Source organism: Panulirus ornatus, chromosome 47 (genome assembly GCF_036320965.1).
Source record: "Panulirus ornatus isolate Po-2019 chromosome 47, ASM3632096v1, whole genome shotgun sequence".
NCBI classification, from domain to species: Eukaryota; Metazoa; Arthropoda; class Malacostraca; order Decapoda; family Palinuridae; genus Panulirus; species Panulirus ornatus.
In genome coordinates this window covers 5895968-5967171 of record NC_092270.1, presented here as the reverse complement: position 1 = coordinate 5967171, position 71204 = coordinate 5895968, and the positions used below count along the sequence as shown (strand labels likewise).

At 40.2% G+C, this 71204-nt stretch overlaps 6 protein-coding genes across 20 annotated transcripts in view; 3 read left to right on the top strand and 3 right to left on the bottom strand.

Moving 5' to 3' along the window:
* The first annotated feature begins 4983 nt into the window (after nt 1-4983).
* On the top strand, nt 4984-12096 carry LOC139763468 (uncharacterized). Its single transcript, XM_071689544.1, has 5 exons — nt 4984-5061; nt 6210-8147; nt 8530-8645; nt 9333-9573; nt 10048-12096. Exons 1-5 carry the CDS (start codon nt 5005-5007, stop codon nt 10303-10305), a joined length of 2610 nt encoding a protein of 869 aa, XP_071545645.1. The 5' UTR covers nt 4984-5004; the 3' UTR covers nt 10306-12096.
* A 143-nt stretch (nt 12097-12239) lies between these two features.
* Nucleotides 12240-21608, bottom strand: LOC139763469 (protein SpAN-like). 2 transcript variants are annotated; one of them, XM_071689545.1, is made up of 14 exons: nt 20586-21606; nt 19826-19876; nt 19128-19314; nt 18746-18951; nt 18229-18432; nt 17465-17591; nt 16887-17021; nt 16424-16513; nt 16079-16202; nt 14559-14693; nt 14220-14421; nt 13855-13967; nt 13205-13439; nt 12240-12869 (listed from the first exon to the last, which is right to left on the bottom strand). In XM_071689545.1, exons 1-14 carry the CDS (start codon nt 20640-20642, stop codon nt 12579-12581), a joined length of 2157 nt encoding a protein of 718 aa, XP_071545646.1. In that variant the 5' UTR covers nt 20643-21606; the 3' UTR covers nt 12240-12578. The 2 variants fall into 2 exon arrangements, with proteins under 2 accessions (XP_071545646.1, XP_071545647.1); XM_071689546.1 differs by lacking the exon at nt 16887-17021 and having other exon boundaries at nt 20586-21608.
* On the top strand, nt 12568-31800 carry LOC139763472 (peroxisome biogenesis factor 10-like). 8 transcript variants are annotated; one of them, XM_071689556.1, is made up of 7 exons: nt 12568-12941; nt 24411-24522; nt 24909-25066; nt 26463-26714; nt 28778-28934; nt 30087-30288; nt 30533-31800. In XM_071689556.1, the coding sequence occupies exons 2-6, from the start codon at nt 24411-24413 to the stop codon at nt 30275-30277; spliced, it is 870 nt and encodes a 289-aa protein (XP_071545657.1). In that variant the 5' UTR covers nt 12568-12941; the 3' UTR covers nt 30278-30288; nt 30533-31800. The 8 variants fall into 8 exon arrangements, with proteins under 8 accessions (XP_071545657.1, XP_071545655.1, XP_071545656.1 ...); XM_071689554.1 differs by lacking the exon at nt 12568-12941 and adding an exon at nt 18004-18060; XM_071689555.1 differs by lacking the exon at nt 12568-12941 and adding an exon at nt 22829-22944.
* Nucleotides 31801-36605: 4805 nt separating this feature from the next.
* Nucleotides 36606-44305, bottom strand: LOC139763471 (angio-associated migratory cell protein). Of its 5 annotated transcripts, none has more exons than XM_071689548.1 (10): nt 44188-44305; nt 42535-42643; nt 41362-41506; nt 40238-40362; nt 39892-40023; nt 39562-39706; nt 38664-38863; nt 37808-37981; nt 36986-37167; nt 36606-36781 (listed from the first exon to the last, which is right to left on the bottom strand). In XM_071689548.1, exons 2-10 carry the CDS (start codon nt 42619-42621, stop codon nt 36718-36720), a joined length of 1254 nt encoding a protein of 417 aa, XP_071545649.1. In that variant the 5' UTR covers nt 42622-42643; nt 44188-44305; the 3' UTR covers nt 36606-36717. The 5 variants fall into 5 exon arrangements, with proteins under 5 accessions (XP_071545649.1, XP_071545654.1, XP_071545652.1 ...); XM_071689553.1 differs by having other exon boundaries at nt 44270-44305; XM_071689551.1 differs by having other exon boundaries at nt 44262-44303.
* Nucleotides 44306-44511: 206 nt separating this feature from the next.
* DCTN4-p62 (dynactin subunit 4) lies at nt 44512-61618 on the top strand. The gene is made up of 9 exons (XM_071689547.1): nt 44512-44676; nt 45905-45975; nt 46128-46306; nt 46855-47072; nt 48971-49073; nt 49780-49963; nt 55405-55562; nt 56029-56224; nt 60645-61618. Exons 1-9 carry the CDS (start codon nt 44548-44550, stop codon nt 60850-60852), a joined length of 1446 nt encoding a protein of 481 aa, XP_071545648.1. The 5' UTR covers nt 44512-44547; the 3' UTR covers nt 60853-61618.
* An 8920-nt stretch (nt 61619-70538) lies between these two features.
* ssh (Protein phosphatase Slingshot) overlaps nt 70539-71204 on the bottom strand; it is a 185175-nt gene continuing 184509 nt past the window's right edge. For all 3 annotated transcript variants that reach the window (XM_071689541.1, XM_071689542.1, XM_071689543.1), the window contains one exon: nt 70539-71204. This exon is cut by the window's right edge and continues 3730 nt beyond it. The gene's annotated coding sequence lies outside the window, so the exon portion shown is untranslated.

Here is a 71204-nt window from a genome sequence, read left to right as displayed (position 1 = left end):
AGACTAATACAGTATAATTTTCATTTATGGGAGTTACCGGTATATAGCGAGTATGGAATAGTATCCCCTATAATGTACGTTTTCTCTTATATCATCTTTTTAAGAAAACGAATTTCGTTTCCAAAATGATTCTCTTTATCTCTCTCTTTCTCTCATTTAGTGGATCGTTGGCCATTCGCTTCACTAGTTTCATATTCATCATTTCTTTCAGTTTAACTTTGGCTCAAGGGAGTCGCCAGTTTTCGATATCTTGAATTTTAATGACGGGAAACCATGGCATGATTATACTCCTTCCTAATTAGGATTCTGTTTTCATTAGCTTCTAAGATATATATATATATATATATATATATATATATATATATATATATATATATATATATATATATATATATACTTTCTTGCGAAGCCGTGGGAAGTGAAAATAATTGCTACCTCTATGGCATAATTACTGATAAGCACATACGTACATAGAGCTTGTAACACACCTTAGCTTCCTTCATTATATTTACAATTTCGTGTTTCCGTGCTACTAATTCACATTTCATCTATCAAATTACATTAAACATAATCTTGTGTAATCTCTCATTTCATTTCCTACACCAATGAGACTTAAATATCCCTCAACATACCTAGGAAGGTAGCGTAAAGTGTCTGTCTGTCTGTCCCCTCGGTCATTCGTCCTGCGACAGCCTACGGATTTTCCCGCCGTCCCGGGCGACGTCAAGCGACACGGAAGAACAAAAGAGCATCAGCTTCTGTAGATCCACCGTTGTTTCCCCTCTCGAGACTCTTATCTAATTTCATTTATTCTACAACTGTTTTTTCTTATATATATATATATATATATATATATATATATATATATATATATATATATATATGATAAGGTCAGATGGCTAATTAGGTTGTATAAGATCAGCAATAACGAAATAAAAGACAACGAGATAAAGAGATCAAATCCTTGACCGCCAGTGACCCCCACGGGTCATTTAGATTCCAAATATGTTCTGTTGTAAGTATCGGGAAGACAAACAACACGGACTATAAACCCTTGATCTGACCCTGACAAATGAGTTAATTTATACGTTCCCTGATTCCGGGGCTAATTAATCCTACATTTAGTCTAATGAAGGGAGCTTAATTACCTCAGGTGTCTTGAAAGGCCTGACGCTTAATATATTGATCACAGAACCAGTCATAGATGACTACTATACGATGGTGTATTTAAGGTGCAGTCTGAGGGGGGTTAGATTAGACAATAGATCGTGTCTGATAGACCAGAATAGACAAGTGATTGTGTCTGACAGGCCAAAATAGATAGCAAAATCGACATGAGATGCTGTATAAAATGCTTAACGCAGTCCAGGGTTCATTTCGAGGTCGCTATTGCCTTTAAAAAAAAACGCTCTTGTATCTAACCCATCTCTATGTCTGTTTGTCTGTGTCTCAATCCGTCTGTGTGCTTACTAACCCATCTCTATGTCTGTTTGTCTGTGTCTCAATCCGTCTGTATGCTTATATATATCTATTGCTCTGAAGGTCTGTTTTTTCGTGTTTTAACAAGTTCAAGCCAAGGCCAGGATTTGATAGCAATTCCTAGCATGTGAATTATCTTTATACACCATTGTAGTATTTCCATCCCACTCCCAGATATGTTAAGATGAATTAGATGTACTGTGGAATTAATTTCATTTCTCTGTCTTTCTACAGCTGTGTGGTGTAGTGCTGCCACATACCTGTGGATAAGCCAGGTGTGTGTACACTTGTGCTGAGATGTCATATGTGCTTATGTTGTATTAATCAACCCGTTTTTCTGATGCGTAAATACATATATATATATATATATATATATATATATATATATATATATATATATATATATATATATATATATATATATATATATATTTTTTTTTATGTTGAAGGTTTCAGTCAAGGACCAAAAGTCCACATCAAGGCCGGGCCTTAACTGAAGTATTAGAGAGGATTATGAAACGGAAAAAGAAAAGGGAAAGTATTTACGAATTTTTGAGAGAGAGAGAGAGAGAGAGAGAGAGAGAGAGAGAGAGAGAGAGAGAGAGAGAGAGAGAGAGAGAGAGAGAGAGAGAGAGAGAGAGAGAGAGAGAGAGAGAACTGTCTTTTGAAATGTGCCAGGTCACAGTTATTTGGGAAAGACATGGGAAGGTAGAGAGTTCCAAAGCTTCGACGTGTCGGGAAAGAAACAGTTATCAAAACGGCCCACCCTTGAGTTGCTGATGGCCACACAAGAATCATGTGATACAGCAACTTGCCGAGTGTTGCGTGGTCCAGCTAGTGGTGGGGGCACGCAAGCCTCATTATATGTGTCTGTCGATTGTGCATAGAGGATAAGTGTATTGCTGTATATTTTGTGGGTGTATACATACACATATATATACATCGGCTTGTATACACACGACGATCATTATTAGGAGGTGGAGGGTGCTGGACACTAGGAGGGTAGGTGGAGGGTGCTGGACACTGGGAGGGTAGGTGGAGGGTGCTGGACACTAGGAGGGTAGGTGGAGGGTGCTGGACACTGGGAGGGTAGGTGGAGGGTGCTGGACACTGGGAGGGTAGGTGGAGGGTGCTGGACACTGGGAGGGTAGGTGGAGGGTGCTGGACACTAGGAGGGTAGGTGGAGGGTGCTGGACACTGGGAGGGTAGGTGGAGGGTGCTGGACACTGGGAGGGTAGGTGGAGGGTGCTGGACACTAGGAGGGTAGGTGGAGGGTGCTGGACACTGGGAGGGTAGGTGAAGGGTGCTGGACACCAGGAGGGTAGGTGGAGGGTGCTGGACACTAGGAGGGTAGGTGGAGGGTGCTGGACACTGGGAGGGTAGGTGGAGGGTGCTGGACACTGGGAGGGTAGGTGGAGGGTGCTGGATGGGGAGACCCTCCCCAGTAGGGAGAACCTCACCATCTGGGGAGGAACTTCACCAACTGGGGAGGAACTTTACCATCTGGGGAGGAACTTCATCATCTGGGGAGGAACTTTACCATCTGGGGAGGAACTTCATCATCTGGGGAGGAACTTTACCATCTGGGGAGGAACTTCATCATCTGGGGAGGAACTTCATCATCAGGGGGGAGAGTGGGAGGGGGCTCCATACAGGCAAGGAGGTGTGTGCACCATGGCAACAGACTCAAACACCTCCCCCTTCAACGTGACCCCCCAACACATGTAACCCCCCCCCTGCAATTCTATCCCCCCCTCTTCAACATCCAGCCATCAGAGCTAACCCTACCGTGGGAAAAAAAAAAGTTTTCCTTATCAAAGGCTGATGGGGAAAAAGAGAGAAAAAAATATAATAAAGATATCCCAGACTTCGTCCATACGCTCTACAGGAGATGATCCTCTGGGTCTCAAAGGGGAGGGTGTGAGTGGGGTGGGGAGAGACGTGGCTTGTCTGTCAGGTCGAGAACCCTCAGCCAGAGGCGTGGGCATCGTAGACATGAAGGGGGAAACGAGTCAGTGTCTCAGTCCTGTCATCATCTTGGTGGCTGGGTGGCTGGATGTTGTACTTCCTGTTATCATGTCTGTCTGTCTTTCTTTTTCCCTTCCCCCACATTGGGTGACCGAAACTGAACACTTCCCCAAGTTCTAGCGACCAGCCAGCGCACATTGTAAGGGATTAGTGACCTAAAAGTTGAATTCGAATGGCTTACTTTATCATAAATACGTAGACTTTGATCCATCTATTTCTTTTGTTTTTCGTTTCATATGTGCTGCTCACTTGGTCTTAGATCACCAAAGATTTTTTCTCTCTCTCATATGGTACTTTGCCTTCTCGTTTGCACTGGCAATGTGTACAATTCTACACTGAAATGTACAAATGGCGGACCCCATCCATCACTTTATCTAAGTCATCTTGCACCTAGAGATGTGTAGTTTTTGATATAGCCTTATTGGTGAACATAGTAAGTACCGTCTGCGAATTTCGAGATCGTATTACGTAATACACTATCACTCGTGTCCACATATACGAGAAAGAGAACTGGGTCTAAGAGCGATCCCTGTAGCACGCCACTTGTCACGTCTAGCCCTTCTGGGGCTTGCCAAACTCTCTGTTTTACGGCCAATCTTCGAATCATCGAAATACAACCCCATCCATACCATGTAATTCAACTCCTTCCTATTATCCTGAAGTGGTTTGGTAAATATATTAATGATCGGATATACTATTTCTCGGCTCACCTCCTTTGAATATTCCGGGACGACATGCTGTCAGACACCAATGACATATTCGTATATATTTCTACTAAATGTCCAATTACTCAGTATCTGTGAATATCATATACGTCAAATTTTTTCGTTTTCTGTCACGAGGAATGCGTTGGCATATATGATATATCTGAAAAATGTCTTCGCTTGTGTACACTGAAAGGAAAAATATATACTAAAGGAGAATCTCAAATCTTTGTTATTGTTTATGTTGGCATTTTATGGATAACGGATCTATAATATCATTTGATATCTTCCTCTCGTCTTGTATATATATTTCAGGAATTCCTTTCGAAATCTTCAACCTGTGAGAAATTTTCTCCATCACATCTCTATTCGTATCGAGTTGGCTGGAGCCATGAGCAAAGACACACACACACACAGCTAAAAAAAATGGAAACAGAAATAGACTGAAAATATGGATTACATCTTCCTTCTTAGCGTCGTAAATTCATCAGAACTGAAACGTAGATCATACATCATAATGATTAATGAAGGAGAACCATTTTCGAACGAAGTGGTGTGAGTATATCCCACTGACACACCTCATCCTGCCCTCATGACACCCCGTGAGATATGGAGGGTGGTCTGCAACAAGTGTGGTGGCTATGGCGTGGGCGTGGACTTAGAGGTAGGTAGGTAGGTAGGTAGGCGTGGTGAAGGGCGTGGTTTGTGACTGGGGAAGGGAAAGGGAGCCGATTTAAAGTCTTACCTTCCTGGGCCGTTCCTTCCCGCAGACGCGACGCAGACGTAAACAAACATGGAGGTTCTCGTTTCCCTCTGCTTCCTGCTCTTCGTGACTGTGCCTGCCATGCTGGTAAATATTTCCCGTGTTCAGCGTTCTTTTGCCCGCCATGACGGTAAGTCAGTTCCCTTATTCTGCATCGCTTTAACCCGCCATGTTGGCAAATATCTCCCACTTTTTAGAACGTTTTTTCCTCCTCCCATGTTCGTAAATATGTACCACCCTCAGCCATGTTGTGCCCACTGTGTTGGTAAATATTTCACATCCTCCCCAGCCCCCTTGTAGGTAAATATCCCCCAGGCCCACCAACCAGACTCGGTACGTTCGCTATGTATTTTTTCCTCTGTTAATTTTAGCCGCCAGGTTACCGCAGGACGCTATGGGGGAACCCGAGTGTTCATCTTCGCCACAGAGCTGGGCGAAAAGTGGGTACCTGACCCAGGCTGCTCTGTGTGTGTGTGTGTGTGTGTGTGTGTGTGTAGAAGACAGGGTACGTATATATCTATACAAAGTTAATAGACGGAGCAGCACAAGTTTATAACTCTCTCTCTCTCTCTCTCTCTCTCTCTCTCTCTCTCTCTCTCTCTCTCTCTCTCTCTCTCTCTTCGTAACACAGAAATAGTAATCACACACACACACACACACACACACACACACACACACACGGGAAGTTACTCTTTAAGTTGTACACTTACAAACATAACACAATTCACCACGAAATTTAATTACCGTTTAGGGATACAAATTGTACATTTACGAATTCTTGTAAATCATCCATCGTCATGTAAATCATCCAACATCTTATCAATCATCTACCATCTTGTAGATCATCCAGCTCGTAAATCATCGTAAATCTTGTGAATCATCCGTCATCATCCATCATCTTGTTGTGAATCATCCGTCATCATCCATCATCTTGTTGTGAATCATCCGTCATCATCCATCATATTGTTGTGAATCATCCGTCTTCATCCATCATCTTGTTGTGAATCATCCGTCATCATCCATCATCTTGTTGTGAATCATCCGTCATCATCCATCATCTTGTTGTGAATCATCCGTCATCATCCATCATCTTGTGAATCATCCGTCATCATCCATCATCTTGTTGTGAATCATCCGTCATCATCCATCATCTTGTGAATCATCCCTCTTGCTTGTGGGGGGGGGGGGGTTTGTGGTGTGGATCATGACGTCACCATCTCCATTCCCGTCTACAGGGTGAAGCTACCACATCTACCACAGCCGGCACGTCTGCCACATCTACCACAGCCGCCACGTCTACCACATCTACCACAGCAGCCACGTCTACCACAACCACAGCAATGAGTGTGCCGGAGCCGCCTACCACTACCACAATCGCTCCAAAACCCGCCACCACCACAGCAACCACACTAGAAACATCCACCACAACTACCACCATAACGACCACGCCAGAACCATCCACCACCACAACTACCACAGCAACCACACCGAAACCACCCACCACAACTACCACAACAGCCACTCCAGAACCATCCACCACAAATACCACAGCGACTACTCCAGATCCAACCACCACCGCAACTATCACAACAGCCCCTCCAGAACCATCCACCACAACTACCACCATAACAACACCAGAACCATCCACCACAACTACCACCATAACAACGACCACACCAGAACCATCCACCACAACGACCACCATAACAACGACCACACCAGAACCATCCACCACAACGACCACACCAGAACCATCCACCACCACAACCACCACACCAGAACCATCCACCACCACAACCACCACACCAGAACCATCCACCACCACAACCACCACACCAGAACCATCCACCACCACAACCACCACACCAGAACCATCCACCACAACGACCACACCAGAACCATCCACCACCACAACCACCACACCAGAACCATCCACCACCACAACGACCACACCAGAACCATCCACCACCACAACGACCACACCAGAACCATCTACCACCACAACCACCACACCAGAACCATCTACCACCACAACGACCACATCAGAATCATCCACCACCACAACTACCACACCAGAACCATCCACCACCACAACGACCACATCAGAATCATCCACCACCACAACTACCACACCAGAACCATCCACCACCACAACGACCACACCAGAACCATCCACCACCACAACGACCACACCAGAACCATCCACCACCACAACCACCACACCAGAACCATCCACCACAACGACCACACCAGAACCATCCACCACCACAACCACCACACCAGAACCATCCACCACCACAACTACCACCACAACCACCACACCAGAACCATCTACCACCACAACCACCACACCAGAACCATCCACCACCACAACGACCACACCAGAACCATCTACCACCACAACGGCCACACCAGAACCATCTACCACCACAACTACCACACCAGAACCATCTACCACCACAACCACCACACCAGAACCATCCACCACCACAACCACCACACCAGAACCATCTACCACCACAACCACCACACCAGAACCATCCACCACCACAACCACCACACCAGAACCATCTACCACCACAACGACCACATCAGAATCATCCACCACCACAACTACCACACCAGAACCATCCACCACCACAACTACCACCACAACTACCACACCAGAACCATCTACCACCACAACCACCACACCAGAACCATCCACCACTACAACCACCACACCAGAACCATCCACCACCACAACCACCACACCAGAACCATCTACCACCACAACGACCACATCAGAATCATCCACCACCACAACCACCACACCAGAACCATCCACCACCACAACCACCACACCAGAACCATCCACCACCACAACCACCACACCAGAACCATCTACCACCACAACGACCACATCAGAATCATCCACCACCACAACTACCACACCAGAACCATCCACCACCACAACTACCACCACAACGACCACACCAGAACCATCTACCACCACAACTACCACACCAGAACCATCCACCACCACAACGACCACAACCACCACAGCAGGGCCAGGTGGGCCACAGTGTGGGCTGGAGGTGTTCGGTTCTCACCGCCACCACTGGACCTCCCCAGGCTTCCACGAAGGACGACTCTACCCCAACAGCTTCACCTGCAGTGTGTCTGGTGACCCGGTAAGTAAACCAGTCCTCTACACTCTCCAGTAAACCACAGAGAATGTAAACCCCTCAAAAACCAGCCCCCTCCACACACACACACACACACACACACACACACACACACACACACACGTCTGCCCAATCTAAGCCCCCACTGCCATAGTTGACCACCTCCAAGGGCGAGAGTCCAACGGTGTATCGTCTTTAACCTCCCTCCCCCTTCCTTCTTCCTCTTGCCCACGTCCCCAGTTCGTCACCCTGCTGGACCTCACCCGAGAGAGAGAGAGAGAGAGAGAGAGAGAGAGAGAGAGAGAGAGAGAGAGAGAGAGAGAGAGAGAGAGAGAGAGAGAGACTTAACCTTGCCTTCTTTTCCTTCTCGGTCCTCATACTCCGACAGCCACGACCCCTGCAGACAGTCTACATCTTCAATGCTTTCAGACTCGAGAAGAGGAAGCGAAGAGGAAGATGTGTGGACAAGGTGTCGATATCTCTCCCTTACAGCAGGAGTGTCGTGTGAGTAGCTCTAGTCTGGCTAAATCTAAATCCTGGTCTTCCGTCAGTCTGTATCCTCGCTGTATTGCAGGTCGGCCAGGATTCAATTTTGAACTTGAGGGATTAATCAGAAAGATTTTCTAAAGTCCAACTTCTTTGAGCTTGGCTCTTTGGCTCCCCTCTAAGACGTCACTGGATTCTCGACTTCAAACCCAAAAGACCACAAGTTATTATAAGTTATTATGAAGGATCTGCCATTATTTTTGATTTCGCGTAGGACACATTGTACCTCAAAAATAAAAATGGTTCGTCTAAGTATAATCCATTTGTTAAACTTACTAACAAGTGCTATGACTAAAGGCAACATTATTCTGGCATCATACTCAATAGATGTATTCAATATCCCTCTAAGTTACGAGAAAAGGCAGCATTATTCTGGCATCATACTCAATAGATGTATTCAATATCCCTCTAAGTTACGAGAAAAGGCAGCATTATTCTGGCATCATACTCAATAGATGTATTCAATATCCCTCTAAGTTACGAGAAAAGGCAACATTATTCTGGCATCATACTCAATAGATATATCTAATATCCCTCTAAGTAACGTGAAATCATCTGCTCCCACGTCGCTGGCATTACCACAACACCTGGAAGTGGTCACTACCATCACACGTCTGGCTGACCTGGTCTCGACCATGTCCCCAGGTTGTGTGGGCGGAGGAGGAGGAGGTGGGTGTTGCAAGTTCCCAACTCTCGCTTCCGGGCTGTGTTTGAGACGAATGACCGCAAGCAGTACCCAGGGTTTGATATTATCGTGAGCCATGTCAAGACCCGTTGTCACCGGGTCATAGATGTGACCTCTGGTGACCCAGCGACTGGCCATATCATGTCACCCAAGTTCCCCAAACGGTTTGCGAGGAAGATCCAATGCGAGTGGTGGATCAAGGTAAACATTTTAAGTATACGTAAGTTTCCCTAGAATTCTAAGAACTTTCTGATCTCCCTGGCTATCTCCTGGGGACCCATTACTTATCCAGTGCCTCGACTTTATCCTTACTTTTCTCTCTTACAAACACACGACCAGCCCCCTCTCATCATATGCACACGTTCTTATTCTTCCCCAGAGAAAGCAGCCATCACTTCCCAACTCTCGGCTCATAACATGTAATACTTTATGACTCAAAATTCTTAACCTTTGGCCAAGACAGCGGACTCACGGACCAATCTCTCTCATGACGTAAGGTGCAGCATCGCCCGACAGTTAGTTGAGATCAAAGTCAGTTTGTGAGGGGACAGATAACAGATACGTCTGTCCTTATCTGTGTCCTTATATTACTACCTTCTGCAGGCAACTAGGAGGCTCGTAGGGCTCCCCTCAGACAACCTTTTTAAAATCGCATCCATCACCCCTCCCCCACAGGCTCCTGCAGGCATGCGGGTACAGCTGATCATCGAGAAAATAAAGATCAAATCCTCACCCGGCTGTAGCAAGGCATACGTCGTCATAGACAAGTCCGGCGCGGCCACGTACAGCGCCTCCACCAGCGACATCACCTGCGGCAGGAGGGCGATCGCGACCGTCTCCTTCGGCGACGCCCTCAACGTCGCCTTCGACGCGGGGAAGAAAAGACGACGCCGAGGTTCGAAATTCAGAGCCTCCTACAGGGTCATCCCGTAAGGGTGTCCAGCAGGTCTCCTTTGATCGGTCTAGGAGAAGTCTGCAACTACCCTTCCTCCCTCCTTCCCCCTTCCTTCAAGAAATCCCTGACCGAACCCTAAAGAAATCTTCGAGACGCCCCTGAAGAAGCCCCTTGAGAAATCCCCCTGACCAATTCCAAAGAAATCCTCGATGTCACGGAGGAGTGAGGGACAGAACCCATGATAGGGTATATTAAATTCTAAGGCACAATAGATTGTGGTCAGAGGCGCCCTTCGTATCCATCGCAGGCCCAATACTTGGCCCTCGTCTTTCACGCCCACCAAAGACCACCCTCCTCCCTCCCTCCACCTCTCTCTCTCTCTCTCTCTCTCTCTCTCTCTCTCTCTCTCTCTCTCTCTCTCTCTCTCTCTCTCTCTCTCTCTCTCTCTCTCTCTCTTTCTCTCTCGCATGATCCTCACTTTACGGACACGAAGCACAGGAAGAAAATCATGGCACCACATCCCTCATAACAAGGCCACCAGGACAGAGGTCTCTTCAATCAATGCCTTTCTATCAAACCAACATGATTATATAGATAGCTAAAGATCAACCATAATACTTCAAAGCAGTTATATAATTGTCTCATGTAATTACCATGTCATTAGCGTGATTACTACTACCAGTGGTTATTTGAGGTCCTTAATCATATAGATATTCAGAGGGTAGTTAATGACTTAATACATAGGGATAGGACAGAAAGAATACATCTGTTCCTGGCGCTACCACAGCGAAGTGGGAAAAGCCAAACGGGTATAGAATGAAATAAAGATATATGTATAAGATATATCCTCAGTTAGTATATTTTAAAGTTTCTGTTTATGATTAGAATAAGAACCTGTCAGCCATACCCACTTGCAAGCTATTCTTGTTCACTTGGCAATGTTGCTTCTGGGTTGAGCCCAATTGTTACTTTATGACGTTATTCATTTCCTCTTTGTATTTATCTCCTTTTCATCGCTGTACTCCCACGAAACCTCCCTCAAACCCCTCCAACAAAGTCTCCCTCTCCTAAACCCTAGCACTCTGTAGAACCCCTCCAAACACACCCCTCCAACACACTTTAGATTCTTAATCACGTCCCTCCACTCAGTTATGGAGTGAGATATGCATGGCTTTTACCTCAAGTCAGCTGGACTTGTGAATGTTGCTGTGGCTGGAACATACGGCTTAATGACATGTCCTGAAGTAAGAAAGATGATATGGGTCATGTGTATAGATCAGGCAGACTGTCAAATGTATTAGTCTCTCTAAGTTTAAAGATTAAAGGCGTAAATTGTGTACCATAATACGAGCCACATATATATAATATAACCTCCTGGTCACACACACACACACACACACACACACACACACACTTCCCAATTCTTTATTGTTTCACATGATCGAATCACACTTGTTCGAAAACGTTCACCGGTACAGCAATCTGTACATCTTACGAATGGTCGTGGTTGAGGACAATTTTTTGTGGGATTAATGGCTGTGACGTGGTACACAGGTGTACATAACATGAAGGAGGTCTTCACGTAGCATAATTAGACGAGGTATTGAGATAAAGTTGTTCTTAAAAGATGTAAATAAACGGTAGAGTTTCGAGACCCGGTTCGATTATTTGTGCGATTCATAGCTAATCAAAGAAGGATTTGATACCACAAAGGTGTGTGACACGAATCTACTGCGACCAGTGGAGCAGTGTAGATTCTACGCTGTTTACACTGCTCGCTGTAGGGAGTAGATGGGGGTATAAATATGAGCGGCTTTAACCTTGTCTGCATCACTGATGTTCCACCCAGCCCATACCTCAGCTGGGGTACGCTGATGGTGTCATGTGAAACACTTGTGAATGACAGTCGACCCAATAGATGGCAGTCGTACGAATGATTCAGTGATTTTTATGGAGATCTCAGACTAATATGGATGCTTCATATAATTCTTATTCACCAAAACATCTCAGTTTACATTTGATACATGTGAATATGAAATTCTTTGGATATTGATTAGAATTCACGAAAAGCATAAGTCTTTCATTATCTACAATGGTGATATAAAAAAACCTATCTTTGTGACGGTCTCAGTAATATACTCGCGGTAAAAGTGATTTGAATCTGAAAAATCATTTGGAGTTCGTTCATGGAAGCTGAAGGATTGGTCGCTGGGTTCTGTGTTCTCTGCTTGCTTTGTTCGTGAGGGATGATGAACCCGTTCGCTGGCGCTGGTCACGTCGCTGAGACTTGTGTTTACATCCAAGGTCGTCATTACACTGTGGTGTGGCTGGCGTTGTTCAGTGCACCTGGATCTGTAGGAACGACGTTGTAGATGGCTCTAAACCCTCTCCCTCTTCTCCAGCCCCCAAAGAAGGCGATGTTGAGGGTGTCACCGGAGGAGACGGACGTTATATAATTCCTGCCGCAGGTGATGTTGCTGGTGGAGGGATCGTACGCTGCCGTGCCTGACCGGTCCAGAACGACGTACGATTTGGTGCACTGGAAGGATCGTCGCATCCTCATACTTTTGAAGGCCAGCTGTACTCGGTTGCCAGGTGGAGCCTGATGGAGTGAAATAAAGGATGGATTTAACGGCAAATGAAAACTGGAGAAGCCTAGCCGAAACTTTATGAGGTAAGCTGTGGTTGTGTGAGCATGTGGGAGAATCATGTTTTGTTTTTTCAATCGATTGCTCAGATGTCTATGCCGCGTCAACAGCAATATTCATCAGCTTCAGTGTGCTACAGAGAGAGAGAGAGAGAGAGAGAGAGAGAGAGAGAGAGAGAGAGAGAGAGAGAGAGAGAGAGAATATTTGTCTTCTACCTGCGTAGCCCCCTTCTGTCACCTTCCGAAGTCTCGATCGCCGGAAACATATGACACATGAGTGAAATCTTTACCTTGATCCACCACTCGCACTGGGTCTTCCTCGGGAACTGTTTAGGGAAGTTGGGTGTCATGATGAAGCCAGTCGCTGGGTCACCGGAGGTTACGTCTATGATCCGGTGACAGCTGGTTTGGACGTGGCTCACAGTGATGTTGAATCCTGGATACCTTTTGCGGCAGTTGGTCGTAAACACTGCCCGGAAGCGAGAGTTGGGTACTCGCAACTTGCTCCACCTTGTTCTGCATAAGCTGGAAATACCATCATAGTCATGGTTCGAGAGAGAATATTACGGTTCTCCTAGGAATGTTTACACCATGGGAGGCAATGCTCCTGTCATCCTTAAAACTACATGGAAATATACATGACTACATGTATACTACATGTAACTACATATATATATATATATATATATATATATATATATATATATATATATATATATATATATATATATATATATATATATATCTTGGATATCATGATAAGATAATACTAGGCTACGGTATGTCGAATGTACCGGGAGGGCTTCACTTTAATGCTGCGTGGCCGTCAGCAACTCCAGGGTGTTGTGACGTCTATTTCTTTTTCGCCACCGCTAAGCTTTGGACCTCTGTACCCCCTCCATATCTCTCCCAGTAAGTCCAGCCTGAATCTTGCACTTACGTTTTAGTCCTGCCGTAGGGAAAGGATACCGCTACTCTGTCCAAACATTTTCTACGGTACTTTCTCTGGAGGTGGAAGGCATTGAGAGTGTAGACGGTCTGCATGGGTTTCGGCTGTTGGGTGGGCACAGAAAAAAAAAAAAAAAGATTATTCAAAATGTAAGCTTAAGATGACGAGCAGATATTCTGCAAGGAAGGGGGGGGGGGGGATAACTTAAAACCTTGAGTACAGATAGGAGATGCAATACTTGCTTTTACTCATTTTGTGTCTCAGTGTCCGTGTTATTGTTGATTCATGGTGTTTCTCTCACCGTGGCTATGCTTGAATTGTGGTTCATGAGCGGTCAAGAGGATCTAATCCCTTACCATTACATCAGAGATAGTGCAGTTGAAGCAGTTAGGGTAGAGTTCCTCATCTTCGAAGCCTGGTGAGGTCCACTGGTAGGCAGAGCCGATCTTTTTCACATCACAGTGTGGCTCATATGGCGCTGTAGTCGTTGTGGTGGTAGTGGTGGTAGTAGTAGTGGTGGTGGTGGTGGTAGTAGTGGTGGTGGTGGTTTGAGGCGTACTTTGAGGAAGAGAACCACGAATGTATTATCAGACTTGGCACCCCAGGCTCAAAGACCCCCTGTTTGGAACCCCAGGCTTAAAGACCCCAGATTTGCAACCCCCCAGGCTGACCTATACCCACTAACGTCTACTTACCACCCACTTATGTCCTCGAAGGTCAGTGTGGCCGACCATCCGCGGTTGCTGTTGCTGCGACTGAATAATATGAGGACCATTTCGTTGGTGCTGGCAGTGAAGGTCTGTCCCACAGAGAGGCCACCGTTGCAGTAACTGTGGGAACAGTCTTCTGTTAGTGTCTTTAGGGTAACAGCCCTTGACCTAGCGTCCTGGGTAACAGATCTCTGTTGTACCACTCGTTCGTCCTGCGTCTGTTACCTTACCTTCCAATAATGCAGACAGATACTGTTGTCTTTCTGGTGGCCGTCCGTGCAATGTCGCCATGTTTGTTTGATCTGTCCCTGGATGGGGTGGGTGGTTGGGGGAGGGGAATGCGAGGGCTTTGGAGCCAGGGGAGGAAAGGGGGAGGGTTGGGGGGGTGGGGGTGGGGTCGGAAGGTTGGTCAGTTGCTGTTTGCCGATGTCGCGGCTCTGGTAGCAAACATGAGAGAGAGAAAAAAAAAATCCCAAAGCTTGTGAGTGAGTTTGGAAGAGTGCGACTAATGTGCTTTGTGGTATACGGTGGGAGACTTGTTGTCAGTGGGCTGAACCAGGAAAATGGAACTTGGCTGTGGATGATGGGAACTGATTTCATTGCACTGTACATAACAGGCAAGAGAATGGAAGTGCGCGAACAAGTCCATTGTTTCGTCTCTTTCTGACGCTCCCTTCATGCAGCGGGAAGCAGAAAACAATAATGAAAAAAAACAAAAGAATGCATCAAGTTGGCTATCTGCTTAAAACATCTACTGGTTCCCCCCACACCTACAGGGCGTCACTTGGGCCCCCATAACTGACTTATGTCATAAAGTAGCTATAGATGACATAACGCAGACGATGTTTACCATCCCCGACACGAGAGAAGTACATTGCATTCTGCCTTCCCCCTTAGAACTGGTGTGGACAGTCCACTGTCCTGTTGCAAGGCTGGTACACCTAGTTTGCTGCTCCTGTGGTAGTAAAAGCGTCCACTGATGCGTCCTTGTGGATAAAGAGACTGACACAGAAAATGGAAAAAGTAAAGTTGTTGTGCCAGAGTGAAAGAGAGTGTGCTTAGGAGTTCAGTGGCAGTATTGAAGCTTAGATTTAGTGCAGTGGCAGCATTAAAGCTTAGATTGAGCTCAGTGGCAGTGTTAAAGCTTAGTGCAGTGGCAGCATTAAAGCTTAGATTGAGCTCAGTGGCAGTATGAAAGCTTAGATTTAGTTCAGTGGCAACATTAAAGCTTGGATTGAGCTCAGTGGCAGTATCAAAGCTTAGATTTAGTTCAGTGGTAGCATTAAGCTTAGATTGAGCTGCGCGGCAGTGATGAAGCTTAGATTTAGCGTTCGAAAACATGGGACTCGCTCCGAAACACGATTGAAGAAGCTGACGAAGGAGAAGGTCTGTGACTCCCTTCTAGGTCCTTATCCCGTTGCCCCCCCCCCCCCCCCCCGCGCTTCGCTGACGAAGCCCCGGGTTCGCCCAGGTCTTCCACAGAGGGCCCCCCGAGCGGCACTGACCTGGACCCCCTGTATCTGCTCACGTCGTTGAGGATGAGCCGGTCGAAGCAGGGCACGTCGAAGTCGGTGAAGGTGACCCTGGGGGCCTTGCACTCCGGGGCTGTGATCCAAGTGACGCAGGTTTCTGCAGGAGACGAAGAAGGGGGGGAAATGAGCGACATCATCAAAAATAGGAAAAGGAAAAGGCGATTTGATGTTCAAGAGTTACTGCAGTGTGTGATGAAGCTATAGACCAGTTGTGCCTCGCTGTCATTGCCCCGTGTGTGCCCCAAATTGCCCCGCGTGCGCCCCAAAGACGGAAGGGAACACTGTGAGGTGTAGGCGGCGCGAGGGAAGACGACTCACTTGCCGGGTAGGAGGATGGGTAGTTGGTGGAGGTGATGGTACCCTCAGCCGTGACGTTGACCCCACAACCGTGGCCGTCACGGGCGTCATCTGTGACGGAAACACTGTCGTCAGAACCGAGGCTTTTTTGTTTTGTGACGGGATGGGGGATGACGTGACCCTCCGGGTGTTATAAGGAACCAGTGAGACTTCACTGTGCCCATTTTGCAATAGTCTAACCCCTTCCCCCACCCCTTGCACTATTTCTCGATGGGTTTTCGTATGCAAGAACTGAGAGGGGGAAGGAAAAAATGGTGTTTACATAACGCATACTAATATATACAAGGAAAATGGGAATGGTTTCCACAGGTAATATCCCCCCTACACCCTGTACACATTGTTAATCATGCTCCCTGTGTCATTTCAGTCATCTAATGACGTCATGGAGTCGTTTCTGAACAGCTCTGTGATCGTATGACGTCACCGTAATAATCGCCGTCCACGGCTTCGCACGTGGCGCCCGAGGTTCCTGGCGGACACACGCACGTGCAGGAGGCGCCCGTGTACCCGTCGTTCAGACACGGGTCCGTCGTGAGGCTACAGTTGGCCAGCCATTTATCTAAGAGAGAGGGAGAGAGAGAGAGAGGGAGCACAGCGTGAGCCACAGACGAAGAACGAAGCGTCAAGGATGCTTTTACGAGGTGTATATTTACCCCCCTTCCTTCCCTTCCCTCTATTCAAGCGTCACGGGGAATACATTAGGCGTGAAAGACCAGCGGGTTATACTGGGGAAGGGGGAAGGGTGGAAGGGGGGCGTCCGTACGAATAGGCGTCCCATTCCCGAGGACTTGTGGATCGTGGTGGGTGTACTATTAACCAGGGGTGTGTGAATAGGGGGGGGGGATCTACTAGAGGTACTAGATCACTAGAGGTACAAATAGTGGGTACACTGGAACTAAGGGGTGAGGTAAAGAATTGGCCTGTGTGCTGTGAATAGTGAGGGGAGAGAGGGAATGGGGGTGTTGAAGGGAATGGGTGTATGGATAATGGTTTGGTACCGACCTGTGCAAGAGTACATGCGATTGACGAGGAGCGTGTCCCTGTGTGACAGCCCGTCCCGCCGGCCCACAAGGACTTGGTCGAAGGGATTGATGGTAGCGAGGGTCATCCCGCCGTTCTTGGTGAAGCCCTGGAACGGCCAAAAGGGGTGGAGGTCAGAACGGCGTGAGTGGCGGTGGTACAAGGGTGTGTAGGCAAGACTGTCCGAGAGGTGGCGGAGGCGGGGATGGCGGATGATGACGTCGGAGTATGGAAAGTGATTGGTTGCTTAGAGGATGACGTCAGTGTGTCTCGTGAGATGACTGGGTGATAGATGGCGTCATTATATCGTTGCGAGTTGATTGGTTAGTGAGAGGTGACGTCAGGTTCTGCGCTGAGTGGTTGGTGTATGATGACGTTACAGTAGGTTAAGGGATGATTTGTTTGCAAGTGATGACATGTAAAGTGTAGTGGTGGGTGATGACAAGGTGACAGGCATTGGGAGCTGACTTGTAGCAGCTCATTGGTTGGCGGAAGATGACGTCAGGCTGTGCTGTTAGCTAATTTGGTGGTGGAGAATGACGTCAGAAGACAACCAGGAGCACTACTTAGTATCTCGGGTGAGTATTCGCCAGAAGTCTGGGACGCTGGACATGTTTACGTTACACTTGTTTTTCCCTCATAGGGAACACATGTGCCTTAGAGAGAGAGAGTGTGTGTACGTACTGGTGTCATGAGTGTAAGTAGTACGCAATCATTAGTGTAGAAAACTGCATCATCCAACTCACAAAACTGCTGTAGTGCATGTTGGAGGTGTAGTCGTAAGGGACGCTGTGGTAATGGACGTTTTCTTCTAGTAGCTTCGCGAACTGGTCCTCATTCCCGTCCTGGATATTTTCGTCCAGGATGACCAAGTAGTCGTCCCTGTTGGGCCGCGACTGCTCGTGGAAGAGGCCCATGGCGTGGCCAATCTCATGGGCGACTATGCCAATCTGTTTCGGGGTGGAGGAGGAGGAGGAGGAGGAGAATAACAAAAGCATGATCAGCAGAACTCTTGCGTGGCAGACGGCTGAAAACCTGCACGGAGCGCAGCTGTCTCGTTCGTAAACACGAACGCACTGCGTAAGAGTGATAGCGTGGCCACGAGAATATGTTCGAGAGAGAGAGAGAGAGAGAGAGAGAGAGAGAGAGAGAGAGAGAGAGAGAGAGAGAGAGAGAGAAGAATATCTTCCATGTGTCTTGGTATTCAGTGGGGAAACAAACCCCCTTGTGTAAATTGGCACTGGCATACTAGCGTCGACTCACCGTATTACAGCCGAATCCTATAGAGACGGTCTGGCCGTTCGCGAAGTTTGGGAGGAATCCGTTGTAGCCGACGTAGGACCAGCAACCCGACAGCCTCTCGAACTTCAGGTGGGGCTCGGTGGTGCCCGGCCTCTCCTCAAATCTGATACACGTCTTCGATTCCCAGTGGCTGATGCCAGCTTTGATGGACTCCTGGTCCACGTTACCTGCAGGGACGACTGGTCGTCAAGAGAGAGAGAGAGAGAGAGAGAGAGAGAGAGAGAGAGAGAGAGAGAGAGAGAGAGAGAGAGACATATTACCACCCACCCCCTTCCCCTAAAGGAATGATTCTCTATCGACTGATACCACTAACACCTAAAAGAACGAACAGAGGATGACTGACCAATGAACTGGTAGGGTACAAGCGGTAATCCGTCGTCCCCCTCGGGCCAACGGTAGATCAGGAGGCGAAGACCCCTGTTCACGGCCCCAGAGAGTATAGCCATCTGGGGGTCGGTGAGCATTATGTCGTGTTGGTAGAGGTCGCCTGACTCCTGGTGGATGGGAGTCAGCTCATCCGCCGGTTGGATCTGCGTCAGGAGGTTAGGATCAAGGGGGGCACATCTTTGGGATCAGTCCATCAAGAAGGGTCACTGCTAGAAAGGGTCTGTGGAAGATCCTTAGGATTTTTTGGATATATTTTCAACACGCAGATTTCAGCTGTAGCTTCGCCTAGGCTATGTTCCTTCATAGTGAAAACTGTGGAAATATTATTAGCATGGCAAGACGTATGCATACGTACTCAGACAACCCCAGGAATACGATGTGCTGTTAATAAAACTTCGTCTTTTGTTTAGAACTGCAGTATCTACATGAAGGTCGCGGCCCACCACTGACCTTTGACCTCCCAGGGTAGAGGCCCACCACTGACCTCGACCTCCCAGGGTAGAGGCCCACCACTGACCTTGACCCTCAGGGTAGCAGCGGGGCCCACTACTAACCTTGACCCCCTTGCCCCGTCCCCTAACGGTAGCGGCCCACTACTGAGTACTCACTGACCCAGGTGAACCAAAGGATGCCACAGGACGTGTCAGGACTCACCATTCCAGCAGTTTCTGTGGTGATGTTCGGCGTGGCTGCCACAACGCCCTCCTGTGGGGATATACACTCAGACAATACTATGGGAAGTAGGAGGTCGGAAGTGCATATTATTTTTTTTTTTGTTTGTTTCCCATGTAACGGGTGCACCAGGAACACACAGAAGAACGGCCTCATTCACTGACATCCACCCTCTGTCTGTCACGTATAAAGCACCGAAACATGCAGGAAGGGATGAGGTGTGCATGGGATAGAGTGAATTGGAGCGATTTGCTAGCAATACAGTGAACGACGTGCCGTAATGAGTTGATATATTTGGGGTATTGCAGTGAGGAACAGAAACAGACGGGAAAGAATTTTTTTTTTTCCCTGAGCTTCACCCAAGTGATCGCAAGTTACCTGGTTGGTTGGTTGGTTGGTTGGTTGGTTTGGGCTTGGAGCCTATCAACTGCCATGGTCATTAAGGCCGTCAGCGTAAGTTACATCCAACAACCGAAAAATCTTTAACACCTTCGGCTGTTACAAAGATGATTCTGAGACCACATACGTTCACTATGCATGTGGCCCATGAGTTGGCCAAGCACCTCCGTGTAAGTCGCTTATACATTTATGCGCACTGAACACTTGCAGACGTTCGGTTAGCTACGTAAAACAATAGAATTCGCTTCTGTCACGTGAACACTGGATATACTTCCGTGTTTTAGAGTTAATTCTGCACTAAGTTAAAGCGTAGGTGTACAAGCAAAAAGCGTGACATATTTACCAAGGTCGAGGACTCCATGGCCCAGTTGAGGAGCAGGAGAAGGAACACTACACCCATGACAGTACGGAGGGGTTGGGTGACTAAGGGCACGGAGTATACTAAGCACTGATCTTGGCTTCATATCTCCTCCACACCTGCCACCCTGCAGTTACTGCCATTAACGTATGCATGACGTCAAATACTGAATAATAATGTTCATCGGTTTTAGAAATGAAAAGACTTACGTAAGGAGGCAGACGCGGTGTTCTCCCAGTGGCCAGGACCAAAGAACACGGAATGGTTTCAAGGAATATGGAAGAGCAGGAATTGCATTGATAACCTCGAAGAGACTGAACGTAATGGCCTGGGGAAGACGCATAAAGCTGGGCCGAATATCTATAAAAAAGAAAGAAAAATAATGACCTCTATCCAGGAATAAGTAATTAGATGGGAAAAACGAGAAAAAGACATATGCGAAAAGGGTGGTTTAAAGAATGCTGGTCATACGTGGGAATTCCCTTGTAACTCTCTCGTGTTATCACACCAACGTACAAGTGTTGTTCAGAAGCAAGAGGAACTTGAACTTTTGTCTTTGAACTTCTAACGCAACTTGATTCGACAGTATCCCCCTCTACACAAGACTACACATTTTGAAAGCATATAGAACACTGGGCAGTGTACTCCACTGGACTGAGAACCTTTTAACAAAACCAATTCCCGCACAGGGAGAGAAAGCCCAGACTGCGTGTGAGGGTAGACTGCAGAGTGCCAGAGAAATCTATTCTTGTAGGAATTCCTAATATGTATAAAGTATGCCTGAAATGGTGAAAATGCTGTGTGGAGCTGCTTTACAGACGACGTCAAAAACTAGAGCAGCATTAAGAGCATAACAGAATTTTGCCGCTGAAGACAGACAAGCAGCTTATCGACAAATTGGGTATTGAAATTCCATGAGTTGCCATTGCAGAAGGATGCAAGTGGAAGAAAAATTGAGAATATGAATATACTATGTTGGATGAAGGTCATGAAATAAACGCTTGGTGAGATAAGAGAGAAATGCCCTTGGGGGTGTTGATACGCAAAGACGCCATACTTGAATAAGTTAGCAAAGTTGCCTGAAAAGAAAACGTTGTTCTGATATTTGTAAGGGAAACTTTCTGCCGGGGAGACTAAACGATTCTGGATATTTTATATACTATTATGTACAACGTTCATCCACATCTTGATTACTGGGTACGTGCTCGCTAAACCGCACGGAAAGGAAGAATATATCATTCATTTGGGAAATGTCCAGCGTAGTCACCAAGCTCCATTTCAGGCTATAGAACTAAAGCAGAGAGGAAGACAAAAGATCTTCCTTGAAGTTACTGTCACTTGAGGAGGATAAGAGAGGATCTTATGAAGATATGCACAATTCTATGAGGTGAGAACTGATCGACAATCTATTTTATATCGACAAAACGAATAAACTGTTCTGTTGATCCACATCTTCATGGCTTTGATGTTCAAGTGTTCAGGCATGATGTACATATTATCAAACTCAGTTCAAGCCATAATTTTGTAACATTATGTACTTTAGGATGTTCCCGCTGTGTCCACATCTGAGCATAGATTATAGGGGCAGAACTGCGGAAGTCGTGAAGAGCATTTCACATTCCATTTTTTCTGATGGGTCGTCTAAAATGCCCCAGGATAAAGCCCTTGTGTATATACTATCTTGTTACTTGCTAATTGCTTTAATCGTGGTCAGTATTTAGTACGTTCCCCTCTCGTTATAGCGACTTCCTTTACTAGGGTGGACTAGAGATGTATACAAGGTGTAGGCTTGCTAAATGGATTTCTCACCTCATTGGTACTTCACCCGGCCGATTTCACGGCCTTTCCATTTCACGGATTGCCACTTTCTTCATCATTATCGTACCTGCGAATGAGTTATATGAATCAAGCCGGTCTAGAACATGCCATTCTTTTAATTAGTTTTATGTTTGGTGCATATCCTGTTCCTAAACTTTAACCCAAAATACAAAATAATGTTATATCAGGCCTTTTTAAACGTGTATCATTCATGCATATAGATTCTGCCTGTTTCTTTCTCCACCATCTTTAACTCCCCTTATTCATATTCTTCATATTTCATTTTAATTTTTTAAGAAGATCTCATTCTGAAAACAGTAAATGTTGGCAAAGTCTGGGATAAAAAAAAAATAACTTTGGAGATATACTGCAATGCGCAACACGATGCTCACACTATATCTCCTTTATTTACATAACCATATGATGGCAACAGAGCCCAATGTTGTCATGTGTTACGTCATGGAAGGACTATCTCATGCCTCTTTAAATTCATAAATTATTGTTCTGTCATCAATGATACGTCAAGGTAAAGGTCGAGTATGTGAGTTGATATGAATTAGTCTTCGTTAAGTGAATCGGAGTTAAGGGAATATATTTTTTTTAAAGTTTATGCCCTAATGAATTTACGACAACACTATCTTATAGAAGCCCCCGGTTAGGAACGCTCATCCCCTAGGTTAAGTTCATTACATTAGGATGTTTACCATTACGGACCAAATAATATTTGTGGAACGGAAACTGTAAGATTACTGCTCAAGATATGGAGTGAGTTTGCTCTGCAATGCTAGGGTTATGTTTAAAGAATACAAAAAGTTACATAGTATTATTTTGAGTATGATATTGAATAAGCTGATAATAGTTACAGTTACATAGTATTATTTTGAGTATGATATTGATTAAGCTGATAATAGTTATGTGTATCAGCAAAAATGTGTTTATTTTCCATACTTGTTTGCCATTTTGAATATTGTTAGATCACATTATAGTTATTTGGGAAATGAATTGATAAAGCTAAAGGTTTGGCTGTTCTGTTCTTTAATTTTATATTTTCAAGGCCAGTTGGCCACATGAAGTTAGGTTAGGCTATATAATTACAGTAAGCATTGATAACTGTAGTGCAGGATATACTCTGATTTTTTAACCTGACACAAAAGATTCATCCGCCATATTTTTCATACCTTTGCCATTTCCTGCATCAGCAAGGCAGTGCCAGGAATAGACAAAGAAATGGTTTCTTAAGTTCATAGGTGTGAACGGAAACAGCACAGCTCCACCACCCCTGTATAATTATAATGACTGAATTCTCTCCCTTATTCCTAGTCTTCCCTGAAGGTGTGAAACATATAAGTGCACTCATTTTCTGTGTGATTATCAGCAAATAGTAAATCATGTGTATAGAGTGAAAAAGATTTTGAGTGATCGGGGCCTGAACATGCAGGAGGGTGAAAGGCGTGCAAGGAATAGAGTGAATTGGAACGATGTGATATACCAGGGTCGACGTGCTGTCAGTGGATTCAACCAGGGCATGTGAAGCGTCTGGGGTAAACCATGGAAAGTTCTGTGGGGCCTGGATGTGGAATGGGAGCTGTGGTTTCGGTGCATTATTACATGACAGCTAGAGACTGAGTGTGAACGAATGTGGCCTTTGTTGTCTTTTCCTAGCGCTGCCTCGCGCACATGAGGGGGGAGGAGGTTGTTATTTCATGTGTGGTGGGGTGGTGATGGGAATGAATAAAGGCAGACAGTATGAATTATGTACATGTGTATATATGTATATGTCTGTGTGCATATATATATGTATACGTTGAGATGTATAGGTATGTATATTTGTGTGTGTGGACGTGTATGTATATACATGTGTATGTTGGTGGGTTGGGCCATTCTTTTGTCTGTTTCCTTGCGCTACCTCGCTAATGCGGGAGACAGCGACAAAGCGAAATAAATGAATAATAAATATATAATTGTTTTTTCAGATTTCATTTTCTGTTTCAGATGCCATTCCAACAAGCTGGAGCTGCTGAAGTTTTGAGAGCAGCCCAAAAGGATAAGGGCTTTCTTGACCACTTGAAAAGTTGTCTTTCAGAGATTGTGCAGAGATCAGCTGGTGAGTGTAAATCTAGGTACAGTACTGTACTCATGAATTTAATTCTTAGTTTTTTGTATGATAAATTGATGCATTACAAAAGAGTACTTAATGACAAAGTTTATCGGATTGTGGTAATTGCATTTTTGATTTTCACTTAGTTTTGATACTAATGATCATATGCTGGATATTGTTTACATTTTGAGTTTATCGAAACGTCAGGGATAGTGGAATGACTCAGGATTTTTAATATCATTTGTGTAATTGTGGAAGGAATTTTTCTGTTGAGAACTAATATTAAGATTATAATTGTGTTAATTCATAGGCACTTTAACTTAAGATGTAATTAGTAGATATCAAGAATAGGTAAGATAAACTATTATTTGCTCTGAATCTTATATTTGTAGGTACAAAGGTGTGGCTGGATATCCATAAGCATGCTGAGATCTTGTGTGAGTTTATATATTACTGTCTCACCACATTATGCCTGCACCAAACTCTGGGTGAGGAGTACACAGGTGTCTTGCAAGTGGACCATAGTAAGAGAAAATTGCCTCATACTTTCGTAAGTAAAATAAGTTCATTGATGATTATTTTTTATGAATGTTAATTATATTTTTTGTCTTTTTTTTTGTCAAAACAGACTTGGTACATCTTGTAGAGATAGGGCTTACTCTCAGGTTTGTAATTTGGGATGTGAATAGTCCTACAATCAGTAAAGCAGGAACTGAAGCAAAATCCAATGATTTTTCTTCTCATAGAAATGATTTTTTTTTTTCATTCATATTCGCCATTTCCCTCATCAGCTATGTAGCGTTAAGAACAGAGGACTGAGCCTCAGAGGGAATATCCTCAACTGGCCCCCTTCTTTTTTCCTTCTTTTGGAAAATTAAAAAATGGGAGGGGAGGATTTCCAGCCCCCTCCTCCCTCTCCTTTTAGTTGCCTTCTATGACATGCGGGGAATATGTGGGAAGTATTCTTTCTCCCCTATCCCTAGGGATAAGAAATTTTTGATATTCCATGTAAATGGCCAGGTTATTTCTCATAGTGTGTAGAAGTCAGGTGAAGGATTTAGGCAAATATACTATACTAGTGGAAGATCTTCATTCCAAAAACATCTAAAATACAAATGCCCTTGCACTAAAGGTTTCTGCTTAAGTGGCACTTGGGTTTCTGATATTGAAATTCAAAGCAATAGTGGTCTGTTCTTTACTGTTATTGCTGTTTTTTGCCCATTTTTACTCTGTAGTGACATCCAAGTGTCCAGCACCTGTCACTTCATCTTCTATGTAAATGCCAATTTATACTTCATTCTACAATACAATTCTTAGCAAGAACTTTAGGTAAATGCAATGAATATATGTACTTTTTTATTATCATGTAGTACATACTCTTATATATTACATATGAGTAACATTTACAAACCAGAAAACTCTACCAGAAAGATCAGTATAATCGCAATTTCTTCACCAGATATATCACTGAATACATATGTCATTGTGTATCTTCCATGATCTGCCTATTCCAGATAATTATTTTTTTCTGTATTGTCATTTTGCATCAAATCTGTTGGAGACTGAATAGCAGTTCATGAAACATGTGAAGGGATTCCTGCATGTTGTTACATTTCTTTTAATTCTCAAACTGAGGAAATCTTACAGTTTATGAGGTTGTAAATGTATCTGTTCTATAATGAATTATTATGTAGTGTTACTTCTAATGTTGAATTTATGTAAAGTCCACCTTTCATGGTAAACCATTTTAGTATAGACTATATTAGTTTAGATACTTTTATAATTGTGTACTGCAACTAAAGTGTTTGTAGGATATTCTGTTTGGCTGTCCTGTTCTGTTGTATGACTTGTAACATTTTAGAGACAACAAGACTGATTATTGTACCTAAGTATTCATGTATGCCTAAGAAATACAGAGTAATCAAAATATAATATCTGCTTTCCAGAAAAGGGTGACTATGGTAATATTGCAGTGTTTTGGTCCTGAAGTAATACGAAGACTTTTATCAAAGCTCGAGGATTCAACTAGATCAGGAAAACTATCAGGCTACCTCCGCCCCGATCTGAAAAATATAATCCTGCACCAGATGCCAACCCTGAAATATTCACTCACGCTATTGCACCGCATTCATCTAGCATCATTCTACTTTACTGGAGCATTTTATCATATATCAAAAAGAATCACAGGGATCAAATATGTAAGCTCACTATACACAATATAAAGTCTGATACCTAGTATTCCTGTGTAATATCTTGTCTTGTACTAATGTTGATTTTACATTTGCCTATTTCTTTGAATGGAGGAATGATCGTTTTCAGTAATGACCACAAAGCCCTTCTAAGGGGGAATATGGGCAGCAGTTCCTGTCACAGGCAGGAAAAACAGCCAGATGAATAAATGTACCTTTCATGTCATTTAGAATTTGCATATATTGTTCCCTCTTCAATTGCTACAGACTCAAGGTACTTTAGACATTTTGGCTAATGATTTTAGTTCCTGACTTGTACTCACTATTGAAAGGATATATACAAACTTTGGATAGGGAAATATTAGGAGTTGACTGTGTCTGGTTTTATCATGTGTAGTTTTTGGAGCCTCAAGACTCCCTGTTAATTGTACAGGAAAAGTAGTTGATTGTTTTCTTTTTTAGATTTATGGGGATCCCCACATTCATATACTTCAGCTACTTTAAGTATGTGTAAGAACTACTTGGATTCAAGGGTTTTGTTAGACAAGCATTGATAGATGATAATGGTATAAACACTTGCATATTATTAGGGGCATTTTCTTTTCTAGGTTACTTAATTTAGTTTTCCATGATTCTTGTAACTGCAGTTGCTCTAGTATCATTTAAAGGTCATAAGTTCAAGGGGTGGGATACTTTTCAGTTACATAATCTTCACTCTTGGTCCTTATTTCTGGAATTTTTCAAGAATGTTTTATTCCTGATGATGGGAAAATGCCATTAAATTCAGATGCATCTAGTCATCTCAAGAAAGTTTAATTTCTCATCTTAAGGGGTGACATTATTTTTGGGACATGTAGCAAGGGAGGAGGATGAGTTGTTCCCATTAAAGTTGGGAGTACATCAAGTATAGTGAGGGAGGTAAATGCAAGGATCTTAGGGTGAGAGATATTATGCTTGGGTTATGGTGCATGGGAGGCGAATCAATAGCTGTTTGCAGAATGACACAGCTCTGGTGGCAGATTCCATAGAAACTTCAAGAGCTAGTGACAGTTTGGGAGAGTGTGTGATAGGAAATGGTTAAGAATAATATGAGTGAAAGTAAGGTAATGAGATGTAGCATGGGGATGAGACAGGATTGGTTTGGGTGCAAGATTGATGGGGAGGACCTGAAGGAAGTGGAGTGCCCTAAGTACCTAGGAGTGGATGTAGCTGCTGATAGAATTGGGCTTTAATCATATGGTGGGGAAGAGGTGCATTAAGGAGCATGTTAAAAGAAAGATCAGTGTTTGTTAAGGCTAAGATGGATGTATTTGAAGGTATGGTAGTCCTGATAGTGTAGTATGGATGAATTATGGGCCTTAAAGCAAAGGAAGATGTTGAACATGTTGGAAATGAAATAATGAAATGTCTCTGGATGATATGTGTTATAAGTATCATTTAAGGTAAGACTTTGTGATATTGAGGTATGGCAGTTCACATAATCTGATTTGGAGAGATGATGAGGGTTTGCTGAAATGGTTTGGACATATAGAGAGGGTGAACAAAGAAATACAAAGAGGCTTTTGTGTCAGAAGTTGGGGGACTGATGGGGGAGGGGGAGGTCAAGAGGGAAATGGAAGGCTTGAGTGAAGAAAGCTTTCTGTATTTCAGTTAAGGCCTGGCTTTGATGTGGACTTTTGTCCTTGACTGTAGCCTCCAATGTAAAAAAAAGAAAAGGAAAAAGAAAAAAAGGATGATTGTTGAGCACAGGACAGAATGCAATGAATCTTTTTTTTTTTTTTTTTTTGGGGGGGGGGTTATGCTGTCATTGGGCTTAACCGGGGCATATAAAAGAAGGTAAACCATGTAAGAGTCTCTGGTAGGCTATCATGATACATGACAGGTAGGGAGTCAATGCATGTACATGAGTTGGTTGCTTGTTTGTTTATGATACCTTGGTAAGAGAGGGGAAACATTTAGGTACAACGTTCACATTATACCCTTCTCCTTCACATATATTATTGATCCTGTAATTCTTTTTTTATCAGTATGTAAGATGGACTAAATGGAGTTTCTGGATTTTTACACTTTAGGTTTTGGTACGTGAGTGGTTTGGTGACACTTCTGCCAGCAAGTCATTCCAGATCTTAGGGCTTGTGCTGCTTACCCACATTCTCTTGACTACTGTCTATACAGCCTATTCACACTTCTTCATCAAGAGTTCTTCTGAGAGCACACAGTCATCTACAAGTAAGCATTTGTTTAAAGCACTGAGTTGAAGAAAACTTATACTTCATAAATAATTGTTAGAGATTGATTCAACATTTAGTTATATTTTAAATTTACTGAATATTACAATATTAGATATGTTTGCCTTATGATTATTTACAGGAATGAAATAGGGATATTGCCTTTTCTACTGTTAACTCCATAATGTACATAGTACTATAAGCAGTGTCTTTTCTTTCCGAAGATTTATGGGAAGCATTTAAAAAGCAGATTGAAATTAGAAATGAAATGTATTTCATATTGAAATGATTTAGGTGTTCCATAGTGCTATTTGGAGTGAATACTTAATTTTTTTTAAGTCACATGACCAGTAAGGTGGCAAAGTGAACATGTGCTGTGCTAGCATGTGGTCAGAGTTTAAAAAGGCTGAGTTTAGGGTGCTGTGGACTACTTACTTTGTTTATCCCTTTGCTCCTGCATCTCTGCTTACTTGACCTGAAATTCCAAAGTACCTTGGTCACAGAACATGTTCAGTACATTATAAAATCATATTATTTTATACAGTTCAGGAGTTAAATTAGCAGAGACTATCAGTTTAGAATTATTAATGTATTAATGTAAAAGGAATGTAAAAGTAGTTGTGGATATGAATACTGGTGTGTGTAAAAAAATTCTGATTTGAGAATGAAGTATTTGAATATAAGTTGATGATTGAATGTTTGCTGTTGAATGTAACTTAATGCACTGTAATACAAACTTACTGAGGTAGATATAGCTTCCAGAATTTGAATCTTGATGTAGAATATAGATGAGGAATATAAGAATTATGAACAATCTACGGAATATAGAGCTTTATTCGTCTCTCATTTACATTGGAACTTGAAATTATCTTCCCTCCGCTTAGAGGATAATAGAACATTTGAGGTGCTTTATGCTCTAGTCATAGAAAGTTTGACTGTAATTGAAAATTTTGTGATTAATTCATGTTGCCAAACTTTTGTGGGTAACAGATGTGTCTGGGTTTTTAGATTGTGGATAATCATGAGTGCTTTGCTTGCTGGTATGTATTAGGAAAGAGAAATATTCATGAACAGTAACATTATTCATGAAGTTGACAAAATTCCCTCCCATTCAGGAGTGTCAGAAATAATATATTAACTCTTCCAATGAAAGAGTGCTTTGTAGAGAGCAAGAAGCAGTGCCCCCTTTGCCTGGATGAACGAAAGCATTCATCTGTTACACCGTGCGGGCACTTGTTTTGCTGGCAATGTATTCAGGAATGCCTCCAGACTTGTCAGCAGTGTCCACTTTGCAGACATTCAGCATTACCTTCTCAAGTGGTTCCTCTTCTCAATTATGACTGAGTCATGACAGTGTAAGTTCAATATATATATATATATATATATATATATATATATGTATATATATATATATATATATATATATATATTTATAGTTTTTGGCTGACTGATTTATAGTATTTTATGGTTTTAGTTATTTATCTTCAGGATCATCTCTTTTAAGAGAATCATTGAATACAAAGTATTAGTGTCAAGGTTGCTTTACAGTTTGCATTCCAAAACATTCTAACAATTCTAAACTTCTCCATTCCTTTGCAGGAGAAGACTGTGGGGTCATTTAATGGTGCTTTCTGTGGTTCACATCTAAGTGTATTGTGAAGTGATCAGGCATTTCACTTTGAAAGCGAGTCAAACATTTTATGGCCAGTATTTCCTTGAGGGGAACATAAAACAATAACTCGGCCACTACGTGGTTAAGCTCACTTCATACCCCAAGGATGTTCTCTTTCTATTTTAAAAATAAGGCTAAAATCCATATAAGGAAATAGATATTTCATTTTGCTCTCTGTTATTGATAATCGACAGTAACAGCACAGCGATAACACAGAGTACAAATAGTAAGGATTGTCAGGTGTGGCAGGAAGGCAACCTAGGTAGTTTTCTTACATAGATGGGAAACAGACTTTGTATTATATTCCCAGTATTCAAGTTACAGTAAATTACTTGCCCTGCCAACATACGTGAGTGAAACTTGAACTTGTCTGCAACAAAAATATTCTTGTTCTTTTATATTTTTCAAATCATGCTAGCACTGATAGTTTCAGTGATGCAACATTTTAAAGTGGATGATGCTAAGCACTGAATTTTCTTCAGCATATAGAACAGATTAAGAGGTTGTTTTTCAAGGTTTTCTGAAATGGCATAGTTACCCATTGTCTCGTTAAGTTCTGAGTATGCCCTCCACCACCTGATATCTGCTAAGCAAGAGCTCACCAGGATCATTATGGGCTTTATCAGTATAGCTCAAATTGAGTAGCAGTTGAAGTTTGATAATCAAGGATGTTTTTGGAAAATAGAAAAATGAGACAGCAAAACTTCCAAGTGTGTTTGGAAACTGGCTGGTATTCAAGCTTTGCACCATTTTGAGAAGTGTTACTCACATCACCTCACTTGATGTTCTAAATTCCAGTAAGAAATGCTTAGTGAGCCATGTATACAAAACAGGAAGGCAGCTGGAACTACAGAGACAGTGCAAACCTTAAATATTGCTTCTGTTGTTCTCATATTGATATTCATAATAAAATCACATGAAGAAAATGAAATAGAGAAATAAAACCATGAGTGGAATTTTGAAAAGATTCTTTGGTTCCTTTTCATTTTGAAATTCATCTATGTTCCCATCGAACAGATTTTACTAAAGGATGTGCCTCAATGTGGAGCATTGAAAGTCAAGAGAGATTTATCTATTTCCTGTTGAAACTATTTTTGTTAGATTTGGAAAATGTCATATAACTGTGACATTAATTTGTTTTCCTCTTATTTACTTATGTATACTGTTTATTTATATAATAAACAAGTAAAACCCATTTTTTGTGAGTACCTTATTGAAGAAGTGATTCAGCAGTTAGAATGTAGTATTACATGTGTATGTGGGTGGGCTGGGCCATTCTTTCGTCTGTTTCCTTGCACTACCTTGCTAACGCGGGAGTCGGCGATTAAGTATAAAAAAATCTTAGTTGTGTAAACTAGAGTATTTTCCAGGGACTACAATATCAGTTTCCATTCTGGATTGTTAGTACTCAACATTAAATTTTCTCTTATATTCATTTGATTTCTTGTGTAGTGGGGTAGCATCAGGAAAGAGATAAAGAATGGTCTAATTTGCTCACATCTGATCTGGCTGTGGTGTATGTAATGCACCAAAACCGTTGTGGTTTCCCCTAATTGCTCCATGGGCCCTGTTTCAGTTCCAATCTTCAGAGTAATAAGAAAATTTGGGCTTCTTAGCTCTTTAAGTGCTGGCCAGGGAAAAAATGATTTTTCTTTAGGACAGGGGAAATCGACAGAAATTGAAACAAAAGGATATTGCGAATTATTTGAATAGCCAAAGCCATTTTACCTTATTTGGCATAGGCATTTAATCCATGACAGAAGAACATTTGAATTGGCATGCTGCTGCCATTTAAATTTAATGTGTTGGAAGTGACCCAGCAGATCAGCAGGGTGGGGTCCACTCGGAAACGCACAACATTTTTTTGCCATGGTGAACTATGGGTAACTAGTTTGAGGATTCTTCTGAGGACTTATTAGAGATGCAGGTAATATTGCATCTACTGTATATAGGACTAGAAAGTGGGGGTCTCTTCAAAAGTATAGGAAACTGAAAACTTTTAGTATGCATATATTCTGTGCACTTTCCTGTTGCTTTGTAAATGTGCACCCACAGCACAATGGTTTGTAAGAGAAGGTAGGTTGCAGAGCTGGTCAAATTAAAGCATTTCACTTGGTGGTAGGATTGCCTGTTGATATTAGTCGAGCTGCACTGCTTCTTCTTGGGATGTATTTCCAGTGTATTGCAAGTTTCATGAAAAGACTACTCTTTTTCTGGATTATTACCACTATTGGTGTACAGAACTTAAGTCTCTAAAGTCAAGGGAATTAGGACTGATTTTGGCACTGCCCAAGCAAGCCTTTTCACTTGGATTTAGCTCTCTTTCTACACCACATTTTAATCAAAATATAAGATTTCAGGGCAATTGGCACTTTTAGACTGAGTAGGTGGAGTTGAGACTGTGATTATCCACCATCATGCAAAAATAGCAAGCATATGAAGGCTCAGAGTGGGGTGCCTAAATGTGTGTGGATGTAACCAAGATGTGAAAAAAGGAGAGATAGGTAGTATGTTTGAGGAAAGGAACCTGGATGTTTTGGCTCTGAGTGAAACGAAGCTCAAGGGTAAAGGGGAAGAGTGGTTTGGAAATGTCTGGGGAGTGAAGTCAGGGGTTAGTGAGAGGACAAGAGCAAGGGAAGGAGTAGCAATACTCCTGAAACAGGAGTTGTGGGAGTATGTGATAGAATGTAAGAAAGTAAATTCTCGATTAATGTGGGTAAAATTGAAAGTTGATGGAGAGAGGTGGGTGATTATTGGTGCATATGCACCTGGGCATGAGAAGAAAGATCATGAGAGGCAAGTGTTTTGGGAGCAGCTAAATGAGTGTGTTAGCGGTTTTGATGCACGAGACCGGGTTATAGTGATGGGTGATTTGAATGCAAAGGTGAGTAATGTGGCAGTTGAGGGAATAATTGGTATGCATGGGGTGTACAGTGTTGTAAATGGAAATGGTGAAGAGCTTGTAGATTTATGTGCTGAAAAAGGACTGATGATTGGGAATACCTGGTTTAAAAAGCGGGATATACATAAGTATACTTATGTAAGTAGGAGAGATGGCCAGAGAGCGTTATTGGATTACGTGTTAATTGACAGGCGTGCGAAAGAGAGACTTTTGGATGTTAAGGTGCTGAGAGGTGCAACTGGAGGGATGTCTGATCATTATCTTGTGGAGGCTAAGGTGAAGATTAGTATGGGTTTTCAGAAAAGAGGAGTGAATGTTGGGGTGAAGAAGGTGGTGAGAGTAAGTGAGCTTGGGAAGGAGACCTGTGTGGGGAAGTACCAGGAGAGACTGTGTACAGAATGGAAAAAGGTGAGAACAATGGAAGTAAGGGGAGTCGGGGAGGAATGGGATGTATTTAGGGAATCAGTGATGGATTGCGCAAAAGATGCTTGTGGCATGAGAAGAGTGGGAGGTGGGCTGTTTAGAAAGGGTAGTGAGTGGTGGGATGAAGAAGTAAGAGTATTAGTGAAAGAGAAGAGAGAGGCATTTGGACGATTTTTGCAGGGAAAAAATGCAATTGAGTGGGAGAAGTATAAAAGAAAGAGACAGGAGGTCAAGAGAAAGGTGCAAGAGGTGAAAAAAAGGGCAAATGAGAGTTGGGGTGAGAGACTATCAGTAAATTTTAGGGAGAATAAAAAGATGTTCTGGAAGGAGGTAAATAGGGTGCGTAAGACAAGGGAGCAAATGGGAACTTCAGTGAAGGGCGTAAATGGGGAGGTGATAACAAGTAGCGGTGATGTGAGAAGGAGATGGAATGAGTATTTTGAAGGTTTGTTGAATGTGTCTGATGACAGAGTGGCAGATATAGGGTGTTTTGGTCGAGGTGGTGTGCAAAGTGAGAGGGTTAGGGAAAATGATTTGGTAAACAGAGAAGAGGTAGTAAAAGCTTTGCGGAAGATGAAAGCCGGCAAGGCAGCAGGTTTGGATGGTATTGCAGTGGAATTTATTAAGAAAGGGGGTGACTGTATTGTTGACTGGTTGGTAAGGTTATTTAATGTATGTATGACTCATGGTGAGGTGCCTGAGGATTGGCGGAATGCGTGCATAGTGCCATTGTACAAAGGCAAAGGGGATAAGAGTGAGTGCTCAAATTACAGAGGTATAAGTTTGTTGAGTATTCCTGGTAAATTATATGGGAGGGTATTGATTGAGAGGGTGAAGGCATGTACAGAGCATCAGATTGGGGAAGAGCAGTGCGGTTTCAGAAGTGGTAGAGGATGTGTGGATCAGGTGTTTGCTTTGAAGAATGTATGTGAGAAATACTTAGAAAAGCAAATGGATTTGTATGTAGCATTTATGGATCTGGAGAAGGCATATGATAGAGTTGATAGAGATGCTCTGTGGAAGGTATTAAGAATATATGGTGTGGGAGGCAAGTTGTTAGAAGCAGTGAAAAGTTTTTATCGAGGATGTAAGGCATGTGTACGTGTAGGAAGAGAGGAAAGTGATTGGTTCTCAGTGAATGTAGGTTTGCGGCAGGGGTGTGTGATGTCTCCATGGTTGTTTAATTTGTTTATGGATGGGGTTGTAAAGGAGGTAAATGCAAGAGTCCTGGAAAGAGGGGCAAGTATGAAGTCTGTTGGGGATGAGAGAGCTTGGGAAGTGAGTCAATTGTTGTTCGCTGATGATACAGCGCTGGTGGCTGATTCATGTGAGAAACTGCAGAAGCTGGTGACTGAGTTTGGTAAAGTGTGTGGAAGAAGAAAGTTGAGAGTAAATGTGAATAAGAGCAAGGTTATTAGGTACAGTAGGGGTGAGGGTCAAGTCAATTGGGAGGTGAGTTTGAATGGAGAAAAACTGGAGGAAGTGAAGTGTTTTAGATATCTGGGAGTGGACCTGTCAGCGGATGGAACCATGGAAGCGGAAGTGGATCATAGGGTGGGGGAGGGGGCGAAAATTTTGGGAGCCTTGAAAAATGTGTGGAAGTCGAGAACATTATCTCGGAAAGCTAAAATGGGTATGTTTGAGGGAATAGTGGTTCCAACAATGCTGTATGGTTGCGAGGCGTGGGCTATGGATAGAGATGTGCGCAGGAGGATGGATGTGCTGGAAATGAGATGTTTGAGGACAATGTGTGGTGTGAGGTGGTTTGATCGAGTAAGTAACGTAAGTGTAAGAGAGATGTGTGGAAATAAAAAGAGCGTGGTTGAGAGAGCAGAAGAGGGTGTTTTGAAATGGTTTGGGCACATGGAGAGAATGAGTGAGGAGAGATTGACCAAGAGGATATATGTGTCGGAGGTGGAGGGAACGAGGAGAAGAGGGAGACCAAATTGGAGGTGGAAAGATGGAGTGAAAAAGATTTTGTGTGATCGGGGCCTGAACATGCAGGAGGGTGAAAGGAGGGCAAGGAATAGAGTGAATTGGAGTCATGTGGTATACAGGGGTTGACGTGCTGTCAGTGGATTGAAGCAAGGCATGTGAAGCGTCTGGGGTAAACCATGGAAAGCTGTGTAGGTATGTATATTTGTGTGTGTGGACGTGTGTATGTACATGTGTATGGGGGGGGGGGGGGTTGGGCCATTTCTTTCGTCTGTTTCCTTGCGCTACCTCGCAGGCGCGGGAGACAGCGACAAAGTATAAAAAAAAAAAAAAAAAAAAAAAAAAAAAAAATGATGTACTTATCTCTATGCACTCATAGATTAAATGAATCTCCAATGGTTTTTATTGAATTACAGATAGAAACAACTAAATGGCTGTTGCATATGAAGGGCCTAAAGTTAATCATTTACCTGTAGTTAACACTATCTGCCATGTCAACAAATTTGGTAATTGACAGTGCACTAACTGGACTGGCATCATCTTTTGGCTGGCCTGTTCAGCTTACTTTGCAAGCATTATAGTTCCATTGATGTTTACTGTTAATTACTCTGGGATGATTGTTTTTAATGGTGGGGCTATTAGAATTGTTATATTCATTGTTATATTTATTCTTTTCATTGCAGACTGTACAAGGCTAAATCCAATACAGTAAAAGAGGAAAATATTAAGAAAAAAAATAATAATAGCCGTGTTTAATCCATACTAAAATTGGTATAGAAAATAGTGACATAACCTTTGGGATCATAAGAATCTTGTAAAAACTCTTATGCATTTAATATTAACATAAAAAAATTATGTGACTTGAAATACCCTGGCTGTTCCATCATCAGATGTTGTGACAAGTGCAGAACCATCCCTAGGAAAGACAATAAGTATTAGAAGTTAAAAATATCCAAATATATGCACAAAGTTACAGAAAGCACATCATTTGATCATATTGACAGACTCTCATCAGGCATCAAGGTAACAGAAGCTGGAAATCCATACTCTCTCCCTCTTAAATAAGTATTAAATTGGTCATTAGTGTTAAAGACGAAAGAGCACTTGAATATAACCTTACTTGTTAATACTAAATGAAAGGATGCTGTTCTCATGCCCTGTATACTTGGCAAGAGGTTCCCCTGATCGCACATCATAGGAACGCACAGAACCGTCCAGCCCAGCCAAGAACAAAATTGGTTCACTTGGATGCCAAATAAGCTGAGATGATCCACAACCCTGGTCTATCACATGTCGGGTGACCTGGAAGTGAAGATGGCCCCTTGATAAAAATTTTCTTTGATTATATAGCAAATATTTTTTCAAACATTGACACTTTCATAATCATGTCATCATCAAAACAGCCGAGAGGTAACTAAAGCATGAGAAAATTCTGCAGCATAAGTGATTCGTAAAAACCAAAGCAGTCAGATAATTTCTCCTGTGGTTTCACCAACACTGCTTAATCAACTCACTTGCCATTAGCTACGAATCTTGTTTCAGTGACTAAAAGCTCATATCATTATAAGCTAAGTTCAGGAAGGATAAAATGTCAGCTCCTTACACTAAATGACAGCTCTTTAACACAACCAAAATCAAGCACTTTGTGCTGATAAAGTTGCCCTTGCTGATTAAATCTAGCCATGATAATTCTTCATATGTACATATGGATTCCTGAGAAAAGCAAACATATGAACATTTAATAACAACAGAGAACAAGTTCACTCAAATATGAGAAACGATAACCTTGCATATGGGGTTAAGATCATTAGATGGTGTTGATTCAACCAAGTCTGATCAAACACTAATAAAGTGATCAGACAAAATTTTCAGTAATCCTGAATCCTCCTCCTCCTCCTCCATCATATATGGAGATGATAAGCAAATTAAAAAAGCAACTAACCTGTGAAGTTACATCCCAAAATAGGACATAACCAGCAAGATTGGCAGCAACAGCAATATTGGGCATCATAGGACAGAAGCTGACTGCCTCCACTGTATGATCCATTTCTTCCATCTCCAAGTTATTGTCTTCTGCAGAGCTTGCGGTGACTTTACAGTCGAGTGTCCCAACAAACTGCATCAAATACATTTTATGAAGAACTGTTAAGGGGATATCACTCTAAGCATGAATTATCATCAATCTCCAACCTTTTGTAACAAATCACCAAATACTATCCCACATGTACAGCATGTGGTGGTTTATCACCAACTTCTATGACTAATGCTGAACTATGAGTTTCATCTTGCCTTTGGAAATGAACTTACTTCCCTGTACTTTGAAGTCACATCACAACTAATGCACTTCTGTGTTTGGTCTTAAGTTCAAGGTTGATATATCTAACTCACACTGCTTTCCTAATTTTCTTTCTTCACTCCTGTTCCTATGGTCACTCTTCCTCGTGTTCAAATGGATTATCTGCTGTGTTCCCAAAAGACGTATGTGCCTTCATTTATATTTCTGTTAGTTCTCATTCAACGGTACACAAACTTAGTCATCCACTCCCTTATTTTGTAAGCAGTGTATCCATACACTAAGCACTTTTTCCCTTAATAATATATCTGGGTGGTGTACAGCCTCATGTGCCTTAGTGTTCATTCACCTAACATAAGACTACTTTTTTGTCTCTCATGTCCATTCTTGCTTCTGACTATATCTCATGTACTAAGAGTACAAACAGGAGAGTTAAATTTCATCTGAAAAGAGACAATAAAATAAGGCATAAAATTTCCAATGTCTGCCATGAACCTTCACTTACCTTACCGTTATTAACATTGAATAACTTTGCTGTGCCATCCAAGGAGCCAGATATAAGTAGTGTGTTATCCTTATGAACAGCAAGGCTGGTAACTGGAGCAGAATGTGCCAATCCATCACTCAAATGCTGAAGTACTTGCCCAGTCTTCAAGTCAAACACACGCAAAGAGCCATCTTCGTAACCAACTGCTGACCGCTTACCTTCAAATGAAAAAACTATCAGGGTCCTTACTGGAAACACTTTACTTGCCTCTAGTATATATATTTATTTATTTATTATACTTAAACGCCGTCTTCTGCAATAGCGAGGTAGTGCAAGGAAACAGACAAAAGAATAGACCAACCCATCCACATACACATGTACATACATAAATGCCCACACACGCACATAAACATACCTATACATTTCACTGTATACATACATATACTTACACAGGCATATACATATATACACATGTACATATTCATCCATTCCCACACATGAAATAGCATCCCCCCCTACGTGTGCTATGAAAAGACAAGCAAGGCCACATTCATTCACATTCAGTCTCTAGCTGTCATGTGTAATGCACCGAAACCATAGCTCCCTTTCCACATCCAGGCCCCACAAAACGTTTCATGGTTTACCCTAGACGTTTCACATGCCCATTCATATAACCTTCAACAAATCATATACTTTGAAATTAAGTAAAAAGAAAAAAGAAAATTGGATAGCTGGATTCAGCATTTACTGGAAGTACCTAGTATGCCGTAATGGAAATAACATGCTCAGATATGAGATAGAAATTTGTTTCTCCCCCTCTTTTTTAAGGCCCCAATGAATGTTACAGAAAAAAAATAAGAAGTTTAGATACTGCATAGCATGCTTTAGTATAAGAAGTGTCAGCAGGTGATCCTACCATCTTGTAAGAGTGCCCCACATTGTGAAGCTGAACCATAGCTGGGGAAGGTACGAGTATTGCCTTGAGGCACAAGCCACATCCAGACCTCTCCTTCTGATGTTCCTGCAAGCAACACATGTGAGCCATGGTGCCAAGTCAACCACTGGAAAATACAAGCATGAGTGATGTTGGAAGAAATGATGAAGGAAAAAATAAAAGATACATCAGGCTGAAAAAGATGAACACTAATATATTTCTTTTTTTTTGTATAAACACTATATAAATCCATAAAAATTGAGAAGATATTCATGTGCACAAGCCAACCCTATCTCAAGAGGGAATACTTACATTAAGGTCTCCAGTTTCAAATTCCCATATTTTGGCTGAGGTAGCGATTTTCCAGACTTGAATGTAACCACTCATGTCCCCCGTTGCTAACAAGGACCCATCATGGCTAAATCCTAGACATGTAACACTGTCCTACATAACATAAAAACAGTATATCATGCATTAACAATTAGCTGCTTATTAAATTCATATATAAAATGAAGTTAACATTTTCTCTTGATCTATGAATATAATCTTCAAATAAAAATACATTCTCCATACAAACGTTAAATTCAGAGTACATACGTCTTTCACTTTCCTCTATAGAATAAAAATATTGACATATAATCAGAGCACAAATACTTACCTTATGGCCTGTGCAAGTATGCAGTACATTTCCAGTATTTAAATCCCAAACATAGGCCATGTCATCCTCTCCTCCTGTGGCAGCAATGCTACCAATAGGTGACACCGAACAACTAAAGACAGAGCCTGAAATATTCACGAGTAACCTTGTATATAAATAAAAATAATCTTCAAAGTACATATTTAAGTGAACAGATAAACTGTAATAATATTGCCATGAATGATAACCAAAGTTGGATATAATTTGTTTCTGTAAAAATAATTTGCAAAACATTCTATATACAATTCTTTGTGGCTAATTCAGCAGTTCTTGTGTTTTCATTAGTTTTATATAAATCTCAACAGCAGAGAGCATCACAGAGTGACTTTCTTAGAGAGTAAAGTCTGCTGCAACAAGTATACTCATGGGACAAATGTACAAAGGGGAGAGTGTATCAAAACTACAAATTCTTAAGTACTGGAGGGGTAGAGCTCCAGCTATGCATGTGGTGGAAAGACTGACAAATGCTAATGACTTTTGGAGACGTTAACAGTGTGAATTTCCGTTTCACCATAAGAATGTTAACTAAGAAAGGGCAGGAAAAGAACTGGATGTATAAGTACCAATTGCTGATTTTAAAAAATTTAAAATTTTTAGTAACCATTTTCATAGATTATTCGCTTTCATACGTTAATTCCCTTTTTCTTAAACCACCACATGTTTTAACTCATCTACCAAGTTTTCTGATATTAAACCTACCAATTCTCTCAGCACCTTAACATCCAACAACTTCAATTAGCATATAATCCAATAATGCCCACTAACCCTAATCCCATTCAACCTTGTGTACTTAAAGCACCTTTCTTAACATGTATTCCCAGATACCATTCCTCTCTCTCTATACAACTTGATCAGCCTTACATAAGAGCCCATATCATTCATTTATACCCTCAACTGCCATATTACCCACTCTTGCATTCATGTGCATGAGCACTAACAATCATCCACCTCTTGAAGACCAATTTCATTCTAACTCGTATCAGTCTTGAACATACATTTTGACACAATTCCTTCATCAAAAATACCTTCCCTTGTTTCCTCTTAACATATATATAGGATATTTATGGTCAGTAAGTTATACAGACCTTTATGCTTTGAGAAAACTAGAGTAGCCATGTCTGTGACATCCACCTGCTCTTCATCCATCCTTTCGTCTTCCTCCTCTCTAACAGCAGCCCCCAATCTCTCAGCAACATCCTGCAAGTCTGTGTCGTTATCAAGCTCAATCACCTGACAATAACAAAAAATCATTTCCAAAACTTTTTTGCTGGTTTTTCATATCTTATTTTATACATCAAAGTAAAGACACTGTATAGTTCATGAAAATGCTACTAACTGTTTTTCTAAAAGTTAATTGGGACAAAGGTGATATCAGATATGAGAAGGGAATACCGTTCAGGAATAATTCGTGGGTTATTATTCCTAAGGGTGATAATTGGTACATTAACCACTAATTCAAGGTCATAAATAACTTTGACTGTAATCAGTAGAAGTATTAAAGCTCTGCAATGAAAACATTCTAAATCTGTGAACCTAGTCTAGCACATAGATACTAAAGAATTTGTTCAGTTAACCCCTCTTGAAGAGCAATAACTCAGATAAACCTGAGTAACTTCAATAGAGAATAGTAATGCCATTTCTGACTGTCTAAATTTGGAGGTGTATTTACTGATATGTCTTCATGATATGATGGCTAGCCTGAAGTTTTTATGTTAAAGCTATAAATAAGAAAAAGTTTAGCAATTTTACTTGCAACTGTGATTAACAATATGAATGCTTCAATTTTTACTTTGAAAAAGCTGTTTTAATGTTTTTTACAATATCTTGGATGGTCAAAAGCTTAAGTGATAGGTTCGTATGATGTGTCCATTTCTACAAGGTGGGATACTAGGAGGTACGGGACAGCAGTGCTGATTACCTGGGCATTACCTCATTAGTAATACAATATCTTTTGCAAGTTACTCAATATTTGGAAGGCACTTAGAGCAATAATAAAGTAAAGGGCAAACTAAAAACTACTAATAAAAATGATTATATTTTACAAGTATTAAACCATGAGTAAGAATATATGTAGATTAAAGTAAGGAAAAAATTTACTTATAAGAGCCTATTATGATGATGGACAGCACAACAAAAATAGAAGTTTAAAGTTAAGGTACTACACAACAAAACGTAATCGAAGAAGTACAATGGGTTGAGAAGAAACAAGGTAACAAACATATTTGAGATACTTTTGAGAATCACCTTGCTTTACTTACCTCCTCTATATCACCAATATCAAACTCGTCTTCCCCCTCACCTTCAAGGTAAGGGTTTGGTGAATTAGGAGGTGTGTTGGACCTCATGATCTAGTCAATTGCTCAAAATCTGAAATTTTTTAAAATTAATAGTTTAGTATATCTGATAAACAAAAGCACTACGCTAAAGAGATAAAGGTATGTTTTTAAGCCCAATGTGTAACTAGAAGTTGCATTCTGATTCTATGAACTGTAACTAACTGTACATTTGAGCTTCCATCCATTAATCATAACTTTGAGGGCAGTGTCTTTGCAAAATGTATTACCTTCTAATTCTTATTATACTTTGTCGCTGTCTCCCGCGTTTGCGAGGTAGCGCAAGGAAACAGACGAAAGAAATGGCCCAACCCCCCCCCCCCATACACATGTACATACACACGTCCACACACGCAAATATACATACCTACACAGCTTTCCATGGTTTACCCCAGACGCTTCACATGCCTTGATTCAATCCACTGACAGCACGTCAACCCCTGTATACCACATGACTCCAATTCACTCTATTCCTTGCCCTCCTTTCACCCTCCGGGCCTGAACATGCAGGAGGGTGAAAGGAGGGCAAGGAATAGAGTGAATTGGAGTCATGTGGTATACAGGGGTTGACGTGCTGTCAGTGGATTGAATCAAGGCATGTGAAGCGTCTGGGGTAAACCATGGAAAGCTGTGTAGGTATGTATATTTGCGTGTGTGGACGTGTGTATGTACATGTGTATGGGGGGGGGGGGTTGGGCCATTTCTTTCGTCTGTTTCCTTGCGCTACCTCGCAAACGCGGGAGACAGCGACAAAGTATAAAAAAAAAAAAAAAAACAAACATTTAATTGTCTTTATAAACACCTTTCATCAAATGTCACAGCTGAAGATATGAAATGCCTTATCATAATTAATGTAATCAAGAAAAACATGATATTTTCATTACATACACATGTTCTTGATAGTTTAATTCAACTTCAGGGTTATGTGTCTGACTTTATAGCACAAAAGACTATGCCTTGAAGTGTACTGTATATTTCCTATGAAATAAGTAAAGTTCCAGCTCCTGAAGACCACAAAATGAGAAATGGAATATCAATGACTTGTCTCACAGGGAAGTGTACTGAGCAGAGAACAGAATATGACTTAAAACTATCCAGTAATTTACCACTCAAGCAAAGCATCAAAATCAGTTTTGGATGTTCATTAATTTTTGTTCTGTAGTGGCAGAAGAATTGAGAAAATAGACCAAACGTTGTGAAGCACTGGCGTACTATATATCTTATTCTAAATTCTTATATAAGGGATAAGTGGTGAGAGTTATGAATATCAGTACTAGTGAAAAAACAAGAACCTCTGAAACTACAGAGCATAGCAGACATATGGCCATTGCCACTATCCGTGGCCAGATAACTACTGTTTTCCAATGTTTTATCTGAAGACCAAAATAATGAGAAACAAAAATGTGAAACCCCGGAGCTTTCTGAGCCCTGACAAGGATAATAATTAAATGTCTGGGAATAGTGGTGGTCTTAAAGAAATGGAGACACGCAAAACATATCTAACTACAAGGGTAAAGTTGTCATAATTACTAATAAATCATCTTTTAACTCTTTTTGCTCTCTGTTACCGTATCTTACACGAGCTTTCTCTTTAAGTTCTCTTTCCTTCGTATTCACTGAGCTCTCAACAATGCTGTAAGATTAGCACAAACCATGGTACCCATGTGTAAGAGCTGATGTATATACCCCTGGCAACATCATTATTAATACGTGGTCAAATTTCATGATTTTATACATTTTTACCTGAAATATTAAAATCTCATGGTTAGAATGATAAAAACTTTCTTAAAAGTACTAAAATCAAACTATAGGATGGTGTGAACAATTTTTCTTAATGAAATAAGACATTTATTATATGATTTAAAGTATATTTTGTGACCCTGGTCTAGCAAAGAGAAGGTTCCATGAGTCAGTGACAAATGCACCAAGTTGGTAAACATGGCGCACCTCTTCCAGGTTGATCGAGTACGGCTCTTATGTTCGTGTGGGATTCTTAAACCTATCACTGCTATTTATTTCTGCCGTCATTGCCTGAAGCTAAGATGTGGGAACTGTGTATCTCACGAGGTAAGTTGAGGTTAAATGTACATCTTGTCGTTAGAATCTGCATTTAAAGTGTAGGATGGTGGTGGTGGGTGTGACGAAAATTAGATGAGTGTCCGGTCACTGGACTTATATTTTGCACTATTACCATTGAGATCAGGAGTTGTATCTACACCGTTACTTTTTACATACGAAATTGTATCTACTGATGAGCACTATATACATATATGTACTCTTAAAAGCCCGGTAACTGCGCATAAGGCCTCTTTTTATAATCATCTGGATAAGGACTTGTAATGACACATAAGGTCTCATATTGACGTGGGTACCTTGTGGGTAAAATTATGTTGCCGACTAGTTGGCGCCTGTGGGGCAATTACTAGTATGCCAACCAATATCGTTTTTCTTCGTCTTTATTTAATCAGTTGATATACGGAGTCCGTACATGAAAAGTTTCTGCAAATATGTGTCATAAAGATGTCAGTTCTTATGAGCAAAAAATAGATACACTGAGACCCCTGAGGTCGTGAGACAGTGCATATATGTTGCTGTCTTGAATTATTGAAAAAGTATAGGATGAACCAGTCAGTCCACTTAAGCACACTGAACCTCCAGTCAGGTAACCAGATAATCAGATAACCTAGATAATCAAGAGGAAATTCAAAGGAAAATAACCACTGAAAATATGAAATAACCAGAAAAATTACATTTCACCCGTTGTCGCCGAACAGCTGGCAAAATAACCGCTAGCTACATAAAAGTTACCATAAGAAGTCATTATGATTTTCTCATTGTAGAAAATTACACATTTCAAGATATGAAACTCTGATTTGAATTTCGTGCATACCATACCAGTTAAAAGACTAGTTTGTAAACTATTGTTGATGTGTTACACATTTTAAGGTATAGAACTCTGTTTTGAAAATTGCACATACCGTACGAGTTAAAAGTCTAGTTTATCAACTACTGTTGCTGTGTTTGATATTATTTGATAAAATATATTGTTCCAAATCATGCTGTAAGTCTTTAAACACTAGCATAAGAGAACAAAGTTATATGGTATTAGAATCTAATTGTGCTGAAGAGCTTTATTGGTGACTGCCCTGCTGTGCTATAAAATCACTCATATGGTAATTTTAGAGATGTAGTTAGTTGGATTGTGTTGCCTGTAATATCATCACATTAAGCCCATTTTTTTTTTGTTATTGCTGAGGAGTTTACTTTAGACCTTATCTCTACATTTTTGTTTCAGGTGGATACTCTTTTTTGCCCCAATTGTTTGGAAAATATGCCATCGACTGAGGCTCGTCTGAAAAAAAATAGGTTAGTTGATATCTCTGGTTTCTCAATGAGCCTTTGGTGACTTCATTTGTCCCATATTTTGTTATAAACAGGGATGTTGTAATTCTTGTATAATTTGTTTTGATTTTAGTGGTGTTTTGGTCAAAAATTGAAATTTGTTTTTTGTTTTTCAGGTGTGCCAATTGTTTTGACTGTCCAAGTTGCAGCCACACCCTGTCAACCAGAGCCACAAGCATCCAGGCTCCATATCCAGAAGATCCAAGCAAGTGGGTGACCAGGAAAGTGTACTATTTGGCTTGCACAAGTTGTAGGTGGACTTCTAGGGATGTTGGTCTTAAGGATCAGACCGTTGGTGAGTTAATACACGTATTCTTTTCCTTATGAGAGGGAACAGAGCTTCATATGTATTAGCTCATTCATCATACAATTTATTGCCAAGCCTGGTTATATACAACTTTTGTTGTGATATGATGCTCTTTTTCGCTTGTCTCTTTTCCATTTATGCTTTATCTTGCTCATCCATACCATATGTGTATGTAATGTTAGCCTCCCCTAGTTACATAGGCCTATAGTGGACATTTGTCACATTTGTTATTGTTTTTTTGCACTGTTTTTTTACCCTAGTAGTCATAAAAGTGATACTGTGTACATTACTCCCCTTTGCGAATTAACATTCTTTAGTTTGCATTTATATCTTTGTTTTCGTCTTAAACTTTACAAATCATATGTGCATTTGTGTTAAATACAAGTAATGGTGCATAGCAAATTCCATGATGATATGCCTCTACATTTACCTCTTGTTGAAAGTTGCCTTTTCACATTGTAAGAAGTTCATGTTAACTAAACAGTTAAACTTGTTAGTTTTTTTGCATATAAGTAAATGTTTTTTGTGTTTTTTAGCCACAGGAGGCTGGGCCGAGCAAGATAATGAACATTATAAATACCTCCAGTCCCTTTTGGAGCACTATCGATCTGTTGCTCAGCAAGAAAAAGGTGACCGTGAGAGGAAACGATTTTCTCACAGGAAATCCTCCTACCTGAGTCTGTCGGACAAGTATAGTCTTCCATCTCTTCTAGGTCGGAAATCTCTGACACCCCTCTCACCATTTGCACCCAAGGTAGGATGAAGCAAATCAAAAAGCTGTAAACTTTGAAAGTTTGACAGCAAAGGTAGATAATCCAGCCAAACATTATTGTTCATGTTTAAAAAGCACTAACAGGATTAACTGTCTGCTAGACTGCTGTAGATTTTTTCTTTAAAACATTTTTTGGTTCTTAGCATAGGTAATATGAACTGGTTTAATTTCTTGATTTTTATTAATATAAGGAATCCAGGGAAGATCTTTTAAGCATTATAAGCAAATGCAGGTGAGGCTCATGATCTCATATTCTACCTTTAACCAACTCCAGAGGTTTCATCTTCATTTTTGTGAAACTCTCTTTCAGCAACTTGTCTCAACTTTTATTTTGATATTTACATGTAGGGTTGAGGGACGAGTCAATTGGGAGGTACGTTTGAATGGAGAAAACTGGAGGCGGTGAAGTGTTTTAGATATCTGGGAGTGGATTTGGCAGCAGATGGAACCATGGACGTGGAAGTGAATCATAGGGCGGGGGAGGGGGCGAAAGTTCTGGATGCGTTGAAAAATGTGTGGAAGTCGAGAGCGTTATCTTGGAAAGCAAAAATGGGTGTGTTTGAAGGAATAGTGGTTCCACCAATGTTATATGGTTGTGAGGTGTGGGCTATAGATAGAGTTGTGCGGATGAGGGTGGATGTACTGGAAATGAGATGTTTGAGGACAATATGTAATGTGAGGTGGTTTGATTGAGTAAGTAATGAAAGGGTAAGAGAGATGTGTGGTAATAAAAAGAGTGTGGTTGAAAGAGCATAAGAGGATGTTTTGAAATGGTTTAGTCACATGGAGAAAATGAATGAGGAAAGATTGACCAAGAGGATATATGTGTCAGAGGTGGAGGGAACGAGAAGTGGGAGACCAAATTGGAGGTGGAAAGATGGAGTGAAAAAGATTTTAAGTGATCGGGGCCTGAACATGCAGGAGGGTGGAAGGCATGCAAGGAATTGAGTGAATTGGAACAAAGAGAATTTATGTGTCAAGAGGTGAAGGGAACAAGGAGAAGCAGGAGACCGAATTGGAGATGGAAGGATGGAGTGAAAAAGATTTTGAGCGATTAGGGCCTGAACATATAGGAGGATGAGAAGCATGCAAGGAATAGAGTGTATTGGAATGGTTTGGTATATCAGGGTTGATGTGCTGTCATTGGACTGAACTTGGACATGTGAAATATCTTGGGTAAACCATGGAAAGGTCTGTGGGGCCTGGATATGGATAGGGAGCTGTGGTTTCGATGATAGCTAGAGACTGAGTGTGAACAAATGCGGCCTTTTTGTCTGTTTTCTTGGCACTACTTTGCTGAAGCAGGGGGTAGCGATGTTGTTTCCTGTGGGGCAGGGTAGCACCAGGAATGGATGAAGGCAAGCAATTATGAATATGTACATGTGTATATATGTATATGTATGTTTATGTATATGTTGATATTTATATGTATGTATTTGTTTGTGTATGGGGTTTATGTATGTATATATGTATATGAGTGGATGGGCCACTCTTCGTCTGTTTCCTGGTGCTACCTTGCTGACATGGGAAATGGCAGTCAGGTATAATAGAAATAAAGAAATATAACCTTAGATTTTTTATAATTCCAAACTGTATAATGTAAACATTTATATTTTTTCCTAATTCTAATTTGCTTGTTTTGGAGGTGTTAAAGGTATTAAAAAGAGATTTACAAATGAATCATGAAATCAGAAAAATTTGATCTCAGAATTTTTAGAAAAAGTGATGGAGAGAGTTTTGGCAGCTAAGTTTCATTATATTTGGAACATCTTTGTTGTGAAATCCTAATCACTGTGGGGTAATAGATTATAATAATGTATGCTGTTTTCTTTAATAATGTGTGTACGTTATGAAAGACTTTATTCCTTACTGATCAACAGGGGGATGGTAGCCAGGGCTCAGAAATGACTCCCTTGGAAGCTACATCTGAGGTAGATGGTCTCCCTGATAATATATTTTCAGAGGAAGTTGTATTATCCTCAGGTATGTTTGAAAAGTTGCATTTACTTACCTTTATTTTGGTATTACCTCAATCTCGAGTAAGAATGTTGTATTTTGGTATTACCTCTGTCTCAAGTAAGAATGTTATGAGGCACATAACTTTTTCAGTCATTCATATATTCTTTAACATTTCTTATTGCTTTTGCATTCCTTATTTAGCCACTTATATGATAAACAGCATTTTTATCTTAGCTCTTCATGTTATTAAAGTTTCATACTTTGTAAACTGCAATTGCCACATTCAGGCACTTCATTTATAGCACATGTCCGTCTCATTTGTAAGATATCTGTAATTAATTTTCACTCATATGTACACATACACATCTTGATGCTAGAAATAGTGAAATATCAGTGAAATTTCAGCAAGTTACAGAAATTTTTTTGGCAAATAAAAGAAATGAGTAACACTGTGAAGTATCACGTTGTCATAGATGTATTTGTCTTGTTACATGAAAAACTGATTAGTTGACATTATCATTAGGTTAATTAGGTGACAACAGATTTCTGTATGTTCTGCATTTGAAAATGTGGGACAATAATAGAAAGAGAGATGCACATAGGAAGGGAGAGACAGATCGGAGATGCAGGGAATAAAGAAAGTGAAAGAAGTGTTTATATTTGTTTATATAAAGTTTGAACTATGCACTAATAACAAAGTGTTTTTTTTTAACATTTATGCAACTTACAGTGGCAAACATGGAACAGAGGATGTCATCTCCTGAATGGCAGCCTGAGAATACTAGTGACTTGTACCCTCTTCACAAGCACATTCTTGTGAAGCGATCTCTTCGGTGCCGCCACTGTGAGCACAATCTTTCAAAGCCAGAATATAACCCTTCCTCTATCAAGTTTAAGATCCAGCTTGGAGCCTTGTAAGTTTCAGATGCATAAGTGTGTATGATTTTGATTTGGTGCACTTACTATTGACATGGCTTTTATGTCATGAAGCATCTAGTTTTCAAGTATGTTGCATCTAAACCAGATACCAACATTCCAACCATGCTTCACATACTGCTTCATAATTTCCTTGACCATTCATGTGCTGTGGTTTAGCCCATTAACAGTATGTTGCCCCTTGTATACCACTTTGATCCAGTTCATTTCTATCCCATGGCTGTCTTTCACCTTCCTAAATGTTCAGGCCCAAATGATACAAAACCTCTTTCACTCCATCCTTTCATTACCTTCTTGGTCTCGCCTTCTCCTTTTTCTCTCAACTTTAATACATAGATCATCTTAGTCTTTATTTGCTCCTCTTCTTATATCTGAACCATTTTAGCACTGTGGTCAAACTGCTTTTACTATCACACCTTGCTGTTACAATTTCATTCCTTACATGATGGGCCTGCTTTACACCATATGTTACATTCAGGTATTTAATTTTTAATGCATCCACCTTCCTGTCTTTTTACATTTAGAAAGTAGCGAGAGAATTTCAAACGTAATGAAGTGCCTAACTTGAAGATCAGTAGCTTAACAAATTTTTTTGTGAGTTCCAGTGTCTCATCTTTTGACATATTCACCTTGACATATTCACGTGTTCTTCACATTGTTATTTTCTGTTTGTTTCACATCTCATTTCCTTATAAAGAGTTTTGCCCTTTCCAGTTGGTTTTACATTACCAAAAATAGGCCTTTTCATTGCAATAATAGAAAATTCTGAGATAGCAACTTGCAGTTAGCTGCAATAATGGGGATTTCCCAGCAGTTTCAAAAGAACAGTTTGAAGACCTCTGTGTGATTCATCTACCCTCTCTCAGAAAATAGCACCTGCATTGGGATGAGAAGTCTTGTATGATTGATTGATGGTGATATTAAGAGTTTGAATTTATTGGTAGTTAACACTAGTAATTATAAAGGAAAAAAAGTAGAGATTCTAGAGTGAGTGTAAAAAGACAGGCAAGTTATTAGAGCTTTAAAGAGAATAAAGCAAACAGGTATAAAAAAATAAGAAAATAGAAATGTCAGAGTTGAGTGTAATGATATTTGGTAGTTGCAATATCATCCTCTACTTTATGTTTGTAAAATATGTATTAGAAACAGTAGGATGGCACATAGTGCATAAGCAGTTCAAATTCTTTATGGAAAAGTAATGGAGTTTGGAGGGAAATAGAATGAGAAGTGAAGAGAAAGATTGAAAAATTGCCAATGGGAAGAGAAAGACTGGAAAATTGCCAATGGGAAGAGAAAGACTGGAAAATTGCCAGTTGATAGGATGAAAGATCATAAGATGGAAAGAATGTCTTTGGATAGATGAGATTTTAGATAGGTAAGGGGAGTGGGAGCAGATATAAAGGACAAAAGTGATGTAAAATATACAAGGAATGGGAGTGGACAAGGGAGACTTACTTTAGGATTTAGAGGGATGATAAAGTAGGTAGTGGATGGTCTTATTGGAGATTCACTTTTGGATTAAAAAAAGGTGTAGAAAAAATAGAGGCTCTGCATTGACTGATCATGTGAAAAAGTTTTTTTTTTTTGCCGCTGTCTCCCGCGTTTGCGAGGTAGCGCAAGGAAACAGACGAAAGAAATAGCCCAACCCACCCCAAACACATGTATATACATACACGTCCACACACGCAAATATACATACCTACACAGCTTTCCATGGTTTACCCCAGACGCTTCACATGCCCTGATTCAATCCACTGACAGCACGTCAACCCTGGTATACGACATCGATCCAATTCACTCTATTGCTTGCCCTCCTTTCACCCTCCTGCATGTTCAGGCCCCGATCACACAAAATCTTTTTCACTCCATCTTTCCACCTCCAATTTGGTCTCCCACTTCTCCTCGTTCCCTCCACCTCCGACACATATATCCTCTTGGTCAATCTTTCCTCACTCATTCTCTCCATGTGCCCAAACCATTTCAAAACACCCTCTTCTCCTCTCTCAACCATGCTCTTTTTATTTCCACACATCTCTCTTACCCTTACGTTACTTACTCAATCAAACCACCTCACACCACACATTGTCCTCAAACATCTCATTTCCAGCACATCCACCCCCCTGCGCACAACTCTATCCATAGCCCACGCCTCGCAACCATACAAAATTGTTGGAACCACTATTCCTTCAAACATACCCATTTTTGCTTTCCGAGATAATGTTCTCGACTTCCACACATTCTTCAAGGCTCCCAGGATTTTCGCCCCCTCCCCACCCTATGATCCACTTCCGCTTCCATGGTTCCATCCGCTGCCAGATCCACTCCCAGATATCTAAAACACTTTACTTCCTCCAGTTTTTCTCCATTCAAACTTACCTCCCAATTGACTTGACCCTCAACCCTACTGTACCTAATAACCTTGCTCTTATTCACATTTACTCTTAACTTTCTTCTTTCACACACTTTACCAAACTCAGTCACCAGCTTCTGCAGTTTCTCACATGAATCAGCCACCAGCGCTGTATCATCAGCGAACAACAACTGACTCACTTCCCAAGCTCTCTCATCCACAACAGACTTCATACTTGTCCCTCTTTCCAAAGCTCTTGCATTCACCTCCCTAACAACCCCATCCATAAACAAATTAAACAACCATGGAGACATCACACACCCCTGCCGCAAACCTACATTCACTGAGAACCAATCACTTTCCTCTCTTCCTACACGTACACATGCCTTACAACCTCAATAAAAACTTTTCACTGCTTCTAACAACTTGCCTCCCACACCATATATTCTTAATACCTTCCACAGAGCATCTCTATCAACTCTATCATATGCCTTCTCCAGATCCATAAATGCTACATACAAATCCAAAGTCTATATATATATATATATATATATATATATATATATATATATATATATATATATATATATATATATATAAATGTGAATAAGAGCAAGGTTATTAGGTACAGTAGGGTTGAGGGTCAAGTCAATTGGGAGGTGAGTTTGAATGGAGAAAAACTGGAGGAAGTGAAGTGTTTTAGATATCTGGGAGTGGATCTGGCAGCGGATGGAACCATGGAAGCGGAAGTGGATCATAGGGTGGGGGAGGGGGCGAAAATCCTGGGGGCCTTGAAGAATGTGTGGAAGTCGAGAACATTATCTCGGAAAGCAAAAATGGGTATGTTTGAAGGAATAGTGGTTCCAACAATGTTGTATGGTTGCGAGGCGTGGGCTATGGATAGAGTTGTGCGCAGGAGGATGGATGTGCTGGAAATGAGATGTTTGAGGACAATGTGTGGTGTGAGGTGGTTTGATCGAGTGAGTAACGTAAGGGTAAGAGAGATGTGTGGAAATAAAAAGAGCGTGGTTGAGAGAGCAGAAGAGGGTGTTTTGAAGTGGTTTGGGCACATGGAGAGGATGAGTGAGGAAAGATTGACCAAGAAGATATATGTGTCGGAGGTGGAGGGAACAAGGAGAAGAGGGAGACCAAATTGGAGGTGGAAAGATGGAGTGAAAAAGATTTTGTGTGATCGGGGCCTGAACATGCAGGAGGGTGAAAGGAGGGCAAGGAATAGAGTGAATTGGAGCGATGTGGTATACCGGGGTTGACGTGCTGTCAGTGGATTGAATCAAGGCATGTGAAGCGTCTGGGGTAAACCATGGAAAGCTGTGTAGGTATGTATATTTGCGTGTGTGGACGTATGTATATACATGTGTATGGGGGGGGGTTGGGCCATTTCTTTCGTCTGTTTCCTTGCGCTACCTCGCAAACGTGGGAGACAGCGACAAAGTATAATAAAAAAAAATAAAATATATATATACATATATATATATATATATATATATATATATATATATATATATATATATATATATATATATATATATGTATATATATTTTCTTTTTCTTTCAAACTATTCGCCATTTCCCGCGTTAGCGAGTTAGCGTTAAGAACAGAGGACTGGGCCTTGGAGGGAATATCCTCACCTGGCCCCCTTCTCTGTTCCTTGTTTTGGAAAATAAAAAAAAAAAAAAAGAGAGGGGAAGATTTCCAGCCCCCCACTCCCTCCCCTTTTAGTCGCCTTCTACGACACGCAGGGAATACATGGGGAGTATTCTTTCTCCCCTATCCCCGGGAGACAAAGCAAAATAAAAAAAGGAAGAGAGAAGGGGGTCAGGTGAGGATATTCCCTCAAAGGCCCAGTCCTCTGTTCTTAACGCTACCTTGCTATCGCGGGAAATGGAGAATAGTATGAAAAAAAAAAAAATATATATATTTATTTTTATTTTGCTTTGTCGCTGTCTCCCGCGTTTGCGAGGTAGCGCAAGGAAACAGACAAAAGAAATGGCCCAACCCACCCCCATACACATGTATATACGTACACGTCCACACACGCAAATATACATACATGTACATCTCAATGTACACATATATATACACACACAGACACATACATATATACCCATGCACACAATTCACACTGTCTGCCTTTATTCATTCCCATCGCCAACTCGCCACACATGGAATATCAACCCCCTCCCCCCTCATGTGTGCGAGGTAGCGCTAGGGAAAGACAACAAAGGCCCCATTCGTTCACACTCAGTCTCTAGCTGTCATGTAATAATGCACCGAAACCACAGGTATGTTTTTTTTTCTCTTTTTTTTTTGCCGATCTCCCGCGTTTGCGAGGTAGCGCAAGGAAACAGACGAAAGAAATGGCCCAACCCACCCCCATACACATGTATATACATACGTCCACACAGGCAAATATACATACCTACACAGCTTTCCATGGTTTACCCCCGACGCTTCACATGCCCTGATTCAACCCACCGACAGCACGTCAACCCTGGTATACCACATCGATCCAATTCACTCTATTCCTTGCCCTCCTTTCACCCTCCTGCATGTTCAGGCCCCGATCACACAAAATCTTTTTCACTCCATCTTTCCACCTCCAATTTGGTCTCCCACTTCTCCTCGTTCCCTCCACCTCCGACACATATATCCTCTTGGTCAATCTTTCCTCGCTCATTCTCTCCATGTGCCCAAACCATTTCAAAACACCCTCTTTATATATATATGTATTTGTAAAAAGGGTGATAAAACATGTACTTAAGAAAGAAAATACTATTTATAGATACCATCCTCAAGAATGGGTAGACAAAGAAAAGTATGGCCCCTGTAGGATGAGCAAGCTATTAAAGGTGGTTGATGACTGAACTGCTTTGAAAAGATTTTGTTTCAGCAGTTTGCAGTAGGGAAGATTTCTCATCGCATGTATATAGATAAAGGGTATGTTATTTTTATTATCGGTTACTGCAAATGAATTCATAGTATATCATTGTTTTATTATACTTTAAGTAGACAAAATCATTGCTTATTGTTGTGTACATCTTTCACAGTTACCATGTGCCAGAGGTAAGGATGGTGCATAAGGTAGATCTAAAGTCTGGTGTAGAGACTAACGTGCAAATCTCCCTTTGCAACCCAACTCCCCATGACATGACTGTTGCACTTCTTCCATTTGTCCCTGAGGCTTATGCAGCAGTGCTTCAGAAAGGTAAGAGTACAGCATTTGACATGTTAATGGAAACTCAGTTTTATTATGCCGTGTAATGGTTAGGCTTAGTTTTCACTTGTTGATATAAACTCTTAAGTCGCATAAATTTGATGCGCCAGTTGCTGGTATTTGTGTTTACAACTGTTTCTTAGTTAATTTGCAGTTTTCTGATTACTGTTTAAAGATACTGTGATTCATGAGAATGTTTCAGGCTATGTGAACAAGGTATACCCTCATGAAGGCTTAAGTTATGATAGATTCATTCAACCAACAAATTGGATTGCTAATCTTGATAATGGCTCAAGGATTCTTTAAAGTTCATAGGAATGAAAATGAAGTGACTTTTTCAAATAGTGCTTGATTATGTAACTTTATATTATTTTACTAGACTAAGCATAAACAGGGTAATACAATGAGTTAGGATAGTCTGTGTCTCTTATGTAGGTATGATTTATGTTTTTTGCAGCAGAGGATCCAGCAGATGGAGGTAGCCTCAGCACTAGCAGCCTAGTTCGAGTGGTAGACATTCCTGTGGAGAAGACTGATTTGACTCCAACTGCTGATGTAGCACTTCCTCAAGGACAGCTGGTCTTGGCTGCTCGTGATGACACTGCAGAGTATGATGACCAAGATTCCATCTCCAGTTACAAAGATGATCCTCAGTAAGTATTTTGGAGATTTGTTGTTTAGCTATTATTTGGCTGTGACTTTATTATTTTATTATAGCAGTGTTTTTGTCCTTATCTGTCATCAGTAGCCATTTGGTTTCTGTGCCATATCTTGAGTTTCCATTGACCAATTGTTTTTAAATTTAGGATAGTGATAGTATCAACACTCATGCTTTGTGACCACCCTTCCTCCATCACCATCCTCATTCTGTCACCTTCTTTAATCCATCACCACCCTCACTCAAAAGACATAGCAGGTTTTTAATTTTTTTTTAAGTTTTATCCTGAAGGCAAAGGGCATTTCATTTGTAAAGAGCATATCCTTCCCCACCAAGGAGGCATGCTATCCTATCTCAGCTGTGGCAAAATGAGACCATTTTTTTACACAGTGAGCCTCAAAGGGATGGTGCAAAAATTATTTAATACTTTAAGTGTTTAGACTGAGAAGTAGAACTTTATTGATTTGTGCATTGATTTTTTTTAGAGCATTTAGTTTGCAGCCCTTCCATCATAGATTAATTATGTTTTCTGAACTTGGTATTACTTATGAAATTTCTTCTGATTGTTACATGCATTGCTCATTTGTTTGTAGAAGCCCATACTTACTTGTCATAGTAGTTGTAAAAGTGGTTATTATCTCCTATAATGTAATATTACTAAGTATGGTGTTACTAAGTATAATAGTCTTAACAGTGTCGTATTAGTGATTCATATCTCTTTACAGTGTAATATTAATTAGTATATTAGTCTTACTAGTTGTATTAGTGGTTCATATATCTTTGCAGTGTAATCTCTCTTAACAGTATGATATGATTAGGTATGATAGGATATGGTAGTGACCATCTCAGTAGTCAATGGCTATATGTGCTGACTGATTAATTATGGTATCCACATTAATCATAGTGACATTAGCAGCCTGTCTTCTCTTTGCATTAATGAGCAGGGGACCTTAGGTCCACCACCAATTTCGTTTGTAGGCTGTACCTTGATTTTGCACAACTCTGTGTTTAGCATTAGTAGTCAGGGTTTAGAACCTGAGAAAAATGGCTAACCCAAAGGTAAGTTATAGTTATTCCTGTTCATTTCATCCTCCATCATTTTTACAAGGGTGCATGTCATATAAGGCATATAAGACTGAAGAATTGTTCTTAATTTGTATGATATTAACCACCATGCACCAAAGGTCACATTAGTAAAGCTATTGAATCTTTCCATAATATGTTAAACGTTTCTACTTATGCCTGCAGAAGTCCTCATTGAGGTTATGCCATATGTGTAAAAGTGGGCTTAGGAAAAAGAGAAGATAGAAGAAGATGGGAAGGATAATCTTATGAGTTTTTAGAGAGTAGGAGAGCCTTTTTAAAGGGGTAGGTCATGACTTTCAGGGAAGAGTTGAAAATGTATATAGAGATCCTGTGGTTTGCAAGGTAGGGTAAGGAACAGACATTACTGTGATCCATTCCTGAGTTGCCGACAGCTACACAGTATTAGTCTCCTGGGTATTGGGTCATTTGACACTAATGATGGAAGCCTGTTTTTAGGATGAAAGTAAACTCCATTGAAGAGGAAAAGAAGGACCTCTTACTATGTATGACAGGTTATGATGATCCTCTACATATAATGATAAATGGTATCAGGTGGTCACAGAGGTCATTTTTGACACATCCAGGACACTAGGTACCACTTGCTCGACTTGGCAGATGTGATGGTCCTATGGACTGATATGGAGCCAAATGTCATTTTTACCGTAATGTACAACTCTGTTGTCTCTGCATTATCCCTCTTTTCGTCCTTTTAGAGGTGATTTTTTCTCAGTTAATTTGGTAAAGTTTATATTGTTAGAATCTACCTGGTAAATACCAGGTTTTACAATAGATTTAGCAGTAGCTGTTAATAAAGGGAGAGATTTAGTAAACTGTTAAAAGTTATTTTAATGTCCAGTCGATAGTTTCCTAGCTTTTAATCTTCACCGTTATTCTCACAATATATACTGCCTCTGTGGTTCACCCCATTTAGTCCAGGTTCTTTCATTTGATGTTTCGATATGGTAATGCACATATGTGAAGAATTGAAAAGCATGAATGTATTTGATTGTATTAGAGTGAAAGATGTGAGATAAGTTTTGATGATGTTGATAGGTAGTAAGATGAATGAGACAAACAGTTTTACCTCATTACAAATATGTGAATAAGCTATAAGATACAAAATTCAAGTTGGATGGTTTAAAACTGAGTATAATGATTACAGTAACAGAAAATGAGATCAAGAGTTTGTTAATGAGTCAATGAAAAATTGTTTTTTGGAGGCAAAGTAGGAGTTTATTTTGATTGATGATTTGAATGAATGAGTAGGAAACAGAGTGTATGATGGAATAGCAAGTGGAATAAGTGCCTCTTTTGGTCTGTTGCTTATGTTTCTCTTGAACAAAAGGATATGATGGATGTGATTTTGGTAAGAAAGAATATGGTAGTATATATATGACAAGATCTGTAAGTAGGTCCAGTAAAGCTTCAAATATATGATGGAAATGTAGATCATCAAGAAGACAGGAGAGGTCATTTAAGGGGGAAGGTGTGCAAACAGAGTTTTCAAGAGGAGCTGAATAGAAAACTGAATAATACTGGTTTAGCAGAATGGAAAAAGGTTAAAGTGATGTGGAGGCAGTAAACAATTCATCATTAGAGTTTGTCAACGACATATTTAACATCACAGATTAGGATGTGTAAAGGGAGCAAAATATTGTAATAGATCTGCAAAACATTCAGTTCCAGAGAAGAAAATACGGACAAAACAGGATCTTTTAGAAACTATGATTAGAAGCCAAAGAATGAAGAATATTGATTCCCAAATAAAAGGGTGAAGATGTTGCATGTGAATTGCACAAAAGCAGGTGAGGTGTTTGGAGACTGGATGAATATGAATCTGATGGATATTAAGAGTGTTAAGGAGAAGGCTGATATATACAGAAAGGAAAACAAGGTGTACAGCTGGTGAGAAATAATGAAATTCATGACAGTTGGAAAAAGTATAATGAGGATTAGAGCTTAGGTGAATGAAGAAGAGCTATGAAGCGAACCAAAGAAAGTGAAAAACAGTAATGAGACTGAGATACAATTAATCAGGTGTTGGTAAATTATTGAGCGAGATGTTTAACAGTGAAGGTAAATCAGAATGGAAGTAAGGTTTGTGTATCAAATGGTTAGATGAGGATAGTGATTGTTTCATTATAAAAAGGTAAAGGAAGAAAAAACAATTGCATGACTTACTGAGATATGGCTCATCTTAGTGGAAAGAAATATGATAGTGTTGTGACTGCTCGTTTAACCCATTCCATGCAACCATGGGTACCCCAACTCACTCCCCTAGTGCAGCTGGGGAAACAAAAATGCTAAGTCCAAATTTTTGGCAAAATATCCTTTAGAGGTTGTAAAATACATATGAGCAGTATATGAAATGATGAAAAAACCACAAAATACAAAACTGCCTACGCACTGTGGAAACAGTCACAAAATTACCTCGGATGAGAATGGGTGATTGTGATATTGCTTGTATTCGGCCTACTCACAAATAGACTGGCATGACTGGAAGCCCATAATGGCTCATTTTACAGATTTTCTTTACCAGGAACAGTAAACATATTCAGACAGTCATGAAACATGTTAAAAACTAACCAGTTTGGCTTAGTTTGTGGCCTGTCCCAGATGGTGATGGAGGAGGCAGTGGAGATATACACAGTAATCCACTGGACATCTCATGTACTGTTTCAAAACCACTGTCACTGTCATCTGCTCTCAGCATTTATCTTATTCTCCCCGACACTTAATGTGCATTTCAGTGATCTAGCACATCTCAAAATGTTTACATCATGAGGTGTAAAACTTGAGTGACAATGCACAAGAGAGACCACTATGGAAAGCGAATCATAAATGAAGTTGCTTTCTTTATATTTTTAAATACATCATGACCCTTGGCAGCTTATTTAATGCCATTGTAACCCCCACAGTTGTGCTTTTAAAAGTGCGAAGTTTAAAACAACGAAACCCATTTCCTGTGAGGAACAAACCTGTGAAGGCCATGCCCTACATGGAATGGGTTAAAAAGGATCACTGAACACTTGGGAGAAGAGAAGGAAGAAGAATTTTACTATGGAAGAGGGCATTACACCAAATTCTTCTTCAATATATGCATATTGAGATGTAAGATGTTCCTCCTCTTCTCATAAATTAGAATTATCTACGATAGATTGCACTTCATGTGCAAAATATTAACGGTGGCCAATAGCAGTCCACACACTTGTGTTTGTTAACTTTCATCTTAATTTACCTTTGAGGCACTGAATAGGATGGCATATGAACAGGTTAGTCTCATTAGTTTTAGAAAGGTTCTGATGCCCTCTCTCACTTTTTCTCAACAGTGTGGTAGCTTGGCGGCGAGCCAATAAAGTTGGTGTTAACCTTTTGGTGACACCTAAACCTGAGGCCAAGCAGGCAAATGTGGGATTTGTTCTCCGTTATGACTACACAAACACTGTTGCTACAGCCACTGAGTCCAGGACAGTGACTCTCAATATTCCCATTATGGTTGATGTTGGCTCTGTCACTGAACATTGTGACGAAGAGTAATGAGGAAAATCGTAAATAGGATGTAGAATTATAGTGCACACTTAACTATGTTACTGCTGGACACTTCTAGATTTTGTATGATTGATGCACAATTAAGACTGGCTTGATGGTGCTCAGACATTTCACTTGGTATTTTATTTATAAAGACAGCTAAAAGGAACTAAGTAGAATAGTTTTGACTCTGTTACTGTTGCATGGTATAAAGCAGGAAAAGTTGTTCTTATTGTCTTTGCTTTGTCTGTCACTTTCTCGATGCATTATTGAACGAGACAGCTTATAGTTAAATAATCTTTGTAATTTAAGAAATGTTAGACTCTGCTGGTTACATGTTAGCTTTCTGTCGTTATGCAAATCAGGATATAATCTCTTTTCATGGAGGAAGTGTCGAGAAGTACGCGATTCTTGAAACGTTTTCCAATCTATAAATGTATGGCATCAGATAAGCCAACTTTTTATCTCAGTAGTTTATAATACAGTTTTCAGTTTATGACTTAGATTAACTTATTGGTTTTTGATATGTCTTACAAAGTGAACTAGTGAACCTAGCTAAAGTTCGTACCCAGTAAGACTACTATAGTCTTATGAAGGGTGAGTTTACTATAGTCTTATGAAGGGTGAGTTATGAGACTGAATAGTTTTATAGTGTTCCACATTGAGGATAAGGTTATTTAACATAATGCTGTATGAACTTAACACCCAGCAACAGTTGTCAAGGTTTGTGAAAAGTGGGAGCTTATGCTATTGATCAATAAAACTTATCCAGTAATAGTGTCTGATTATCAGCCTTTGTATTTTTTTTTGCATTCAGTTTATCAGATGATAGGTATGTGGTTGTGGTTTGCTAAGGATGAGATGGTATATAGAGTGAGAGAGTATGATGATACATTAAAAAGAGAGGAGGAAGTAAAAGCCTTGCATGAAATGAAGTGTGACAGTAACAGGAGTGGATAGAACAAGTGGAGTTTCTAAAGGAAAGAGGTGATTTTTATTAATTGATAGTTAGTCTATTTGACAATTGCATGGCTTGAGGTGAGGTGCCTGAGGACTAGCAAAGTACATTTATAGTGCCTTTATATAAAGGCAGTTGGGACAAAAGTGAATTCTCAAATTGCAAAGGTATGAGTCTTTTAAGCTCCCTTTCTCACTTGCACGCATCCTACCTTCTGGATGTCTCTCGCTTCTTTTGCATGTTTGCATTGCTCTCCGAAATACCTCCAAATCTTCACCTATTCCTTTAGTTTCATTTACTTTTGCCTTTTGCCATTCTTCATCTAATCTCCTGGTATTTCCTCATACAAGTCTCTTTTCAAAGTTAACTCACTTTCACCTTTTCTTCGTTTCCTTCACTTGTGATGTGTATACCCTTTTAGTTATCCTCTCCATATGTCCAAACCATTTAAGCACTCCTTCTTGTCATACGTACTCTTCGTTTCCTTCACTTGTGACGTGTATACCCTTTTAGTTATCCTCTCCATATGTCCAAACCATTTAAGCACTCCTTGTCATATGTACTCAGTGCCACACTTACCCTATCACTTGTACCCTATCATTTTTTACTCAATCAACCCTCTTCACACCCATTTTGCAGTTTCTTGTCTAGAGCCATGCCTCAGATTCATACTATACCATCAGACATGCCCATTGTTCCCCTTCACTGACAGTGACTGACCAAAGGTATTTTATATGAAGTCAAGGCAGTGGTGAATGCTGTGCGTGGTGGAGGCATCTTATTTATGAGTGAAAGGATGAATGGATATGTGTTTTCACTTAACAACTCACCATATTATAGTAAATTTTGTAAGAAGTAATATGTAGGACTTTTCACCCTGACTGTTAAAGATATACTGTAAGTGATTAATCTCAGGCTGCATGCACTTGATCCATTTCATGTTAATCCTTTACATTTAGGGTATGGCTTTCATGGGTTTGTTTGTTCTGTGCAGAACCCAGTTTTTGTTGTTTTACACTTGACACTTTTAAAAGCTTGCCCGGGGGGGGGGGGGGTCTGCTATGGTAGTCAAAACTTGCTGAGGGCCATGATACATTCACATATTGATAGAAAACAGTCTGTCATAATGTGCTGGCCCTAATGACCGCATCTTTTACTCCATCACTCAGGTTTTATGATGTATTTATTGATTGTGAAGTAAAAGTTATTTTGTGATTGCAGTAGAGTATTAGATTGTTTATAGATTTTTAGAGAAATACACGTTCACTGAGATAATTCAGCATTGACGTTGGCCTTGAAACAGTATAGGAGTTATCTAGAGATTTACTGTGTAATTTGATTGTAGTTTGCCTTTTCACTTGTTTTGTGATTGCGTAATGTGATATTCATGGTAGAGTACACTTGTAGTGTGGGTCTTTAGGCATGCTGGTTTGTTTATTAGTGGCTGGAATGTAAACAGTAATATACTAACCCCACTACCACCCAGAGTAAGTTTGTGACTGTCTCCACTGTGTCTAGTCATTACTATATATTGTTTAGTGAATTTTCTAATTCTTCAGAGATGTTAAGATGTGTTTTATAGTTTCTAAGGGTTGTTTTGCCAAAATTTGAACTTTCATATTTTTTCTTTTTTCTTTTTCTTTCAAACTATTCGCCATTTCCCACATTAGCGAGGTAGCGTTAAGAACAGAGGACTGGGCCTTTGAGGGAATACCCTCACCTGGCCCAATTCTCTGTTCCTTCTTTTGGAAAATTAAAAAAAAACGAGAGGGGAGGATTTCCAGCCCCCCGCTCCCTCCCCTTTTAGTCGCCTTCTACGACACGCAGGGAATACGTGGGAAGTATTCTTTCTCCCCTATCCCCAGGGATATTTTTATATCCCTCAATCACTCTTGGGGTAGGTGTGTTAGATGCTATACAGAATATTTTAATAAGGTTAATAAGGTTAAAGATGATTGATAGATAAATGATTTAGTCTGTTTTTAATGGTAGATGGTAGATGTTTGACTCATAATGATATTGCTATAGTTTTTTTATTATTGTTATACTTTGTCGCTGTCTCCCACGGTAGCGAGGTAGTGCAAGGAAACAGACGAAAGAATGGCCCAACCCACCCACATACACATGTATATACATACATCTCTTCAAACACATATACATACCTATACATTTCAACGTATACATATATATATACATACACAGACATATACACATATACACATGTACATAATTCATACTTGCTGCCTTTATTCATTCCTCTCGCCACCCTGCCACACATGAAATGACAGCCCCCTCCCCCCTGCATGCATGCGAGGTAGCATTAGGAAAAGACAACAAAGGCCACATTCGTTCACACTCACTCTCTAGCTCTCATGTATATTCAATATATATAAAAAGCAAAAAATGCTACCCTGAAGAAACGGGTTATGACTAATATTGAAATTTGTAAGTTGAATAACTCTGATGCTTAGAGGGAACTAAAAGTTTAGATCATAAGCTCTTATTCAGCTTGAGAATTAGTATCTATCTTTATTCATTTATTATACTTTGTCGCTGTCTCCCACGTTAGTGAGGTAGTGCAAGGAAACAGACGAAAGTGGTATTTTCAGCAACATCAAACATTAAATATAAAATTGGCCATAAAGTACTTTCAGAATTCGAAAGTAATGTATTAAATGACCCTTAATAAACTTCGTAAACTGTTGCTGAAAGGAATAGTGAATAGAGAAGAGAGTAAGAGAGAGAGAAAATCCTCTCCATATGCTATGGTAGTTAAAACTTGCTGAGGGCCATGCTATGGTAATCAAAACTTCCTGAGGGCCATGATACATTCACATATTGATAGAAAACAGTCTGTCATAATGTACTGGCCCTAATGACTGCATCTTTTACTCCATCACTCAGGTTTTATGATGTATTTATTGCTTGTGAAGTAAAAGTTATTTTGTGATTGCAGTAGACTGATAGATTGTTTATAGATTTTTAGAGAAATACACGCTTGCTGAGATGATTCACCATTGACTTTGGCCTTGAAACAGTATGGGAATATCTAGAGATTTACTGTATAATTTGATTGTAGTTTGCCTTTTCACTTCCTTTGTGATTGCTTAGATGGTATATTCATAGTAGAGTACACTCGTAGTGTGGGTCTTCTGTGATTGCAGTAGAGTAATAGATTGTTTATAGATTTTTAGAGAAATACACGTTCGCTGAGATAATTCAGCAGTGACGTTGGCCTTGAAACAGTATAGGAGTTATCTAGAGATTTACTGTAATTTGATTGTAGTTTGCCTTTTCACTTGTTTTGTGATTGCATAATGTGATATTCATGGTAGAGTACACTCGTAGTGTGGGTCTTTAGGCATGCTGGTTTGTTTATTAGTGGGTGGAATGTAAACAGTAATATAGTACCCCCACTACCACCCAGATTAAGTTTGTGACTGTCTCCACTGTGTCTAGTCATTACTATATATTGTTTAGTGAATTTTCTAATTCTTCAGAGATGTTAAGATGTGTTTTATAGTTTCTAAGGGTTGTTTTGCCAAAATTTGAACTTTCATATTTTTATATCCCTCAATCACACTTGGGGTAGGTGTGTTAGATGCTGTACAGAATATTTTAATAAGGTTGATAAGGTTAAAGATGATTGATAGATAAATGATTTAGTCTGTTTTTAATGGTAGATGGTAGATGTTTGACTCATAATGATATTGCTATAGTTTTTTTTATTATTATTGTTATACTTTGTTGCTGTCTCCCACGGTAGCGAGGAAGCGCAAGGAAACAGACGAAAGAATGGCCCAACCCACCCACATACACATGTATATACATACATGTCTTCAAGCACATATACATACCTATACATTTCAACGTATACATATATAGGTACATACACAAGACATGTACACATATACTTTTTTTTTTTTTTTTTTTATACTTTGTCGCTGTCTCCCGCGTTTGCGAGGTAGCGCAAGGAAACAGACGAAAGAAATGGCCCAACCCCCCCCCCCATACACATGTACATACACACGTCCACACACGCAAATATACATACCTACACAGCTTTCCATGGTTTACCCCAGACGCTTCACATGCCTTGATTCAATCCACTGACAGCACGTCAACCCCTGTATACCACATCGCTCCAATTCACTCTATTCCTTGCCCTCCTTTCACCCTCCTGCATGTTCAGGCCCCGATCACACAAAATCTTTTTCACTCCATCTTTCCACCTCCAATTTGGTCTCCCTCTTCTCCTCGTTCCCTCCACCTCCGACACATATATCCTCTTGGTCAATCTTTCCTCACTCATTCTCTCCACATGTACACATGTACATAATTCATACTTGCTGCCTTTATTCATTCCTCTCGCCACCCTGCCACACATGAAATGACAGCCCCCTCCCCCCGCATGCATGCGAGGTAGCATTAGGAAAAGACAACAAAGGCCACATTCGTTCACACTCACTCTCTAGCTCTCATGTATATTTAATATATACAAAAAGCAAAAAATGCTACATTGAAGAAACGGGTTATGATTTATATTGAAATTTATAAGTTGAATAACTCTGATGTTTAGAGGGAACTAAAAGTTTAGATCATAAGCTCTTATTCAGCTTGAGAATTAGTATCTATATTTATTCATTTATTATACTTTGTCGCTGTCTCCCACGTTAGTGAGGTAGTGCAAGGAAACAGACGAAAGTGGTATTTTCAGCAACATCAAACATTAAGAATAAAATTGGCCATAAAGTACTTTCAGAATTCGAAAGTAATGTATTAAATGACCCTTAATAAACTTCGTAAACTGTTGCTGAAAGGAATAGTGAATAGAGAAGAGAGTAAGAGAGAGAGAAAATCCTCTCCATATGCTATGGTAGTCAAAACTTGCTGAGGGCCATGATACATTCACATATTGATAGAAAACAGTCTGTCTTAATGTGCTGGCCCTAATGACTGCATCTTTTGCTCCATCACTCAGGTTTTATGATACATTTATTGCTTGTGAAGTAAAAGTTATTTTGTGATTGCAGTAGATTAATAGATTGTTTATAGATTTTTAGAGAAATACACGCTTGCTGAGATGATTCACCATTGACTTTGGCCTTGAAACAGTATGGGAATATCTAGAGATTTACTGTATAATTTGATTGAAGTTTGCCTTTTCACTTGTTTTGTGATTGCTTAGATGATATATTCATAGTAGAGTACACTCGTAGTGTGGGTCTTCTGTGATTGCAGTAGAGTATTAGATTGTTTATAGATTTTTAGAGAAATACATGTTCGCTGAGATAATTCAGCAGTGACGTTGGCCTTGAAACAGTATAGGAGTTATCTAGAGATTTACTGTGTAATTTGATTGTAGTTTGCCTTTTCACTTGTTTTGTGATTGCATAATGTGATATTCATGGTAGAGTACACTCGTAGTGTGGGTCTTTAGGCATGCTGGTTTGTTTATTAGTGGGTGGAATGTAAACAGTAATATAGTACCCCCACTACCACCCAGATTAAGTTTGTGACTGTCTCCACTGTGTCTAGTCATTACTATATATTGTTTAGTGAATTTTCTAATTCTTCGGAGATGTTAAGATGTGTTTTATAGTTTCCAAGGGTTGTTTTGCCAAAATTTGAACTTTCATATTTTTATATCCCTCAATCACACTTGGGGTAGTGTTAGATGCTGTACAGAATATTTTAATAAGGTTGATAAGGTTAAAGATGATTGATAGATAAATGATTTAGTCTGTTTTTAATGGTAGATGGTAGATGTTTGACTCATAATGATATTGCTATAGTTTTTTTTATTATTATTGTTATACTTTGTTGCTGTCTCCCACGGTAGTGAGGTAGCGCAAGGAAACAGACGAAAGAATGGCCCAACCCACCCACATACACATGTATATACATACATGTCTTCAAGCACATATACATACCTATACATTTCAACATATACATATATATTTACATACACAGACATGTACACATATACACATGTACATAATTCATACTTGCTGCCTTTATTCATTCCTGTCGCCACCCTGCCACACATGAAATGACAGCCCCCTCCCCCCGCATGCATGCGAGGTAGCATTAGGAAAAGACAACAAAGGCCACATTCGTTCACACTCACTCTCTAGCTCTCATGTATATTTAATATATACAAAAAGCATAAAATGCTACCCTGAAGGAACGGATTATGATTAATATTGAAATTTATAAGTTGAATAACTCTCATCTTTAGAGGGAACTAAAAGTTTAGATCATAAGCTCTTATTCAGCTTGAGAATTGGTATCTATATTTATTCATTTATTATACTTTGTCGCTGTCTCCCACGTTAGTGAGGTAGTGCAAGGAAACAGACGAAAGTGGTATTTTCAGCAACATCAAACATTAAGAATAAAATTGGCCATAAAGTACTTTCAGAATTCGAAAGTAATGTATTAAATGACCCTTAATAAACTTTGTAAACTGTTGCTGAAAGGAATAGTGAATAGAGAAGAGAGTAAGAGAGAGAAAATCCTCTCCATATGCTATGGTAGTCAAAACTTGCTGAGGGCCATGATACATTCACATATTGATAGAAAACAGTCTGTCATAATGTGCTGGCCCTAATGACTGCATCTTTTACTCCATCACTCAGGTTTTATGATGTATTTATTGCTTGTGAAGTAAAAGTTATTTTGTGATTGCAGTAGATTAATAGATTGTTTATAGATTTTTAGAGAAATACACGCTTGCTGAGATGATTCACCATTGACTTTGGCCTTGAAACAGTATGGGAATATCTAGAGATTTACTGTATAATTTGATTGTAGTTTGCCTTTTCACTTGTTTTGTGATTGCTTAGATGTTATATTCATAGTAGAGTACACTCGTAGTGTGGGTCTTCTGTGATTGCAGTAGAGTAATAGATTGTTTATAGATTTTTAGAGAAATACACGTTCGCTGAGATAATTCAGCATTGACGTTGGCCTTGAGACAGTATAGGAGTTATCTAGAGATTTACTGTGTAATTTGATTGTAGTTTGCCTTTTCACTTATTTTGTGATTGCGTAATGTGATATTCATGGTAGAGTACACTCGTAGTGTGGGTCTTTAGGCATGCTGGTTTGTTTATTAGTGGGTGGATTGTAAACAGTAATATACTACCCCCACTACCACCCAGAGTAAGTTTGTGACTGTCTCCACTGTGTCTAGTCATTACTATATATTGTTTAGTGAATTTTCTAATTCTTCAGAGATGTTAAGATGTGTTTTATAGTTTCTAAGGGTTGTTTTGCCAAAATTTGAACTTTCATATTTTTATATCCCTCAATCACACTTGGGGTAGGTGTGTTAGATGCTGTACAGAATATTTTAATAAGGTTAATAAGGTTAAAGATGATTGATAGATAAATGATTTAGTCTGTTTTTAATGGTAGATGGTAGATGTTTGACTCATAATGATATTGCTATAGTTTTTTTTATTATTATTGTTATACTTTGTTGCTGTCTCCCACGGTAGCGAGGTAGCGCAAGGAAACAGACGAAGGAATGGCCCAACCCACCCACATACACATGTATATACATACATGTCTTCAAGCACATATACATACCTATACATTTCAACGTATACATATATATGTACATACACAGACATATACACTTATACACATGTACATAATTCATACTTACTGCCTTTATTCATTCCTGTCGCCACCCTGCCACACATGAAATGACAGCCCTCTCCCCCCCGCATGCATGCGAGGTAGCATTAGGAAAAGACAACAAAGGCCACATTCGTTCACACTCACTCTCTAGCTCTCATGTATATTTAATATATACAAAAAGCAAAAAATGCTACCCTGAAGAAACGGGTTATGACTAATATTGAAATTTATAAGTTGAATAACTCTGATGTTTAGAGGGAACTAAAAGTTTAGATCATAAGCTCTTATTCAGCTTCAGAATTAGTATCTATATTTATTCATTTATTATACTTTGTCGCTGTCTCCCAAGTTAGTGAGGTAGTGCAAGGAAACAGACGAAAGTGGTATTTTCAGCAACATTAAACATTAAGAATAAAATTGGCCATAAAGTACTTTCAGAATTCGAAAGTAATGTATTAAATGACCCTTAATAAACTTTGTAAACTGTTGCTGAAAGGAATAGTGAATAGAGAAGAGAGTAAGAGAGAGAGAAAATCCTCTCCATATGTATTTTGAATTCTGAAAGTAGGAGCACTCATAAAAATGGGAGGCAAATGATAGTTCCATGAAGACATAGTTGTCCATTCTGTACAGTACTACAGTAAGGTTGTAAAGGAAAGGTAACAGATTATGAAAAAATATGTAAGACTTCCCATAATTGAGTTGAAGTACAACTTTAGACACTCAGATCCTTATTTGGCTCAAAGAATTGTACTCATAATTGTTTATGTATATTTTTGCATATCCTTTTCAGTATAACAGCAAAAATAAAGTTGGAGCATTAGGTACAAGTAGTGGGTTGGAAAAAAAGGCAGGAATTTTAGGTAGAAATTGGCAGGAAAATTAGTTAGGAGCATCTGAAAACACTGTGCCAGTGTTGCCGTCTGCCAGTGACCTGTTAAGGGTAAGGCACTAAAGGCTAAGAAATAGCACTGGAATTCAACAGTTAATTTGACTTTTGCTGTGGCCATTCCCTTCAGGAAGTTCCCAAAGGGAATGGGTATTAAAAGATAGATAGATAGATAGATAGATAGATAAAGTCATGAAATATAATTTCAAATTTATTTTATTATCATAAATTAGATTCTTGTACAAATTATATACAAAATATAGCACACCACTGTTATACATAAATTACACTGTAAATCACCAATATCATTATGACAAGAAGTTACAACTGAAGAATATTTACATTGTCACTATAAAGATTGCGAGTAAGTAAATGACAGTGAAGAGGGTACACAAAATCTTTCTTGAAACAGGCTGCCCTGGAGTACTGATTATTTAGGACTTGATTTCTGTGTATGCAAAACACTGTTTGCATTCTTTTACATTCACACAGGAATCATACGCAAATATTCAATTATGCCTTAAGTCCTTAACAATCAAAAACCAGTCTTTAGGTGACAAAAATATTAGTGCACTGTCTGCTGTAATAATGGCAACACTGGGACCAGTTGGCCTGGGTCACATCTTATTCCACACATCATTTACAATACATACTACGTCATATATTTACAACTTGCCTAAATTCATGTAGCCTTGTATTTAAACATGAAACTTGACATATTGAGAAAAAAGAAGTGTGACATAAGATTGGTCTAGTGTGTAATTTCATGATAAAACTTCAATTGATTTAATAATAAAACATTAACTGGTCTAGTACACATTCATAAACATAACAATGAGACAAAAGGGACGACACAAATCAGTG

Bases quoted from the DNA above. Each gene is read 5' to 3' on its own strand.
- LOC139763468 (XM_071689544.1), top strand. From the start codon at position 5,005: ATGGAGGTTCTCGTTTCCCTCTGCTTCCTGCTCTTCGTGACTGTGCCT. The intron at 8,646-9,332 runs GTGAGTAGCTCT...CCATGTCCCCAG, and splicing joins CCTTACAGCAGGAGTGTCGT to GTTGTGTGGGCGGAGGAGGA. The intron at 9,574-10,047 runs GTAAACATTTTA...CCTCCCCCACAG, and splicing joins AATGCGAGTGGTGGATCAAG to GCTCCTGCAGGCATGCGGGT.
- LOC139763472 (XM_071689554.1), top strand. From the start codon at position 18,019: ATGACGTCAGAAGACAACCAGGAGCACTACTTAGTATCTCGG. The intron at 25,067-26,462 runs GTAAGTAAAATA...TCTGCTTTCCAG, and splicing joins GAAAATTGCCTCATACTTTC to AAAAGGGTGACTATGGTAAT. The intron at 28,935-30,086 runs GTAAGCATTTGT...TTCCAATGAAAG, and splicing joins GAGCACACAGTCATCTACAA to AGTGCTTTGTAGAGAGCAAG.
- LOC139763469 (XM_071689545.1), bottom strand. From the start codon at position 20,642: ATGGGTGTAGTGTTCCTTCTCCTGCTCCTCAACTGGGCCATGGAGTCC. The intron at 17,022-17,464 runs GTCGGTACCAAA...CCTCTCTCTTAG, and splicing joins TCGCATGTACTCTTGCACAG to ATAAATGGCTGGCCAACTGT. The intron at 14,694-16,078 runs GTCAGTGCCGCT...CTGTTCCCACAG, and splicing joins AGCAGATACAGGGGGTCCAG to TTACTGCAACGGTGGCCTCT.
- LOC139763471 (XM_071689548.1), bottom strand. From the start codon at position 42,621: ATGAGGTCCAACACACCTCCTAATTCACCAAACCCTTACCTTGAAGGT. The intron at 37,168-37,807 runs GTTAGTTGCTTT...CTTCACTTCCAG, and splicing joins TTTGGGATGTAACTTCACAG to GTCACCCGACATGTGATAGA. The intron at 36,782-36,985 runs GTAAGGTTATAT...TGTCTTTCCTAG, and splicing joins CTTTCATTTAGTATTAACAA to GGATGGTTCTGCACTTGTCA.
- DCTN4-p62 (XM_071689547.1), top strand. From the start codon at position 44,548: ATGGCGCACCTCTTCCAGGTTGATCGAGTACGGCTCTTATGTTCGTGT. The intron at 44,677-45,904 runs GTAAGTTGAGGT...TTTTTGTTTCAG, and splicing joins GGAACTGTGTATCTCACGAG to GTGGATACTCTTTTTTGCCC. The intron at 45,976-46,127 runs GTTAGTTGATAT...TTTGTTTTTCAG, and splicing joins GCTCGTCTGAAAAAAAATAG to GTGTGCCAATTGTTTTGACT.